This window comes from Terrapene carolina, unplaced genomic scaffold (assembly GCF_002925995.2).
Source record: "Terrapene carolina triunguis isolate 2854851 unplaced genomic scaffold, T_m_triunguis-2.0 Scaffold85, whole genome shotgun sequence".
NCBI classification, from domain to species: Eukaryota; Metazoa; Chordata; order Testudines; family Emydidae; genus Terrapene; species Terrapene triunguis.
Window position 1 is genome coordinate 3,355,454 of NW_020664436.1, and position 71,564 is coordinate 3,427,017.

The 71,564-nt window shown below is 45.7% G+C and overlaps 1 protein-coding gene across 4 annotated transcripts; it reads left to right on the forward strand.

Moving 5' to 3' along the window:
• The first annotated feature begins 3,092 nt into the window (after positions 1 to 3,092).
• Positions 3,093 to 49,773, forward strand: MOCS1 (molybdenum cofactor synthesis 1). 4 transcript variants are annotated; one of them, XM_026649590.2, is made up of 11 exons: positions 3,093 to 3,280; positions 15,557 to 15,689; positions 16,110 to 16,277; positions 29,176 to 29,340; positions 36,119 to 36,180; positions 36,474 to 36,585; positions 37,888 to 38,000; positions 38,724 to 38,834; positions 40,580 to 40,700; positions 43,340 to 43,387; positions 48,074 to 49,773. In XM_026649590.2, the coding sequence occupies exons 1-11, from the start codon at positions 3,146 to 3,148 to the stop codon at positions 48,979 to 48,981; spliced, it is 2,076 nt and encodes a 691-aa protein (XP_026505375.1). In that variant the 5' UTR covers positions 3,093 to 3,145; the 3' UTR covers positions 48,982 to 49,773. The 4 variants fall into 4 exon arrangements, with proteins under 4 accessions (XP_026505375.1, XP_026505378.1, XP_026505377.1 ...); XM_026649593.1 differs by having other exon boundaries at positions 43,340 to 43,402; positions 48,074 to 48,156; XM_026649591.2 differs by lacking the exon at positions 3,093 to 3,280 and adding an exon at positions 13,939 to 14,012.
• Positions 49,774 to 71,564: the final 21,791 nt, after the last annotated feature.

Genomic DNA, 71,564 nt, shown 5'->3' on the forward strand with positions numbered 1-71,564 from the left:
ATAGTTTATGCACCTCAAAAGTTGTTTCATGTTGTCATAGGTTTCCTTCATATGGACTGCATGACCAACTGGAATTGATGACAAAACATTGCCATTATGCAGTAAAATAGCTTTAAGACTCGTCTTCGATGAATCAATGAACAGTCTCCACTCATCTGGATCGTGAACGATGTTGAGGGCTGCCATCACACCATCGATGTTGTTGCAGGCTACAAGATCACCTTCCATGAAGAAGAATGGGACAAGATCCTTTTGACGGTCACGGAACATGGAAACCCTAACATCACCTGCCAGGAGATTCCACTGCTGTAGTCTGGAGCCCAACAGCTCTGCCTTACTCTTGAGTAGTTCCAAATCCCTGACAAGGTCATTCAGTTCACCTTGTGTTATGAGGTGTGGTTCAGAGGAGGAGGATGGGAGAAAATGTGGGTCCTGTCACATTGATGGTTCAGGACCAGAAGTTTCATCCTCTTCCTCGTCTGACTCAAGTGAGAATGATTCTGGTGCATCAGGAACCGGCAGTCCTTCTCCGTGGGGTACTGGGCGTATAGCTGATGGAATGTTTGGATAATGCACAGTCCATTTTTTCTTCTTTGACACACCTTTCCCAACTGGAGGCACCATGCAGAAGTAACAATTGCTGGTATGATCTGTTGGCTCTCTCCAAATCATTGGCACTGCAAAAGGCACAGATTTCCTTTTCCTGTTCAACCACTGGCGAAGATTTGTTGTACAAGTGTTGCAGCATATGTGTGGGGCCCACCTCTTATCCTGATCTTCAATTTTGCAGCCAAAATAAAGGTGATAGGCTTTCTTAACCATAGTGGTTATACTGCGCTTTTGTGATGCAAAAGTCACTTCACCACAAACATAGCAGAAGTTATCTGCACTGTTCACACAAGTATGAGGCATCTCTGCTCACTTTGGCTAAACAGAAATGTGTCCCTTTGCAAAATCAAACACTGACAAATAAGAGAGCACGACACTGTATGATTTCTAGAGCTGATATAGGGCAATTTGTTCAGCAGAGTGATGTACGCTTCGTTATGATTGCATCATCCATGACTTCTAGGAATAACATGATGCAATTCATATCATGTATGACGCAATACCAGCTTCAGATTGCATCATTCATTGTTTTGCCTAAAAAGCAAGTACTGTCCAAACCCAGTCATAGATTTATTCATAGATCCAGTCAAAGATGTATTTTAGTCATTTCTGGTTTAAATTGAGATCCCTTCCCTTTATAACTCACTTATCCTCCGCCATTCCCAAGTCAAGGGTCGTATATACTGACCCAATAGCATATCTTGAAAACTAGAGCCAATCAACAATTTTCAGCATCATTTTCGTTCTCAGTGACCCAGAATTAGTAAAGTTTGACTACATTTATTTCAGAAGCATTTTGGCTGTAGAGCAGTGTATATTTGTACTGGTATAACCCGCCTGTAATATATGGTATAACTCTTGTTCCAGTATAAGAAGGGCTTTTTTTCTTTTTGTTTGAATGTTGCTTGGGAAGGAGCTTAAGCTAGACTGAAAAAAGACACACATCTCAGAATAAGAACACCCATAGGGGGTTAGTAAGACTATACTTGTATAACAGGAAATACTTTCCCACGTAGACAGGGCCTAAAGCCTTAATCCTGCAAACATTAATACATATGCTTAACTTTTCTAACATGCACAGTTCCATCAAAATCAATGTAAGTATAGTTTAGCACCTGCGTGGGTGTTTGTAGTTAAGATAAAAATCAAACTGTTGACTGTAGGGGAAGAGCCACCATAAGGGAGAGGAAAATAGAGGCACCATGGAAAGAATTCACAAAACTGCTGGTGACTAGGCAAGCCATAACTTGCTCATTTACCTTTTTGCAGTTGCACACAACATCAAGCAGTTTATGTTTTAATTAAACATTATCTTTATTATTGAAAATATTTGTTTGCTTAATTGAACAATGACTATAACAGCTGGCTGCTTAATCATAACTAATCGTGTTGCCTTTTTAGCTCAAATGGTAGGGGTTTAGGCTTCTGATAACTGAAAACAGGATTTGGCCTACAGTCGGTAGAGACCTACTGTTCAATTTTTGCATATATACAAAATGTCCATGGTGCAACATTATATTAAAGAAAAACAAAAGTAGGAATGAAAGGTACCAGCATATTATCATCAATTGAACCAGCATACTGCCATCAATTGGATCAAACATGTGCTTTTGTGTGTTCTATAAAGTGAAATGGAAGTATAATTACCTGTCAGTCTCCAACATGAGAGGTTTTTTTTATTGTTTTTTTTTTAATTTAGAAGTACTGAGTATGTAAAATTTTGTCTTCCCTGTTTTTGCTAGAGGACCCAGAAAAATGGACTGGGAGATTTTTCAGTCCTTTTGAAGACTTTGAATCTTTAACAAAAATATCTTTTCTTGCAGCTGTTTCTCATACACTTGAGCTAACCAGGAATAGCAAAAACAAACTTTTAAACAGTCCGAATAAAAATCACGTTGTCCATTTTGCAATGGTATTTCTGACGTCAAAATCCCTGTCAGTTCTCTGTTTGTTCAGAGTCTTCCAGCAGGAAACACAAGGCAGACAAAACCTGAAAATCTACTTCTTTCGGGCATTCTCTTGACATCATGAAAAAGTAAATAAAGGCCTTGTTCCTGCCATTAGATCTGCGTTGGAGGATGTGATCGCATGAGCAGGACCAAATGTCCCAGCCCCAGTTCTCTTTTGCCTTTGCATGTCACTGTTTGTTTGTTTGTAATTTAATTAAAACACACACGAAAAGTGCCCCAAACCACTCCTCTGTTAACTGTAGCAGCAGGCGTCAGGGGGTCAAGGACCTGGTGAGCTGCCTGAGCGGGGCGTCTAGGATTAATCCTCGCCTGCCAGCTACACAGCGATCCTTCCCTATGGATTCAGCCTGGAACCACCTGCGTCCCCGAAGCAAGCGAGGAACTACAACTCCCAGCATGCGGCACGGCGTCCTCAGCCGTCCCCGCACTGCGATTGGCTGGTTGGGGGGGGGCACTTCCCCCCCACGTGACTCAGGCCAGCAGCATCTGCTATTGTCCCGGGCAGAAGCAGCCTGAGCTGCCCCCGCAGGCGCCGGCTCCGTGCGGGACGGGCTCAGCCAGGGCCTATGGCAGCGGCGCAGGGGGTTCGCGGGTGTCTCCTGCGGGGGCCCCTCCGTGCCCGGCTGGGCAGGGGCTGCAGCTCCGGGGCTCCTGTGCGGCAGCAGCAGCAAGCGCTGGTGGCTGCCCCCGCCCCGGCTCAGGTGAGTGGCGGGCAGCAGCCCGGCGGGTTAATGGGAGCCTCGGCGTGGGGAGAGGGGCGTCATGTAGGCGGGCAGGTGTCTGGCTCAGTAGGGAGGTTGTGGGGGGCAGCTGGGGAGGAGGGAGTTAAATGGGGGGACAGGGGAGAGGGGCTGGGGGGGTGGGAGTTAGCTAGGCAGAGGGGGCCAGAGTGTGACTGGATTTGAGGTTCAGATGAGTGCCAGCCACTGGGGATTATATGCATAGGGGATAATGGGGCAGTCGTTATTTAGGGGGAGGGTGCCAAGGAAGAGGGTGGTTTGGAGGCTATGGGTTGCCTAACTGGGGGTGGCTGAGGGGAGAAATGGGGGATCATACTTTATGGAGCAATTAACACTGACACAAGGCCACCTCTGGGGCGAATGCGTGGGAGGGGGGGTCAACAGCTGAGCAGCAGGGAGGTGAGGGCTTTTAAACAAGATGTTGGCACAACCACTTGCTCTTACCGAATGTGCCAGGAGACCTTGGACATCTATATAGAGGAGGTAGCCTTGTGAAAATGCCTATCACCGTGAGCTGCAGGGTGCTAAGTCTGTCTTTCTTGGAAAGCTGAGTCGCACAGTCAGCTACTTTGAGGGGGAAGTTATCTAGAAGAAAGAAAAAATTGGGTGGACTGTAGAAAAATTTTTATAAATCTGTTAAAGGTGCTCCTATTTTGCCTTTTCTGTCCCCTTAATACTGAGATGGGCAACTACTGTTTGAACACTGATGATCTTGGTTTTAGATAGCACTTTTTTTTCCCCCTTAAGAGATCCTAAAGTGCTTTACAGAAATATTGTGTACAGAAATCCTTGCTCTCACCAGTGAAAGGTAACCACATCTGGACTGGAATGTGGCAGCTGGATAATAGGGGACAACAGTGCCATATGACAGTTCACAGCTGGAAATGAAGGTGAAAACCGTATCCCTCTAATCTTATCTATTTTTTAAAAAAATGGGGAAATACCTAAGAATAATGTTCCCTATTATTGTAAGTGTGAGTTTATTCAAAGGGCAGGTCCTTGTGTAAAGGATGACTTTTTAAAACCGCTGTACAAGTAATATTTTATAATTGGAAGTAACATCACATAGTTTACGCTCCAGACTGAAGTGTTGGGTTTAGTAATGTACTACTACTTTCAATTTGGTTTCATTCAACATTTTCTGATTTCTGTTTAAATATTCCTCTGGAGTAATTGCAACTATAATATCCTAGCATTGGAACTGAAATTGACTGAAAACAATCATGAAACTGAATAGTTTTTCACTTGTCCAAGATGAGAAAAAAACAGTTAAATGGCATATGTGGTGAAAAGTAAATTAGATTTTTTTTTTAATTCTTTCAGTATTTATAATCTACCATGTTACTAGTAAGGAATTCTGTGCATTTTAAAATGTTCAACCTGTATGTGTTAACTTTAAGCAATAATACCTCCTCTCCCCCATTACAGGCTGTTTTTTGTCTCAAGTGTAATAATAATACTTATCTCTTAATTACAGTAATATTATTCTCTTGTTTAGTAATAGTGAAATTCCAGCTCCTTTATCCATTTTGTAGTGAACAGGTCATTCAGCAGAAATGTTTTTCCGTTATGGGTATACTGTACACTATTCAAAAGCACATTATCTGTAAATGCCAGAAGTGGCCATCTTTGTTGAAATTGGTCATCTGGTGATCAATTGGATGTAACCCAAGAGGTCATGTGGACTTCCTAGTAGGAAGGCTGTTTGTTTACTTTGCAAAGCTGTCTTGAAACTGAATTTCCTCAGCAAAAACATTGTCCTAACTAGGCTGCTCCCAATTTAACTGTTCAATGCCTCGAAAATTAATTCTACCTCCTTAGTGCCAAACTGGGGGTGGAAGGGCACAACCGAAACATGCAGAATGTAAGTGTCTGGCACACTTCTGCAAAAATAGGACTTGACATACAGAATAATCACAATTTTTACATGACTTATTGATTATTCTCTCACATGGCAGCCCCTTAACAAGCAAAAAATAGACTGGGACTAGGTTCTGGTGCTGGATTCTGGGTTACTGGAAGTCAGTAATATTTTTAAACTGACAGTGAATTTAATACTTTTTACAAGAAATCAAACTGACAGTAAACAACTTACATGTCAGTAAAATTGGCTCAATAATTTAGAAAAATGGTTGTTTGGTTTTTGATGGTTCACATAGTAGACTTTTTAAATTATGTGACCACAAGCAGAGCTTTAAGCCTAAAATTGCTGTCCTAGAGACTGCATTTTTTAAATTGCTCAATCAGGAGTACCTTGCTCTTTTAAATGCTACTTTGCAGGTTTTAAAGCAGAATATTGTCAATCACCTTTTTTTGCGAGAAGAGGAGAGCACTTGGGATATCTGGTGGATAGATCTATGACTTTTATGTGTATGGTGGTGGCAGTTGTATTGTGGTCTAAAATGTCATCTGAATCCCCCTGCGACTTAAGCAGCCAATCAATGTCAGTTATGCCATGTAAAATGGAGTTCTGTATCCCCCTTTCTTCTCTCTCCTTTCTGGGGGTCAAATGGCAGGAAGGATACTCTTTCCAAGTTCCTTCCACAAAATAAGCACTCAGATGGGTCACCAGAATCAGATGCTGCTTGCTGTAAATTATGCAGATATTCTAAATATGATAACGTTTGCCACTTGGCATGCCCCTCGGTAGGGTTTGAATATGGGGCTCCTTTCTGCCATCCACCTAAATGAGGAAGGAGGTGTTATCCCCTGAATACTACCCACTTGTGGCACCGAAATGAGATGTTACACACAATACATGTTGCAGATCTGGGTGTTGGGGAAAAGGCTGGAAGTGGAAGGGATGTGTTGGGTGAGGCTGTAGCATGCAGCAGTGTGGCCTTCTGTATCTTAGACAGGCCCACCATGGGGTTGCCTAAGTAGCTCAAATTACGTGATATTTGGGCTTATCTTTTAAAGACTTGGTGGCATTTTTTACTTACTTGCAGCCCGTGGGGTTTTACACTTAATTTGGGGGCCATTTTTCTCTGGGCTTTTTTTTTTTTTTTTTTTGGACCAAGCGCTGCCCCTGCATGCAGTATGATGGTGCAAGCCCTGCCCCTTTGTTTTTTTTTTTTTTTTTTTTTTTTGGTTTTGTTTTGTTTTTTTTTTTTTTTTTTTTTTAGACCAGTCGTGCTTGTTTCTTCAGCCCCAGCAAAATCCTCTACAAATGCATATTTAGTGATTTGTCAAGACAAACACTTGATAGTTTTTTGTTAGTGTCAAAGAAGTCTGTTAAATCTTTATAGTCTCTGGAAACTGAAGTGAAGAATGTCCCAGGGCTGCCTGGGGCTGAACCTCTTGAGCTTTGGCTTTGCCCCCCTTCCACCCAGGGGCGTGGGGCTCGGGCTTTGGCCCCCCCCCACGCAGGATGGCGGGGCTCAGGCTTCAGTCCCTGCTCCTGGGGTCATGTAGTAATTTTTGTTGTCAGATGGAGGTCGTGGTGCAATGAAGTTTGAGAACCCTGCGCTAGGCCATTTTGTGATATTCTTAATGGGTGTTAATATTTCTGGTGATAACTTTTTAAATTTTTTTATATTTGTGGAAAAATTACTCTAGAAAGCACAATCTGACTGACACATCCGGAGGCTTGACGCTCTGTCACAGAGAGTTACAGGAATAGTTGTTTAATATATATATTTTTAAATATTCAGTGTGATCTTCTAACTCAGGGGTCGGCAACCTTTCCGAAGTGGTGTGCCGAGGATTCATTTATTTACTCTAAGTTAAGCTTTCGCGTGCCAGTAATACATTTTAATGTTTTTAGAAGGTCTCTTTCTATAAGTCTCTAATATATAACTAAACTATTGTTGTATGGAAAGTAAATAAGGTTTTTAAAATGTTTAAGAAGCTTCATTTAAAATTAAATTAAAATGCAGAGCCCCCCGGACCGGTGGCCAGGACCCAGGCAGTGTGAGTGCCACTGAAAATCAGCTCGCGTGCCGCCTTCGGCACGCATGCCATAGGTTGCCTACCCCTGTTCTAACTTCTAAACATCTAATATAAAGTGTCAGATTGACAGCCCAGGAGTCTGAAGTCCTTTGTTCACAGATCAGGTAGCAGTACAGTCAGTAGCAGAGCAGGCTTCCCCAGCTCCTCTCTATCAGTGTGCCTCAACTGACCTTTCAGGGTGGGATGAAAATAGTTCAGAGTCCATAACCATTTAATCCTTGGCCTTTCTACTGAGGCTATTGATCATGCCAGTGAGTGCTAACTGAAGAGGTGTGTTTTTTGGTAATGTAGACAACAGTCCCACTAGAAATTGGAAAGAGAACTACCAAGCTCATCTCGCGTGTCTGTGAACAACCATTAGTTAATGGGAACTTGCTGTCAGCACCAACCTAGGCTCAATTTGAGCTAGAAACCTAAGTAGTTAAGGATGGATCACTTGATGATTACCCGTTCTGTTTATTCCCTCTGAGGCACCTGGCATTAGCCACTGTCAGAGGACAGGATACTGGCCTAGATGGACATTTGGGTCTGACCCAGTATGGCCATTCTTATGACTCTTCCCATTATCAGTCCCCTAAACTGTATCCGGGTATAAGGATATGACAACAAGCTAATGAATAGGAACTTCTAGCAGTCAGGATGAAAACATGATCTCGGTTATTTTACACAAGCCTGTCTGCTACACACCAAGCAAAGATTGTTAGTTATTTACAAGAATACTTTTAAAGGGACCATATCAACATGAGTCTGCCGATCCATATGACATGAGTTAGTGGTGAATCTCTCAGTTTGCATCACTTGGGCAGAGGGAGAGGGACAGTTGGAGTCATGCTTTCACTGGGGAAAGCCCTCGGTAGTAAGCTTTCCTCTCTTCATTCACTTTAAAGTTGTCAATCTTTTATAACCTTGTGTAACACCAGCTTTTGCATGCTTGTGGTGGAGATTTTGTACGGATTCTAAGGTTATAATGAGAGATTGTCATGACTGATAACTAGGTCACGCTTTGAACTTCTGTTTTATTTTTATTTTTTTTAGAAAAAGCAAAAACATCAATGCATTTTCTTTTTAATTACAAGCAGCTTCTAGCACTCAAGCAACATTACAATAACAAACCATTTTATGCAGCTGAAGAAAAGTCCAATTAAGGAAGCAGATCTTGATTTCAGAAAGTATGTTTAAATAGCTAAAAGATTTATAAAACTACAGTAAAACCTGCTTTAGCGACCACCTCTGAAGAGAGACCACCAGTCACAAGTGAGTACTTTCAGAGGCCATGGAACTTGCCCCCCTATAATTTAAATGTGAAGAAACTGAAGAGCAACCACCTGTCATCTGCAACCAGCCACATTTTCTTACTCCCTTCAGTGCTGGGTGCCCAGCCAGCAGCCACTGCTCTCCACGCTGCCTTCAGAACTGGGCGGCCAGAGAACAGCAGCTGCTGGCAAGGCACCCAGCTTGGAAGGCAGTGCTGCCGTCAGCAGCAGAGAAGTAAGGGTGGCAATACCATACGTTTGAAGAGAGACCACCTCTTACAAGCATCCACTTCTGTGAACTCCCATGAGTGGTTGCTCTTGGCAGGTTTTGCTGTACATTGGGACTGTGTCCTTGAAGAGAGAGTCACTTTCACATTTATAATAGGCAAAGGTTGTTGGTTATCTGCTAATATGTGAAACAACTAAAGGATGTGAAACAACCACAAAGTTAGCTGAGGGATGAGCAAAGGTTAAAAGTCTATAAACTTGGCTGTGTGCTCTTTCTTATACTTTGTCTACATTAGGGAATTTTTTTACCAGAAATTACCACCAGAGCTAATGGTGGTTCATCTCTCTCTGCTAGCTGGAGGCCTGGTGTAGCACTCCCTAATGTCAACAAGGCTACACAGAACTGGCAGACACACCATGTGGTCTGTCTGCACTACCCCCTGGGAGTTAAAGGTAGATTTCCTCCACTGCCTGCTCAACTGGAAGCCTTCTTAGTAGTTACCATGGATGAATCATGTATAGGGTCTGAGCTGAGAGCTTGTTTGTGTGTTGATGAGTGTCTGTAGTTATCAGTTTTACCTACTGGTAAATGCAAACAGAGAGGGCCAGGGTCCTGTATTGGTACCCGATACTGTTCTGTTGTTCAAACTGAATCTGGTATCCCTTTTAGTGTAGTAAGCAAACTTCAGACAGAAGCAGGCCTAGATTTCCTTCTGCCTGCTGAAAATGGACGATCGAAAGCAGAAGTACTGGTAACTCAAGGTATGACCACACTGCAATAAAAGACCTATGACACAGTTGCAGCTGGCCTAGGTCAGCTAATTTGGGCACAGGTTGCGAGACTAAAAATTGCTGAGTAGACGCTTGGGTTGGAGTCCAGGCTCGGAAACCCGCACCCCTCGCCAAGTTTCCGAGCCTGGGCTCCAGCCTAAGCCCTGAAACCCGGAGAGTGGGGTGAGTCTACAAGCCTGGGCTCCAGCCCAAGCCCAGATGTCAACACTGCAAATTTTAGCCCTGGGAGCCTGACTCAACTGACCCGGGATCTGAGGCTCAGTGTGGTGGGTTGGTTTGTTTTTTAATTGCACTGTAGATGTACCCAAACAGGGCTAATGCGCCACTTCATGTAAGCAGACACTTGTGCTTCGTGCCTCTTTTCAGACCTTACCAGTCCACTGGCCAAGCCGTATCGAAAGTCCTCTGGACTCTTGCCATTTAATTACAAGATCTTTGCAGGTGGAGAACTGAAGTAAATTGAACAATGGTCTCTGGGAAGATTATGCTCCTACAAAAGGATTATCTTTCTGCTTTTTTAAAAAGGGTTGCATTGTTAGAACAGCTGCGAATGAGTCAAAATTACTTAGACTATTAGATGTCACCTCTGCACCTCCCACTGTTCTGCTCTCTGTCTGGCTGCACCCAGTTCCACCCCACATGCCCTACGCTGCCGGGCTGATCTGTTCAGGGAGTGCATCTCCTACCTGTCTTCCACCCCCGGGAGTAGCACACAGAAAATCTTCTCCAAAAAACTTCTGAGGGGGACTAGACAGCTGTATCTAGAGTATGGAAGATATTGTAAATATCTCTAAACATAGTGCTAGGGCTCCCTTGTTTAAACTACGGAGTGACTAACGCTGCTGGCTAGAGCCAGGCACAAGGTGGATTTGATTTAAATCACTAGCCAGGAAGACTCGATTTAATCATGGTTTTCTACATAAAAATGCATTCTTGTTGATTGTTATAACCTTAATACATATTCTTCACAACTCAGAGATAGATGTAGGTTTCATTTTTAGAAGGTAGACACTATACATTTTTAAACAGTGATTTATTTTGAAAACTTTTCCGTTTAGTTTTACACCTATATCAGAAAATTAATGATTGTTTGGTTATTTCATTTACCAAAGGTAATTGAAGCAGATATTTATGAAGTCATTGGGAGATGAACTATCTCCAATTCAACAGGTTAATCATTAATATTTGGAGGATTTTCTTGCCATGCTGTATTAGGAGGAGAACATCACCAGACAGACATTTAAATTGTTTTATTTAAATCAACAATGTTAAGTATTCTGGATTTTTTTCTTCAACAGCAAACATAATATTTTAACAAAACAAGCATATGTCCCTCACTTCTCACATTTATCTCCAGACTTCCTCTCCCGAAAATCTTCTATTCATTGAACTTTTTGAAACTTTCACTTTTAGAGAGAGGTAAGGGATTGACTCTGTGTACACAAATTTCCAGAGGGACAATAGAGTTGAGGTCTGTTATTTCTCACCTCTATATATTTATTTATTTAGTTATTTATTTAAAACATTTTTGCTGTTAACAAGCATGTTACCTCTGGAGACACAAATCCACAGTTGAGAACTGCAAAACTAAATATTTCTGAGTCCCATTGGGTAGATAACCTATACAGAAGCCTGTGGAACCCCATAAGATTGGGTCCCTAATCCATGAACTATTGGAACTCATTTACAAAACTTTTCTTAAACATTTACATGAATATATTGTCTCATACTATAGAATTAGAATTTATAATCCCTATTCCATGATGAGATATCTTTGAGCTATAATGTATCTTAATTAAAACTATCTTTAGATAGGTTTTTTCCTCAAAAAGCATTTTATCAAAAAAATCTGATTTAAATTTTTTTTTTTTTTTAAATCATTGATTTTTTTTGTTTGTTTTTTTAATCCACCTTGGCCAGGCATAATGTGGGCAGGGCCGTGCATCCTTGCTTCACAAGTACACCTCTACACTTTACCCCCTGGCATCCGACCTGTGCGGGCAGAGCAGTTCTGGAGCTCTTTCAGGAGCAACTTTGGATAGCTCCTCTGTATAGGTTCTTATACCATGCTCATCAACCCAGTATCTGGGCTCCTTCCAGTAACGCACTGAGTGATGTGACTAACATCTGTCACGTGGCTTGTTCTCTCATCCTCTCCATATCATCCACATAATGCAGCCCTAGAGTCCAGTCACTCATTTAACGTCTGAGGTTATCTTATCATTTAACCTTTAACCCCTTGCCCATTATAACCTAACAAGGACAGCTAGAATGACTGGAACTGGCCACTGTAGTCACAGGACTTAAAATATTCCCTTTTTCTTTAACTTGCTAACACAAAATCTGTCTCCTTAAATGATTTTGTGATGTTGTGTCTGAAGAGCATTAATGGAAACAAAATGCATTGCATTTCTAAGAATCATTTCCACTGCATCTCACACACCTCATCCCATTATTGTAACCTTATTTCGTTCCATTTAGAATCCTAGAATATCAGGGTTGGAAGGGACCTCAGGAGGTCATCTAGTCCAACCCCCTGCTCAAAGCAGGACCAATCCCCAACTAAATCATCCCAGCCAGGGCTTTGTCAAGCTAGGCCTTAAAAACCTTTAAGGATGGAAATTCCACCACCTCCCTAGGTAACCCATTCCAGTGCTTTACCACCCTCCTAGTGAAAACGTTTTTCCTAATATCCAACCTAAACCTCCCCCACTGCAGTGACTGCTCAGTGTCAATCATAATTATTCAATTGGTCTCCATAAAATCTTAATATAATTCCATTAATATAAATGGAGAAATGTGAGCATCCACCACCAGATAAAAGCATGTAGGTATTTTTAAAAAAACCCAAACACTTGGTAATTCTATAGCTCCTCTCATTTGAGCCTCTGAAAACCCTTATAAAAATGGTTCTAGTATTATCCCTGTCTTACAAGTGGGGAAGTGGAAGTACAGTGGGGTTAAATAACCCTACAGGTTAGTGGCAGAGCTGGGAGTAGAGATCAGAAGCCCTGGCTCCTAGTTCTCTGATATAACTAGTAGGCAAAGCTTGGTAGCTTTCAGTAGAGTGAGATGAAAGAACTACTTGAAAAGGTACATCTTGTGGTCTCAGTGCATCCAAGACTTCAGCTTTGGGGTTCATCTGAGTGTGCTTGTTCAAACCTTAACAGTGTAAAAAGCTTTTTGAGGCAGTTGTATATCCAGACTTGCTAATATACTGCAGCATGCTGCTTAGGAGTAATCTCACATGGGAAGTGGTTGGGGATTAGCCCAAAGGCAGGGAGCAAACTGGCTGCAGTCACCCTGTCTGTCTTCAGGGTCTCAAACCTTAGGCTCAGCTCTCCATGTTAATAGCAGACCATGGATCTCAGTTCCTTTGTGTCAAATTGTGGTTTTGTTTTCAAATTTTTTCACAGTAGCTATTTCTTTAGCCAGAGGCTTCAATGATATGATAGACCATGGGATAGGAGGTGGAGGAGGGAGAGTGGCCACAGGGAATATGGGTGGGAAGCTCATTTATATAGTTTTACTCCAACTCCAAGGTGCGTTTAAACTTGGCAGAGTTGAGATATGGGGTGGGGAGAGAACCAGGTACAAGCTTGATAGGCGCCATTCATAGGTTTATTCAAAAATCGAGAGATTTAGAAATAAAATTAATGAGGATATTGCGTTATTGTGAAGTGGAGAGAGAATCCCAAAGACTTCTGAAGCCTGTACAACAATACAACCTACTCTCATTTACACTGGTGCATATCTGGAGTAGCTCCATTGATTTCAGCGGTGTCCAGATTTATGCTGGTATAATATTTTAGAATCCAGCCATATAATCTAGATGACGGAAAGCATACCTGCATTTCTGAGGCATACAGGTGCAGTTTGAGCCTCTTAGAGAAAGCATTCTAGTCTTCCACACAACATATGTTGAACCTGCAGGCATCAGCAGAAGCAAAGTTTGGCAAATAGCTCTTTCTGAATTAGTTTGCTCTGGGAACAATCTGTTCTATCACTTTAATGTGTTAATTTAGATGCTGGCACTCTCTCTGCTTTTAAAATAAATATTTCTGGAGGGGTTTTCTAAAGTCTTAATCCCCATCCACAAACAAGTCTGGGTTTGTTCCCCAAGTAGCTAAGAGATAGAGGTAACTCCCTCGGCGGATCAGTGGTTGCAATTTCCTTACTTGGAAATAGGTAAAAGACAAACTTTCCTTTAACTCTCTAATACTCCCATTCTTTATTCTTAGGGACATTTTGCTGGACCACTGGTCTGTAGTTGATCTCCAGAGCAGAGTCCTTGCCACTTGCTGTGAAGATGGTCAGGTTATAAGCAGGGGGTTATGACACTGAGTAAGAAGCCAGCAGCTGCTGACACCATGATTTCCTACCAGCACCCCTCTGTGAAAGGGATGAGATGCAGAATTATTTATAACGAAGATGTTTATAATCAAGCATCAGCTTCTCTTAATGGCCCAGTAAGCAAAACGGTGGCCCTGGGGCTGCTGCTCAACTTTAACCCTAGTGCACTAAACATTGCGTAGGGTTGCTAGTTTTGGTTGGACGTATTCCTGGCGTTTTCATCACATGATATAATCTTTAATTAAAGATTAATCTTTAATTCCTGAAGGCTCCAGGCAATCCTAGAGGGTTGGCACCCTATTTGGGTGTTCTTTCTTTCTTCTTTTTTTCCCCTTTCCACCTTTTGTTAGCTGCTGTTTGATACGGTCTGTGTCTTGAGCAGCACTTGTTTGAAACTTAGATTTGCCTATCCCACCCAGGCCTGGGAGTCTCTTCTTAGCTCTGCCCACATTCGATCCCTATTGTACAGTTCTCTGACCCCCTGCCCTTGCTGGTGTTTTACTTCCTTTAATTACACATGCATAGAGCCCTGCAAATCTGCAGATATCCGCAGACCATTTTTACAGCTCACAGATAGGATGCAGATACAAATTTTGTATCCGTGCAGGGCTCTACACATGCAGGAAGATGAAGCAGGGGTTTCAGATAGTGTTACAACCTGGAGTAACTACACCTCTACCCCGATATAACGCGACCCGATATAACACGAATTCGGATATAACGCGGTAAAGCAGTGCTCCAGCGGTGCGGGGCTGCGCACTCCAGTGGATCAAAGCAAGTTCAATATAACGCGGTTTCACCTATAACGCGGTAAGATTTTTTTTGGCTCCCAAGGACAGCATTATATCGAGGTAGAGGGGTAGTCCCAAATGTGTTATGCTTCTAGCACTTTTAGGCACACACAAGGAGAAGAGACCAGCATTGTGTTAGTTACAGCCTTGTTTAAAACACTGTCATATTACTATTAGGGGTTTTAGCACTGCCTCCCTGACTAGTTACACAGGGCCTTTCAGCTGGGAATCATGTTAGCCAAGCCATGTCCACAGCACAAGGCTTCTAACACAATTCAAGCCGGAAAACCATACTAAATATGGCTGTTGCCAACAGATTTAAAAGACCGTTCAAAGTGGCCCAATTTGTTCTTACGTTGGACAGGGCCTTTTGCCTCATACTTGAACTTTCACAGGCAGAAGGCTAGCGATGTACTGTCAGTTCTAACTTTTAGTTCTTCTGCTAGGCAAGGATCATGCCCAGGTTGATCAATTTGTGGACCACGAGGGCCTCTGGATGACTATTTTGGGTGTATATCTTTCCCTCTGCCTTTACATATTTAAAGAATCAAACTGTCCATGCAAAATACTTTGCAGAGAAGGCCTACAGCAACTGCTACACAAAATGGCTAACTTTAATATGGTTCCTCCCCCTTTATCTTAAATATGCAGCAGGAGATGAGAATTGGGAAACCCCTGGAACTCCTTAGCTGTTCCACTGAGACTCACTTTGGTCTTGGTCAAAATCACTTGGCTTCTGTGTGCCTCTGTTTTTCCCTTCCGTACAATGTGGATGATAATTTCCCTGTGAAGTTTAGACTCAGTTAACATTTGTACGTGTGTTGAAGACGAAAACAGCTATCATTTGTTTTATTGCTTTTTCTCCTCAGGAATTGCCAAGCACAAGAAGAAAAGGTTTCCTAACTGAACATGCTGCCCCTTTCTCTGCTTTCCTGACTGACAGCTTTGGCCGTCAGCACAACTACCTGCGGATCTCCCTGACTGAGAAATGTAACCTCAGATGTAAGTCTGTCTGTTTCTTCCCCCTCCATGTCCCAGTGAGGTTCATGTACTCCATGGGATATGGAGGTCCACCTGTAGGAACTAGAGCTGGGCAAAAAATTTCAACCAAAACTCTTTTTGGGTGAAAAAATACAGATTTGGTGACACCAATACTTTTGCCTCCCTCCAGACTTAAGTGGCAAATTTGATTTACAGACCTGTCAAGTAGGTGTAAAGTTGTTTTGGAGATTAAGCCAGCAGCCGTGTCTGTGGGCTTGTCTGTTCATGCTACCTGTATTTCTGCAAGACAGAACAATTGGCAATTATAGGCAATTGCTATGCAAAGTGCAGCTAAGTGCAGTGTTGATTCCTTGCCAGCGGCTGATCCGACTCTTTGCTAATCCTTCCTTTTGCCCATGTATTTCTTGATTGCTCATTCAGGTCAGTACTGTATGCCAGAGGAGGGAGTTCAACTGACCCCTAAATCAGAGCTGCTCACTACCCAGGAGATAATCACCCTCGCCAGGCTCTTTGTGAAGGAAGGTGTGGACAAGATCCGATTGACTGGTGGAGAACCACTCATCCGGCCTGACGTGGTTGATATTGTGGGTAAGTTTCCGGTCTGGTTTTATCCTCCTTTAGCAGTGCCACAAATCATGCAGCACAAAGATGTCTCGGCCTAATCAAATTGAGCAGCATGGCATGCTGGCTATGTTCTGAGGGAATGTTCCCTACCATGATATGAGAACCCTATTTGTGCCTGTCTGACAAATGGGAGCTGTATACCTTCAGTGGCAGGTTGAGACACTGTCTCTGCTAGTTCTTCAGTGCATTTTCTCTTTCTGACCAGTGTTGTATCCGTCTTGCCTTGATTCAGCTAGAGCCAGCTGCACTTCATCCAGGCGCTGATTTTTTTTTTTCTTTTTCTTTTTCCCCAAAGACATTCTGACATCTTGTTAGTGACAGTGGTTGCATCACTTGAGAATGAAATATGTAGTTGAGTGCAATGGGCACACCATTGTCAGACCCCCTGGGCTCAGCAAACTAAATCCCAGTGGGCTTTTGTAGATTCATAGATTCTATGACTGGAAGGGACCTCCAGAGGTCATTGAGTCCAGTCCCCTGCCCTCATGGCAGGACCAAATACTGTCTAGACCATCCCTGATAGACATTTATCTAACCTACTCTTAAATATCTCCAGAGATGGAGATTCCACAACCTCCCTAGGCAATTTATTCCAGTGTTTAACCACCCTGACAGTTAGGAACTTTTTCCTAATGTCCAACCTAAACCTCCCTTGCTGCAGTTTAAGCCCATTGCTTCTTGTTCTATCCTTAGAGGCTAAGGTGAACAAGTTTTCTCCCTCCTCCTTATGACACCCTTTTAGATACCTGAAAACTGCTATCATGTCCCCTCTCAGTCTTCTTTTCCAAACTAAACAAACCCAGTTCTTTCAGCCTTCCTTCATAGGTCATGTTCTCAAGACCTTTAATCATTCTTGTTGCTCTTCTCTGTACCCTCTCCAATTTCTCCACATCTTTCTTGAAATGCGGTGCCCAGAACTGGACACAATACTCCAGTTGAGGCCTAACCAGCACAGAGTAGAGTGGAAGAATGACTTCTCGTGTCTTGCTCACAACACACCTGTTAATACATCCCAGAATCATGTTTGCTTTTTTTTGCAACAACATCACACTGTTGACTCATATTTCACTTGTGGTCAACTATAACCCCTAGATCCCTTTCTGCCGTACTCTTTCCTAGACAATCTCTTCCTATTCTGTATGTGTGAAATTGATTGTTCCTTCCTAAGTGGAGCACTTTGCATTTGTCTTAGTAAAACTTCATCCTGTTTACCTCAGACCATTTCTCCAATTTGTCCAGATCATTTTGAATTATGACCCTATCCTCCAAAGCAGTTGCAATCCCTCCCAGTTTGGTATCATCTGCAAACTTAATAAGCGTACTTTCTATGCCAATATCAAGTCGTTAATGAAGATATTGAACAGAGCCGGTCCCAAAACAGACCCCTGCGGAACCCCACTTGTTATACCTTTCCAGCAGGATTGGGAACCATTAATAACAGCTCTCTGAGTATGGTTATCCAGCCAGTTATGCACCCACCTTATAGTAGCCCCATCTAAATTGTATTTGCCTAGTTTATCGATAAGAATATCATGCGAGACCATATCAAATGCCTTACTAAAGTCTAGGTATACCACATCCACAGCTTCTCCCTTATCCAGGGATATTGACAATAACAGAGGGAATAGTATGGATCCCCGTGGGACTCTGCAGATGAGTGGCTTTGGAGGCGGGTGGGAGCAGTTACCTATTGCCACTCAGTCTGCTGGAGAGGAATGAATGGAATCACTGTAGGCTTGGGCCACCTACTCCTGCTACATCATGTAACTGGGTTAGTAAGTGGTCCTCTGTGTCAAAGGCAGCCAAAAGGTCAAGCAGTGTGAACATGGAAGTCTTGTGTCCATGGCCATAATGTCATTTAGTGCCAATGGAACTGTCTCTGTGCTGAGCCCTGATTGTGAGGCATCCAGGATGTTGGCCGATGTCATGTGTGGTTGTTTGAGCTTGGTGGTTATTGCTGCTTCAGTTATTTTGTCTAGGAAGGGGAGGCTCTAGACTGGATGGTTGTAGGGGAGATCTTCAGGGTCCAGTGATGGCTTCTTGAGGATTGGGCAAACTATTGCATTTTTCAAAGAGTTTTGTAGGTGTGCTTGTCTGAAGGAGACATTGATTATTTCCATTGAGTGGGCATAGTAGTTCTTCACTGGCTTTTATCAGCCAGGCAGGGCATGGATCTATTTCACGGGTTGTGGCTCTAACATTTTGTGGGGCTTCTTAAGTTTGTTCTGTGTGATGGGGCCAAACTGTGTCAGGGTGGGTAATAGAGTCTAGTTTGAGTGGAGTTTCATTTGTCCCAGTGTGTTCCATACATTTTCAATTTATCTTATCCACAAAATATGCTGGCTACTCTTCCCCGTGGTTGATGCTTGTGTCAGATATTTGGGCTATGCAGTCTGGATTGATTAGCCAGTTTACTATGCAAAATAGCTGTGCTGGCCTTGGGAGTGGAGGGGTAGAAGGCTCATTTTGCATCCATTACTGCCGTGGCGTAATCCTGTAAGAGTTGTCTGTGCTGCTGGAGGATGGATGCAGAATGTGGTTTGCACTCAAGCTTTCTGTCTGTGCACTTCGCCTGCTGTAGTTGATCTGTGAACCCGAATGATCATTTTGGTTCATGTCAGGGGCAGGTTGTGGCCATTGTGTTAATGATACTGGATGTTCGGTGATTGTACTATTGGACTAACTCATTGGTGCCTTGGGCATTGTATTTGTGTGGCTTGTTCTCCTAGGGTGAATTGAAAACCTAGAGAATTCAGGGGTCTACACACATGCATTATTTTTCTTCTTATAGGTTGTCCTGTAACTTACAGTGCATGTGTCTGGCACCTAAAGACACGGTCCCCAAAATAAAGGGCTTGTAATTGACAATGGAGGAAGCTTTCACTGAGGCAAGACAGGTCCACTGCTGTGTTTTTTCCAGACTTCCAAGGGACGTGCCAGAGGCACCATTACTGCAGCAGCTTGAGAACAGAGTTGTGGATGGGGAAGTGACTTGTCCTACAGATGAAGGCAAACAGATTTTTCAGGTCTCCATTGTTCACAACTTGGATATACTCAGTTTTGTGACTTAGCACTTCTGGGCAGAGGCTGCTCAAGACAATCTGCCGCCCAAGGCAAAACTTCAGTATGTTGCCCCTGGTCCAGAGAGCCTGTACTGCGGGGCTGAGGAGGTGGCAGCTGGGGCACTTTCCATCAGAGCTGGAGGATCCTTTTTCTCCTGGGAATTGCAGTGGGGGGAGGCAGCAAGGGGTTGGGAGACTCTGGTTTGGGAGCTGGGGACTGGGTGATGGGTTAGGTGTATGGGAAGAGGCTTGGGGGTAATGGGTGTCTGGGAAAGGCAGGGGGATTGTGTGGGGGGTAGGAGCTGAGTGCCTGCAGGAGGCAGGAGTGCCCCCAGTTCACTCTCACCACCTCCACTGTGCACCCCCTTGCTAGGAGCAGGTACCAGCTGCCCACCCACCCCCAACATTTACCTGCCTAGTCCAGTGAGATGGGAGGCTCCTCCCTGCCGCTGCTTCCCACCATCAGATTTGGCACTCCTGTAGTGCACATGCGAACGGGCCTCTCCAAGCAGGGCCCAGCAGCTTGCCTGACCAAATAGACTACATCAATGTAGTTTGCACCAGCAGGGTCTCCTCAGGGCAGTTAGAGCGCTCCGCAATTCACACTAGTTCTCCCAGAAATCTGCCACTGATTGACCTATAACTAGAGCAGCCTCTGCTTCTGGGGTGGATTCTCTTTTCTAGTAAAATGAGAGTGCTGATTGTGTGGGGAGTAAAAAAACAACCAAGAAGTCTGGTTTTGTTTCCGGTAGCTTAACCTGTCTGGCTAGGATGTTCTTTCTTGGCAATGCATCACTTATCGGAGTTTCAGTTTTCAGCTGAGTCTTGTTTGCATTCCCTAACCTTTGAGTGGAAGGCAGGGTTTAGTGAAGGAAACATTTTGTTGAAGGTGAGAGGGGGAGTGTTTGTGATCAATTGGCACAAAAATATGGCTGAAGTCAAGAAGAAGTTGTCCATGTTCAATAGTTCTGCTTTGATGTAACTCTTAATAAAATTCTCTGAGTACTAGAGAATTCCTATATTCAGTATTTTGCTGATTTTGAAGTGGGAGCTGCAGGTACTTTGCTAAATGGATTGAGCAATTGGCTAGCTTTACTGTAGCTTAACGAGCCAAATAAATGTGTGTGATAGAGGAAAAAATATGTATTTGGGCTATAAAATCTTTATTGCCAGGAATCTGAGATGGCTGCGTTTAACTCACAAGTGAGTTCTGCACGTTTTCTGAAACAAGTGGAAATAAAAATTTAATAGCAACCCTGGCATTATCACATATTTTGTTAATGCCTCATGTTTAGTCTACCTACTTCTTATTTTGCTTATTTGTCTTTGGCTTTTTTAATAGCCTTTTCCTCTTTGATATTTATAGAAATAATGCAACTAATCTGGGCAGGTCTTAGTGACAATCACAAGGATGTTTATATTAATAGTTTGAAATGTATTAGTACATCATAGTTTGGCAAGTATATATGTTTGGCTGTTTTCATGACCACACGTGATATAAACTTTATCACTACAGCCATCTCTGGGATGCAAATACTGCAGGCGTTCTACCTCAGCAATACTAAATTATGGGTACATAAACTTTCCCCACTGTACATTTATTTGGAAATGTTACCGTTTGCTGCTGCTTCTAAATGGTATGCACCTTAGTACCAGTCTGCATTTTCCTGTATGGAGCATTGTGTGCTGTGACACTGTTTGAAAACAGTTTAACTGTCCAGTGGTGCTGGAAAATAACTCATCTTTTTGAAGTCGTTAGACACATAACGTGGGAAAGCCTTGCATTCAGTTAATCAATAAACTCCTAATCTGTAGTCTTGTTGTTAATTGCATTAAATAAGTAAATGTTTCACAAATTACTGGAGCACTATTCACTTAACTCCAGTATGATTAGAAATCGAAACCCAGTAATAATCTGAATGTAATAGAACACAACTGTGTAAAACCACCAGTGACCAGTGTTAGATAAATGTTTGTCTTTAAGGGAGTTTAAATTCCAATTATTGCCCTTTTAACTGAAGCATAAATCATGTCCTGCAGATTTAGATTTGGAATTAGTATCTTAAAGTGGTCTTTGCAAGATGGTCATTTATAATATACCCTTACCTGTTAGACATGGTTCACATTTCTGAATTTTACTGAGTTTAATCATTGATGGTGTTCTTCGTTCAAACTGGACAATGAAACCCGTTTGGTCCATTTCACTTCCTCTCGTTAGTTAATTCACTTTTTGGGTTTCATGTGTTAGTGCAATGCTGTTTTGTTTCCATCATTGCGGGGAAATATTTACACATATTATTTCTTAACTGAACTTATGAAAACACTCCTAATTATTTTGCATTTTTAAACCCTTTTTGTGTCTCACTCTACTTTAAGGCACCTTGCAAGTCCTAAACATGACTCACCTCCCTGAGACGCTTTCCTGAAGCAGCATGCAGTGCTTAGGGTGTTTTGGCAATATTGGTACTCTGTATTTAGCTTAGTTTTCACTGAATAAATGTTCTCTCTATATAAAGTATAATATATCTGCTAATAGTAAAACTCCTGAAGTCTGTAAGGGATAGAGGAATAATCAGTACCACGTTCTGCTAAGACCAGGGCCGGCTCCAGGCACCAGCTTGGCAAGCTGGTGCTTGGGGCGGCCACTCCGGAGAGGGGCGGCAGGTCCAGCTATTTGGTGGCAATTCGGCGGACGGTCCCTCACTCCCGCTCGGAGCGAAGGACCTTCCGCCGAATTGCCGCTGCAGATCGCGATCGCGGCTTTTTTTTTTTTTTTTGGGCTGATTGGGGCGGCCAAAACCCTGGAGCTGGCCCTGGCTAAGACGCTGGGTCTGCACTTTTTTTGTTTTTGTTTTTTCCCCCACTGCAATAATGTGGCTTGAAGCTAGTGTGGGAAATTAGGTTCTTTAATTTCTTATTTATCTACAGGCCTGCTGCAACTCCTCAGATTATTTAGAAACTCACATACACCATGAGTCAGCAACTACAACTTACTGCAGGTTTGTCAGGTCCTTTTGCCTGCTCTGAGTGCAAGTTCCTGAGGTGACTAGTAAATGGGGTATAGATAAGGCCCTACCAATTTCACAGCTGTGAAAGTGTCATGGTCTGTGAAATAAGCCCTTCCCCGTGAAATCTGATTTTTTCCCTTGCTGCTAGGAGTGCCCCAGTTGGGGGAGGGAGGGAGGCTCCTAGCTGCAAGTCCCAGCCAGGCTGGGGAGGGACAGTGGTCTTTGTAAGGCTTGTCCTTCCCCTGCATGGCTTCTCTCGGGAGAGTGGGGGAAGCTCAGACCCACCTCCGGATACCTGTTGGGTTGGGACCCCTACGGTTACAACACTGAAATTTCAGATGTAAACATCTGACAGTGTGAAAGTGACCAATTTAAAAAACCCCAGGCCATGAAATTGATCAAAATGGATCCTGAATTTGGTAGGGCCCTAGGTATAGAGTCCGTCTTCTCTAGGTCAGCCAAGACTCCCTAGATTTGTATCATATACAGTTTTTTACTGTCTGGCTGTTGAGTGGTCTCTGGCCTGGTCTACATTGTGGGTGGGGGATCGATCTAAGTTACGTAACTTCAGCTACGTAAATAACGTAGCTGAAGTCGATGTACTTAGATCTACTCACCGCGGTGTCTTCACTGCAGTGAGTCGACCGCTGATGCTCTCCCGTCGACTCCGCCCGCACCTCTCGCTCTGGTGGAGTACTGGAGTCGACGGGAGAGTGCTTGGCGGTTGATTTATTACATCTAGACTAGACGCGATAAACCGACCCCCACTGGATCTATCGCTGCCCGTCAATCCTGCAGGTAATGTAGACAAGCCCTCTGTCAGTATGTCTACACTTAAAATGCTGTAGCACTTCAGTGTAGACCCTACCTATGCCAACGGGAGGGATTCTTCCACCAGTGTAGGTAGATAGGTAATCAGCGTAGGTAATCCCCTCCCCAAGAGGCAGTAGCTCTCTTCCTAGCTCTGTCTACACCGGGGGGGTAGGATGGTATAATTGCGTCTCTCCAGGGTGTGGATTTTTCACACCACTGAGAGATGTAATATCCTAGTGTAGACCAGACCTGCGAAATTAGCTTGTGGGAGAAGGGAGTAGTGTCTCAACTCTGTTCCTAGTGGACAGACATCCATAACACTAAAACTTTCTTTAGTCAGTGTGACATGCCAGGGTCCCCTAGAGCAGGAGTTGGTGCAGTGTGGAGTATTGGGTGTTTGTTATCAAAACCCAGAGCAGGAGGGGACTTGCCTAAGATGGACTGTGCTTGTAGCTCTGCTGGCTAATAGCAGGATCCCTGCAATAAGACTTGTCCAAAAAACAAACAAATTTTGAGTCATCAAACAATTATACTTCTCTTAAGCAATCATTTTTATGGGTCTCATTGAAAACAGAACCTTTGTTTCTTCTTGCCTTTATTTATATATAAAAAAAAATTTAATAGCAACCCTGGCATTATCACATTTTGTTAATGCCTCATGTTTAGTCTGCTCCTTATTTTGCTTGTTTGTCTTTGGCTTTTTTAATAGCCTTTTCCTCTTTGAAATACCTTGATATTTATAGAAATAATGCAATTAGTCTGGGCAGGTCTCAATGACATTTACACGGCTGTTTATATTAATAGTTTGAACTGTATTAGTACATTTATATATATGCTTGTGTACAACCTCTCCTCTTCCCACCCCCCTTTGCTGACTGCAGCAGCAATTACATTTAGCAGGCATGCACTTTGGTCTGGTTGTTGCTGTCCTGGAGCGTGCTGGTATACAAACATGCAAGGTACTCCAAAGGACTGTTCTGGATTCCGATTTGTTAGAAACACCTTTTAAAATACTGTTGAGGGGCAAGAAGGGAGGGATTTTTCTTTAAGCTGCTAAGAGGTTTGTGCAGCTTTTTTACTATTATTTCCCCCTGAGGATCTCCAAGCTGTATGGGGTTACGGTCAGAGTATTTGCAAAATAAAGAATTGCCTAATTTACACAGCCCCATAAGAGTGCCTGGCACTTTACAGACAAATAAATGTATTATTCAATGCATCTGAATGTTTTCCATACAATTTAGTCCTGCAAAGTCAAATCAACTGTGTCTCCGTTGCATTATCATTAATACTGGTGATCTTCCCATCTAGTGGCTGAAAACCAACTATGACCTTTGTTTTGAGGTAGAAAGAACTTTGAGTGGTTCTTTGTTTTGTTTTGTTATTAGATATTAGATGAGTTTTGCTAGGAAATAGCACCTTTTGACTTATCAGTAGGAGGGTAGGGAGCCATTGAAAGAGAATATGCCATTTTCACAGAGAATATTCTGACCATGAAGGGGCGACGAATGTAAAAGTGGTTGTCTTTTTTTATTTAATGCTAAATGCTGCACTCCCATCTCAGACTACTGAGTTAGGTAGTCTGATCTTCTTTCCCATCCCATTTGGCTTTATTTGTATGTATTTAGCTGCTGATTATTTTTTTGGCTGAAGTGATTACGGCAGGCATAAAAGCAGCCTTAATCTCTCTCTAATCGCTACTGAGTTTACTAGTCAAACAGTGCAGCATGACACAAGATAGCTGCAAATGTTTCACTACTTAGCCTGCACAAATAAACCAGCAGGCAAGGATAGTGGCTGGTCGTGGTGAATAACTACAGACACTAAAGATTAGTTCTCCCATCTCTAATTTCTGATCTCTGGATTCTGTCCAGTCTGTTTACTACTCTCTGCAATATCGTGCCCTCCATTAGAATCTCCAGTGAATTGTCTAGCTGTGTATTCATTACACAAAGAAAGAGGCACTGATAAGAACCACATTCTGCCCTAATTGGCTAAACTCAGCTGGTGCCATAATAGTTTAGTGCTGGAATCCGTCCGGTTCAGGCTGCAGCATGAAAGTCTGATTGGACTCTGCTTAAACCTGTACTTACTAATCTTTCCAGCAGTGACATCTGTAGTGGCTCCTGTTGTTTCTCTGTTGCTGGAAGCTTGCTGGTTGATCAATGCCTCCATGTCTAGTTGGCAGCCGGTATCAAGCGGTGTGCCCCAAGGGTCGGTCCTGGAGCCGGTTTTGTTCAGTATCTTCATTAATGATCTGGAGGATGGCGTGGACTGCACTCTCAGCAAGTTTGCAGATGACACTAAACTGGGAGGAGTGGTAGATATGCTGGAGGGTAGGGATCAGATACAGAGGGACCTAGACAAATTAAAGGATTGGGCCAAAAGAAACCTGATGTGGTTCAACAAGGACAAGTGCAGAGTCCTGCACTTAGGACGGAAGAATCCCATGCACTGTTACAGACTAGGGACCGAATGGCTAGGCAGCAGTTCTGCAGAAAAGGACCTAGGGGTTACAGTGGACAAGAAGCTGGATATGAGTTGACAGTGTGCCCTTGTTGCCAAGAAGACTAACGACATTTTGGGCTGTATAAGTAGGGGCATTGCCATCAGATCGAGGGACGTGATCATTCCCCTCTATTCAACATTGGTGAGGCCTCATCAGGAGTACTATGTCCCGTTTTGGGCCCCGCACTACAAGAAGGATGTGGAAAAATTGGAAAGAGTCCAGTGGAGGGCAACAAAAATGATTAGGGGGCTGGAGCACATGACTTATGAGGAGAGGCTGAGGGAACTGGGATTGTTTAATCTGCAGAAGAGAAGAATGAGGGGGGATTTGATAGCTGCTTTCAACTACCTGAAAGGGGGTTCCAAAGAGGATGGATCTAGACTGTTCTCAGTGGTACCAGATGATAGAACAAGGAGTAATGGTCTCAAGTTGCAGTGGGGGAGGTTTAGGTTGGATATTAGAAAAAACTTTTTCACTAGGAGGATGGTGAAGCACTGTGGAATGGGTTACCTAGGGAGGTGGTGGAATCTCCTTCCTTAGAGGTTTTTAAGGTCAGGTTTGACAAAGCCCTGGCTGGGATGATTTAGTTGGGAATTGGTCGTGATTTGAGCAGAGGATGGGACTAGATGACCTCCTGAAGTCTCTTCCAACCCTGATATTCTATGATTCTATGATGTGTGTTCTGAGGACAGCTAATGGGCAAGAAAAGCAGTTACATTGATGTACCTTCTTCTCCCAGGCTGGAAACACAGCACGTTCCCCTACTGGCAAACGGATTGTGGTGCTAGCTAGTGCTTCTCCCACAACTGCTGGCAACCGTGGCCTGGGCCAGCGGTGGCCACCCCTTCTCTAGTAGCTCACTCCTGGTGTATGGGGAAGGTTTGAGACATCCAGAAAGGCAAGTGAAGAGAAAGTTGATTCTTAAAGAACATCGCTGTTGTCCCTCTGCTTCCAACACTCACAGTACTGGGTGTACGTCTTCTAAACCGCAACCCCAGCCCCAAATACCTTCACGCGCCTCCCTTAGGGTATGTCTACAGCTCAAGCTGGAGATATTTATTATTCCCAACTCAATGAGACATATTCATACTAGGTCTCATCGAGCTAACACGCTCAAAATAGAACGTGGCCGCAGCCTCGCAAGGGGCAGGAGCAGCTAGAGGCTCCGAGTGATGCCCGTCAGAGACGCTAGGTACATACGCAGGCCAGATAACCCCTCCCTCCACTTGCATTGCCACAGCTACGTTCCATTGTTAGCACGCTAGCTCTATGAGGAACCAAAATAGAATCTAGTGCTCACTCCTGGAGCTAACAAACATATAAGGCAGGTAACATTTCATTTTTGCACCTTAAATAGACAGATGTGTATCCGAATACAGACAGGGCTTGTCGACAGTAAACAATCTGAGGAACACTAAAGGTGTAGATCCATTGGAGGTAGTAGTGGTGGGAGTGCTTGAGTACCTGGGGACCAGGTGGCCACCTGCTCTTTTACCACTGTGTTTTTTAGTAGAACTGCTCCAAGCAGGGTTAGATGCCATGGTGATAAAAATGCCCGTACCCTATCCACACTAACGCTCCCTCTATTGATAACGCAATGGGTGGGAGACTTCCAGAAAGAATCTAAGATAGACACAGCCAGAGGGAGTAAACCTACTGAATAAGATGCCGCTTTTACACAATCACTTCTTATAGCAGACCTGTACTTTAAGGAGACGAGAAAAGGATGGTTTTTTTTTTTTGGAGAAGTATAAGCTGAACACTTTTACTAATCAAAACGACATAACTTAAATATAGTGGAAACCACACACGGTGAATTGGGTTGTAGTGAAACAGAATGGCAATCCCAAGTGATTCCAGTGCATCACCATTTTCAGGTTGCAATCCCAGTTAGGTAAATCCTCTGCTTAGCAAGGCTTTCTCTGTGCAGGGTAAGCAGATGACTTCGCTATACAATGGTTCTAGTGTTTCAAACAAACTCTAAACACACTATAAGGCTTAACAAACCCACCATAAAGAGAGGGCGTGAAAGGAAGTGTCAGGAAAGAAAAAGAAGAAGAAACTAGAGAACTACAGGGAATTCAATTTTTAATTTCATAGTAAGTTTGCTGCCAAATTGCCAGTAACAACCTTCTGCATTTCACTCAGCTGTGCAGATGTTTCAGGCTGGTTTCGGTGTCATGTGAGCCCCATTGGTGGGACAGCATTGCCAAGTTTGGGAAAAGCCTCATAACATTCAGGTTGAGGGGCAGATTGGATACTAAACCTCATCAAGTGAGGCAATGGGTAGTGTTCTGTTCCTTCCTGGCTAGGGGCAGTTGGAATTAGCCACTTCCGTTTTCTCACCCATGTGGCAGCCTTTTTACAGTAGACACTTGGAGTTACCCAGTGGTCACCGTGAAGCTCCTAGGACTGGTGGTAACGTTGGAACTGTGTAGCTCTAAATTGGGGATTAGCCATGTCTCAGGACCCTGCAAGTATTGCTACACATGCATTTTGTGGGAATGTTGCTGTTTCTGAGACTTGAACTTGGGATGTTAATCTAATCTTTCCTCTTGTGTTTTTTAATAGCTTTCCCCTTGTGGGTCTTGCATTAGCACTGTTTGATCACTCAGACTAGTAATGCTTGTATTAATAGTAAGGACGAACTTTGAAGATTTCAGCCTTTAAGCTGTACCGCCTGAGTGTCTCTTAGCCTCCTTAAATTCCCTGTACAGTTTTTGGTGACTACAGCATGCTTTGCGAGCTATCTTAAGTTGCTTGTATAATGTTGCTTTGAGCTGTTAAAGTAGCTGCCACTTTCTCCCCCGAAATGTGGTTGTGTTTCAGGGGTGGGTGAAGTAATTTTCAGCGAATGATATGCTATGGTGTGTAAAGCCTTTAGGACAAAATAAGTGCAAGTAGTTCAGTATCTGGATCCAGTCAGGGCCCCAAGAAAGCCGTGGTTAGCGACTGACCCATTAGCGTTGGAATTCAGCTTTCGGAACTGGACAGCTGGGAGACAGGCCAGGCTAAATGAGTCCATGGGGCTTCCTTCAACATTAAAGCATTCATTTGTAGTAATAAATATAGAGCGCAGTTAATCTATGTCCAGAGCGTTTTGAAGAAGTTCTTGGAATCGCTGTTGCTTGCCACATTTTAGCTCCTTTAATACCATTTGCGGCTGGCTTGTGCTGTACTCTATTAATCTAGTAAGTGCAGCTCCAAAGACAATGAGGTACAGAAACATGTGCTGGTTGTCAACAGAGCCCACTTGGTAAGGGGTGAGCTCCCCTCTCTGACTATCTTCTCTAGTGAATTGGTAAGTGGGTGAAAGGACTTGGTGGATGGAGGGATTTGGGCTCTTGACTGCATTCATGTGAAAATAACTTTCTCCTTTCCCTAGTGATCTAGAATGTTCTCTAGAGGTTCCCGTGCATCTTGTGGTTGAACTCTGGCCATTAAACGCTCTCCTTTTCCCTGCTTTTTCCTAGCTCAGCTATACAAGCTAGAAGGGCTACAAACCATTGCTGTCACAACCAATGGGATCAACTTAGCTAGGCTGCTGCCACGGCTGAAGGAGGCGGGGCTGGATGCCATTAACATCAGCTTGGATACTCTGGTTCCGGCCAAATTTGAGTTCATCGTCCGGAGGAAAGGTACAGAAATTCAAATAACATGTCGCTGGTTATAGGGTGACATTGCCTATCTTTTTATATCCCTGTTGGTTCAGCCAGTCTCTTTCAAACTTCTGTTGGGAGAGAAGTGAAATTCCCTTCCTTAAGACCAGCCTAAAATATCTGCACTTGGCTTGAGCTTGATAGCTGGCCCTCTTCCCTTCTACTCAGCCTTCTTTCACAGGCAAAACCCCTTTTCATGAGAACGGGTGATAACAGCTTGAGGTAGGAGGTCTCATAACTACATTTGTCAATTCTCAGCTCTACACTGTTCTCCTGTTCAACATTTTCAGCCAGGAACAGAAACAATGCCCTGAAACCAATTGTCCACCATTAATAATCAAATGAAGGCATGAATGGCTGCCAGATTGTTCCCCTGCCACCCACAAAAACTGAAAATAATTCATTCAGATCAGAGGTGGTCAACCTACTCCTTGCCATAACCACATGTGACAGCCCCTGCTCCTCGCCTGTCTAACCATAAAGAAAAAGAAGATGGTCATGAGTCACTGAAACCCATTTGTGACTCCCAGCTTCAGAACCTATTATTCCCAAATACTGGATGATGATGAATACAGAATACATTCACTGTATGCCAGGTTGGTTCATGATTTGCCTGCGATTCACCAGCTCTGCTTCTCATGCTGACATTTGTTCTTCAACTCTATAAACATTTGTTTTCCTTGGGGTACAAGCCCTTCCACACACTTCCTACAGTGAATCCTGCTTAAGGACCCATCAGATGGGCAATCTTGTGTCTTCAGCAACCAATTTAAAATGTCCCCATATGGTTTACTATACTGCTTCTATTGACTCCTTAAGATAAGTCCTGGTGGCCTGTGAAATGAGTTAATTGTTCAGTCCAGTTCCTAGTGGACAAATACCCTGCATTGAAATTAGCTTCAGAACTGGCACTATTTGGAACCTTGGCATTTCCAGCAAAGAAGTCAAGGACTAAATAGACCACGATGCCTGAAACTTGCTGTCAGCAGTAGAAGTGGTCTCCCCTGGTCATGCTTGAGGCATGCTTAAATGTGTAGTGAGACATTATTATGGGCACAAGAGAAAACTATCCCATTGTGGAGGAAAGATAGGCAGTAGGGTAAGAGACCACCCTGACTTAACCAGGAGATCTTCAATGACCTGAAACTAAAAAAAAAAAAGTCATACAAAAGTGGAAACTTGGTCAAATTACAAAGGATAAATATTTTTAAACAAAACAAAAAACACAAGCATGTAGGGACACAAATAGAAAGGCCCAGCCACAAGATGAGATTAAACTAGCTAGGGACATAGAAAACATTTTCCAAAAACATAAGAAGCAAGAGGAAGACCAAGAACAGAGTTAGGCCCATTACCCAACGAGGAGGGAAAGGCAACAGAAAATGTAGCAATGGCTGAAGTGTTAAACGCCTTTTTTGTTTTCACCAAAAATATTAGCAAAGTGAACATCAATGTGAATGAGGTAGGATCTGAGGCTAAAATAGGGAAATAATTTAAGAATTTCTTAGACAAATTAGATGTCTTCAAGTCAGCAGGGTCTGATGAAATACATCCTAAAATACTTAGGGAACTGGCTGAAGAGATCTCTGAGCCATTATTAGCTGCTATCTTTGAGAACTTGTGGAGGATGGGAGTGATCCCAGAGGGACTGGAAAAGGGCAAATAGAGTACCTATCTGTAAAAAGGGGAATAAGGACAACCCAGGGAATTGTAGACCAGTCAGCTTAACTTCCGTACCTGGAAAGATAATGGAGCAAATAAACAATCAATTTGTAAGCACCTAGAAGATAATAAGGTGATAAGTAACCATCAACATGGATTTGTCAAGAACAAATCATGTCAAACCAACCTAATATTCTTCTTTGACAGTTTGACAAGCCTTGTGGATGTGGGGGGCAGGAGTAAATGTGATATATCTCACTTTAGTACACTTGAAATCCTATAGGCACAGCAGAAAAGGTTCTGGAAGTTATAATGGATCACAAACTAAATATAAGTCGCAAACGTAACTCTGTTGCAAAAAAAAATGCAAAACTTATTCTGGTATGTATTAGCAGAGGAGTGTTGTAAGCAAGCCATGAGAAATAATTCTTCCACTCAGCACTGATAAGGCCTCAGCTGGAGTATTGTGTCCAGTTCTGGGCACCACACTTCAGGAAAGATGTGGACAAATTGGAGAAAGTCAGAGGAGAGCAACAAAAATGATTAAAGGTCTAGAAAACCTGATCCATGAGGAAAGATTGAAAAAACTGGGTTTTAGTCTGCAGAAGAGAAGACTGAGAAGGACCTTGATAAGTTTTCAAGTACATAAAAGATTGTAAAGAGGAAGGTGATAAATTGTTCTCTTTATCTACTGAGGACAGGAGAAGAAGCAATGGGCTTAAATTGCAGCAAGGAAGATTTAGGTTAGACATTGGGAAAAACTTCCTAACTATAATGGTTATAGTAAGCACTGGGACAAATTACATAAGGAGGTTGTGGAATCTCCATCATTGGCAGTTTTTAAAAACAGGTTAGACTTACACCTGTCAGGGATGGTCTAGAAACTCTAGATCATACTTAGTCTTGCCTCAGCATAGGGGACTGCACTTGATGACCTATTGAGGTCCCTTCCAATCCTACATTTCTATCATTCTATGTTGGTTTTATATGTGTGTAGTTAGTTCTGCTGTCCATCCTGTACTCTTTAATGTGGATAAACAGAGCCTGAGGTCACTGATGAGGGGGTATGAGTCCTATCACTTTTTTCTAGCTAGTGAATTCAAATGTAAATTTCAGAGACCTAGGACAACAACAAATACAAAATGTGATGGTGGGGATATGTTAAAAGTTCCTTTTTAAATGAACCTTAATGCTCAACATGAAGTTCAACCCAAATGTTCAGGTTTGGTAGATTTCCCCCCCCCCCCCCCCCCAACATGAAATTCATCATCACACCCTTATATTTTTGAATGCAAACCCTCTCCCCCCCGCCCCCTCTGTGAACCTATGTGGACTGCTAGCTTAGAGACAATGTCTCCCCTTAGGCACTAGATGGTGCTGCAGTACCAGTAAAGTCAAGAACAAGCTATTTAAAACTCTGCAGGGCTACAGAAAGTAACTGTAACCTATTGAGCACTCGGTCATGGAGCCGAGGTTTCACTGTGCTCCCCAACCAGAATAAACCTAGAGCGTGGCATGATCCGTGTCTGACAGGTGAGGAAAGGTGGTCGCTCTCTTTCTCTGGGTACTTGTTTGGTTAATCTGGCTCATGATGAGGAAATTCACTGTGTTTGGATACAGATCTCACACAAATGAACATTCCCTAGATGAGAAAGTTAGAGAGGCAATGTCATTGGTGTGGTGGCCTCATGTACAGGAAATATACCTGGCTGTACCAGGGCACAGTGGGGAGTCCTGTCCACTCTTTGCTTTTCACTGCCTGCACTTAAAGACTAGCCAGTTTCAGGCACTTGTGGGAAATGTGTTCCTTCTCTGCTATTGAAGGGACACACCTGATCCTGCAGCTTCCTGAATTACATGGCAGCAGCTCTGGATATCTGATTGGGAGTCATTAGCAATGTGCTGCTTATAAACTACATCTCACTAAAACTTGTTGAGGGAAAGGCGTAATTACCGGTATATATCTTCTGGAAAAAAAAGTCTTTTAACCACAGAAAGGGGAGAGTGCTGCTGAGCCCAAAGGTACAGGGGAGAGATGGGGAAATTCCCAGGGTTTTTAATAAACTGTATAAAAAGGAAGGTAAGAGTAAAGTTACTAGTTTTCTAAGACTTTGGGTGAAGGAGAAATAGGGTGAAACCAATAACTCCAAAAGTGGGTGACTTTTTTAGTTTCATCCATTTAATTAAAAAAAAAAAAAGCACTTTTGCATGACTTTAGACCAAGTTTTATAGTGAATGGAAGAGTTCACCATAGGGATGAGTCAAGTTATAATGTGAAAGCACAGTGAGGCAGACACTTTAGGGCTTATTTGGGGGGAGGTATCCAGAGAAAGGGTTCTGGTTCTATAGGTTCAGGGTTTTTTCCCAAGGCTTAGTAATCCTATTGCCTGGGAACTTTTACAGTGGTTATGCTGGAGTCTGAGGAATAAACAGTACATGAGGGAGAGAGGATGGTGCAGTGGTTGGGATGTTGACCTGTGACTCAGGAGACCTGGTCTGCCTTAGATTTCCTGTGTGATCTTGGGAAATTCACTTAGGCCCAGATCCTCAAAGGTATTTAGACACCAAACTCCCATTTCTTTTAATAAGAATTAGGCACCTAAATATTTCTTGAGGATCTGGGCCTTAGTCTGTCTGGGCCTTCAGTTCCCTTTCGGGAACATGGAGATAATAGTACAGTCTTACCTCACAGATATGGAGGATAAATGCACTGAAGATTGTGAGATGCTCTGCTACTTGAGTAACAGGAGCCACATAAGTAACTCAGATGCATGAAAATGAGGAACATGGTGTCTCAGCTCCTTCTTGCCCTTCACGCCCTATGGAATGAGCCAGTGGAGAATACCTGCACTTCGATGCTGATGGTCGAAATGAGTTGACCACCTACCTCGCTTTTTCAGATCGCCCCTGGAGGCGATGCAATGACAGCCTCCCACAATCACACCCTTGAACTTGTGCCTTCAAACTACTTCTCCTGCAGGGATGAAATCTGGGAGATGGAATCCCAGCTGAGACCAATCCAAAGGGGTTGTGAGCATACGCATTTGCCTGGATAGGACCCTGCCTCGGAGAGTCTGAGGGACTGAGTGAGTGTGGCTGGGAATGAGAGGAAGAATTGAGAAGGACAGTTGTTTATACATCACAAGCTGTAACCCTCCTCAGATCACCCCTACCCGGCTGAGCCCAAGCGTGCATGGACTTGGGCGTGCCTGGTGTCTTTGATCTGCTGCTTGGGGCTGTGTTTTGATGACTGGCCTCTGGGGGTTCAGTTAAGGATCTGCTTTTGGCATTGCCAAAGTCACACTATCCCCTCTCCGTTCAGTCCTTCCGAGAGGTTGCTGGGCTTCCCAGTCCCTGTTCGTGACTCTGGGACATGTTTATAGCAGTGCGTTATGATCTCCCCTGCCATGTTTAGTCTGCAGCTCGCTTAATGAGAATAAAACCCACCGTTGATGTCATGGGCTTCCTAGGTGCCAGCAAAGCAAACACTCTTGTGAGGAGGAGAAAGCAAACGGGTTCTGAATTCAAGCAGCTGATGTTTGCTTCAGTTCTTTAGTTTATTAGCCCTGTGCTCTTCACCCCTGCACCCCACTTTCATCCTTCTGCTTTGCAGGGCTGGCATTAAAGGAGGTGCAGTTGTGGGTCAGAAAAGATCAGTGGGACTGGCATCCTCTGCTTCCCTCCTGTGCCCCCGTTTGGTGTGCCCACTCTGAACTAGCCAGGGAGCAGATGAGTTAAAGCTCCCTGATCTTGTTCGTGGCATTCTTTGTGTATTGAGTACTGGAGAAAGGGACTGGATGGGCAGCCCTGGAAACACAAAGGCACTTGCTTATTTCCAGTAGCATCCACAGGGTGCTGGGCTCCATTGTGCTGGACATTGTACAAACCCAGAACAAAAATAATGCCCAAAATGCCCCAAAGAGCTTACAATACTTAATGTGTATGAACCCCTCTTTTGTGGGACCACTGCCTGGACTGCCAATGAGCACGTGGAGGGACATTTGGTGCTTATTCTGATGATGGTTTTTGATGTCAACACGTGTCCCCTAGGAACTAGGCATTGTGGCCACCTGTTCACAGCAGGGAACAACTTTTTGCTGCTAGTTCTCTTCCTAACTTTAACAAAGAAACTGGATTATCACTTGGGGTGGGGTTATAGGGAGCATGGGAAGGGAGTTCAGATTTTTCCAAGGCCCTTGGACTCATGAATTGTCTAGCTTCTTGGCAGTTAGGAAGAATAAGTATTGAGTGGACTCACTGTCTGGAGGTGGGAGATGGGGTGGAGATGCAATATGAGAGGATGAGGCTAAGCACTTCTATTGCTGAGGTCACTGCAGTTTCTGATTCTTGTCTCATCCTTTCCGGAAGGTCAAAGGCCAAGCTGAACTGGTTTTGTAAAAGCTCTCTTTCAATGTGCCCATCAAAGTGACGGGTCAAATGATTCATAAAATGAGGATGCCATGAAAAGTCACCTGTCACCTTAAAACCAAAGTCAAAGCCATTAGCTTTTCCAGGAACCAATAAAAATCTGTGGTCAGGGGCAAGTTGGGAATTCTGGCATTTTTTGTCCATTTCTTGATTCATTTAGCAGCTCGTTGCAGAGTGGTCAACTTACAGAAAGTGACGTGCTGCAGTCTTAGCAGAGGCAAAAATGCAACAGACACCTCTCCTGATGGCCTCTTTTAGCAATTGTTTAGTGGGGTTTTTTCCCCCCTAAATCCGGGAGCACTTTTTATAGATGCTCTCCCACGTTGGTAGAACTGGGGGTAGTGATGGTCAAAGCTGAAGCACAGAGAAGTTCAGGGCCAGATTTTTGAAGGTATTGGGTGCCAAAAAAAAGCAAAGGTGCCACAAGCCATTAAGCAACTCTGCATTTTTTGGGCCCCCAAATATCTTCAAAAATCTGGCCTCAAGTGACTTGCCCAAGGTCACACTAAGTTGATGACAGCAGCAGAGTTGAAGACAGAACAAAAGTCTCTTGACTTCAGTACCATCTACTGGGCCAAGCTGTTTTGTCTCTGCCATCTTTTTGTCTGATACTTACTGACTTGCTCATCTACATTTTTGTTAAGACTTAATTCTTGTTCCATTTTAGGCTTTCATAAGGTAATGGAAGGAATCAACAAAGCCGTTGAACTGGGGTACAATCCTGTTAAGGTAAGATCATTTGTTGTGTAGTGCTCTTGAACCCTGTGTTTTACTCTGACTTGATACTTTGCCTTTTTGGGGTGTTGTTTTTTTTTCCCTTCAGAGGTTGGCAATTTTTGTAAATATTAAAGACATTTTCCAGTAGCATTGCAGGGCCTTCCCAGGACATACGGGTGATCCCACCTCTTCACCTTGTGTAGCTGACTCAGACGTTTTTCATTCAGAGCCTCAGGGTATTGAGATCTTGCATGGGAACACCAGGCTCTCTGCACAATGGGTTCAGGCTCCTTCTCTCCCTCCAGGTGAACTGTGTAGTGATGAGAGGCCTCAATGAGGATGAGCTGTTGGACTTTGTGGCGCTCACCAAGAACCAGCCGCTCGACGTGCGGTTCATCGAATACATGCCCTTCGACGGTGAGTACTCTTGGTCTGTAACTGCCTGTGCAGTTTTGCCTTCTCTCGGGGGGAGTGAATCTGGCTGACAAGTCTTCGCTACTTGGGCTTCTTTTCTGAAACCTGATTGCGTTGACTGTCTCCTGCGGGGTGCCTGAACCCCTATTTTAAACCTAAGAGAAGCTTTGTGTAAAGTAGCCACTGTAGTTTTCACTGCTGTGTCCAAGGACGCAGGGCAGGTCAGCGTGTAGTGGGTGGGAGGTTGGGTGTCCTGCAATGGCCAGGGGCTGGAGGAGGGGCTGGCTTGTTGTATATTGGAGATGCCTTTCCTGCGAGGGAAATCTCATGGAAACGGAATGGTGTCACCATTATAAGCTATGCTCCACCTGTGAAACTTCCTTAGCTCCCTCCTCATATCTGTTTTCTATTACGGTACCTGTCCATGGAGTGGGCTGTTCTGCTTATGGTGACTTTGGACATGGGGTACGTCTACACCACAAAGAAAAACCTGTGGCTGGCCAGTGTCAGCCAATTCGGGCTGCAGGGCTGTTTAGCTGCTGTGTAGACTTCTGGGCTCGGGCTGGAGCCCAGGCTCTAGGACGCTACGGGGTGGGAGGGTTCCAGAGCTCAGATTCCAGCCCAAGCCCAGAAGTCTACACAGCAATGAAACAGACCTGCAGCCCGAACCCCATGAACCCAAATTGGCTGGCATGGGCCAGCACGGGTTTTTGTTTGCTGTGTAGACATACCCATGGTGCCCTTCAAGAACCCAGGATTCTAGCTTCTTTGCTTCCCATGCTCCAGAATGAAAGTGTCCTCCGTGCTCACGGTATCAATATTGCTCTTTGTTGGGGTGCACTTTTCCTGCTAACTCTTTCCAGAAAGGCCCTCCATCTCCCCCTTCCATTCCCATTTTAGGAAAACTGGGGCCATCTCCCCCAAGCTATTCCATGTTGGAATAATTTATCTTCAGCTTCTGCATTAAACTGTGCCAGCACAAGGGTAGAAGCCACAAATCTGCACCAGAGCTAGCGGATGCAGAGCCCCCAGCTAGGACCCTGTTGCCACTTCGACACAGACAGTTGTTCTGATTGTGTCTCTACAGACCCTTGCCCTTCCTGACCAGTCCAGGTTGGTTCACCGTTCATTGCATCCTCTTACTCAAGAAGACAAGGATTGCTAGAACAATCAATTGTAAGGGTCAATACAGGTCCTCACAGTTTGAGTGTTGATAGGGGTGATTGAAAGCCAGGTAAAAGGACTTTCTGTTCTTTCCTATTTAAAAACTCCTGGTGGCTAAATTTGTGCTGATTTAAAACCTAGGAAACAAGTGGAACTTCAAGAAGATGGTGAGCTATAAGGAGATGCTGGATACAGTCAGGCAGAGATGGCCTGACCTGGAGAAGCTGCCCTGTGAGGCCTCCAGCACAGCCAAGGTGGGTGCAGGCTAAGAACACTATGAAGGGAGACCCAAGGCTTCAGCAAAGTGCACAACAACTTGTATTTGGAATGGCTGGAGCAAAGAGGATTAGCATGTGGCATAATGCTCCATAGCCACCTATGTAATGATCCCAAGGACATTGATCAAACTGCATGCACACAGCCTCAGTGAGCAACTATCATTAACTTTTCCCATGGAAATACCAGGCACCTACCAATTACTTGTCTGTCAGGTGTGAGTGTCAGGGGGGTAGACATGTTGGGGCTTATTTTGGGGAGTATCCAGAGAGAGGGTTCTGGTTGTGTCGCTCATAGGAGTTTCCAAGGTATGAGGAATACTAAACATGTATTCTCTAGCCATATCTTTATTCCTATTTTAGTCTTGATTTAAACATGGGATCCAGAGGTGACAGGTCTTAATCTCCCCTGGTTCGGTATATAATTAAAAAAGAAAAGAAAACCAAAACAGGCACCCCTTAGACTCATTAAAAGTTGAGGAGCAGTCATTGATGCAATGTTTTTGTTTGCTTAAATAATTTTAATATAAAATAAGTTTAGGCCTTAACACAGGTTGTTGTCCCTTCAAATTTAATTTTAACCAGGTTTATTTTTTCAAAAGAAAAATGTACCTAATTTAAATTACAAATCCATTTAAAACATGTAAATATCATTGACTTGTATCCACCCTGATCTATTCTTCTGTCCCGGGGCTGCTTCAGGCTTACAAGGTACCAGATTTCCAGGGGCAGATCAGCTTTATTACCTCCATGTCAGAGCACTTCTGTGGATCCTGCAATCGGCTGAGGATAACCGCAGATGGGAACCTGAAGGTAGGCAATGAAACAAGACATCCTTCACCGACTTAGAGCTGAAATAGGGGGTTGAATTACTTCTCTTAAATGGAACGGTGTTGGAGATGGAAGAGGCAGTAGTGGAGAGGGGAAGGAAAGTGAGGGTGAGATTTAGAGAGGGATAGAATGGAAGGGGGTGGTCAGGGGGACAGGAGAAGGAGCGTTCAGATGCTGACTGTACTCTGTAAACTGCAATGGAAGGAGAGGAATTGATGGCCCAAGAATTGCTCCATTGTGTAGCACTCAGATTTAAAAGAATGTCAGTGTGAAATCTTGTCAGTTTAAAAAAAAAATATATAGTTTCAGGTCAGCCTGCCTGAGTCCCCCTGCTAACTTCTGTGGTTATATATGTGCAGATTTTCCTTTCTCTTTTTTTTAAAAAGTGTGTTCTATGTTGACACACCAGTGACCGTGACTGTACAGAGGTCACAGCGAGACTGACTGTATGCCAATTGATTTCAAATGCAGAAAGTGAACAGGGGGAATAAAATTCCTTATTTTTACTTTCAAACAATCTTGTGTTGTGGGACAATAGCAAATTAAAAAAAAAAAAAAACTTGGACAGAAATAATGTGTAAGTGACCATAACAGGGTCAAAACCACTCATTTTCCATGTTTTTCCATATACCTTTAATACTCGTATGTTGAGATCCATTTGTCAATGTTCAGGACCCTTTGCTGACAAAAGAGTAGGTGTCCTCTAAGTTAGCTGAAGGTGGCACAATTGTACTAAAGCAACTTGCCCAGGAACAAAGTAATCCCATGACAGGGATGGCAACTTTGTATTGGCATCAACAAAGTTTGTGTGCATTCTCAGCAATTGCAATACACTTTAAAATATAGAAGCAGTAGCTGTGGAACTTTTAAAAAGCCTCCTGCTTGAATACTTCCTTCCTGGATTACCCCTGGGAACCAGCTGGGGCATCTCTCAGCCCAGCCATGGTGCAAGAAGACCTACAACAGCAGGAGAGATGAAGGAAGGAAACAAATCTCATGACATCTCTGCCTGCCTGCTGTGTTTCCAGATGGTCCAGTTCTATATACTCCTAAAGTAAATGGCTAGCTGGTGGCTTTAGGAGTACTAGAATTAGGAGAACTGTAGCCATTGTTCTCCCATAGACCAGGTTGGTTTTTTGCTGCCTGATGTTCAGGTAAACTGCTGTAGTAGTGGATCCTATTGGGTTCACAGCAAAACATCGTTTGGCTCCCAGACATTGGACCTGTTCTGAGTTGAATTTTGTGCATTGCAGCCCAGCAGGCCACTGAATTGTGTTATCCAGTGGTCAGTCGTCCAGACCCAGTACTGCAGTGAGTTTCTAGTTTTATAGCCCATCCCATGAAACGCTAGAAATTAACATTAGAAATGTTCATCCTTGACAATGAGCTTGGAGATCTGGGTACTGTAGGGTTTGTCTCTTACATGTTCATTCAAAGGCCTGTGCTTCCCCCCCTTCCCCCATTTAGGTTTTGTAAGGGTATGGATTTGCACAGCTTCCCTCCTCTGCTGACTCAGAGACCCTCAAGGCTGCAAGGAGCTATGCAGAGACAAGACAGCTGTGTCATACCCTACAGAGACCCAGATGCATGGCTGGGAAGTGACTGTGCCTTTTTATTATTTGAATGCTTTGCTCATTTTTACCCAGGATGCTGATGTTGGTTGTAATAGGAATAGTGTTTCCCGGCTAGCTTTATTCACTGTGTCTCCTCCCCTTGGTTTATTGCAGGTGTGCCTTTTTGGGAACTCAGAAGTGTCCTTGAGGGATCACCTACGGTCCGGTGCTTCGGAGGACGAATTGGTTCAAATTATAGGAGAAGCAGTGGGCAGAAAAAAGAAACAGCATGCAGGTATGTTTACTGTGTACAAGTAATAATGAGGGGTTAGGACAAACTGCCCTTTTCTACAATAGAATGGATGATTCGCAAGACCTGGTAGCAGGGAGGGAAAAGCTATTTTGTGGAATTACAGTGACTCAGGAGAGGAAACTCTGAGGTTCCCACTTGATTAGGAGCATTATCTGCCACTGGTCTTAATGAGGCAACTGGTGACAGGCCAACCTCAATGTTCCAATGTTACTCTGAAATTTGGGTACTTTTCTGAAGCTTTCTTACCCACTTCCTGAGCTGGAACCCAGGCTGTCTAGCCACCGTGTGGATTTCTGGGGTTGTAAATAGAACTCTGAGTGTGGCTGTAAATGAGTGCCCTCCTCCTGGGTGCCCCCTTGTGGCCTTGAGACAGTCCTGCAAGTGGCCCCTCACCTCCGTTTCCCTCTTGAGTAACCCAAACGCCTCCACTTCAGGCTCTACTTAAACAACACCTCTGCTTGGGCCCAGTAGATTACAACACAGTCCATATCACCCCAGTGCACACAGTCCTTGTTCGCACTATACCTCACTGTCTTCTGTCACAACTAGGCTCCTTATCAGTCCTTGTCAGTCCCCCTGCTAGGACAGCCACCCCAACGCTTCCTTCTGGGGTGCACCACCGCTCTTCCCAGCAGATAGTCCCATGGCCTCTCCATGCAGCCTTGCCAGGGGAGCATCCCTCACTCCCTTGGGGTCCAACGACTAAAGCCATCTGCTGCTCTCCTTTCCTTTGGTCCTCTCTGGCCCTTGGCTCTGGCTCAGAGCCAGCAGGCAACTGCCTCTGCTGCTCCTCCTGCCTTCAGCCCTCTGGGTTGGGGAGGTCAGCCAGCAACCCCCTCTTGCTGTTCTCCTGCCTTCAGCCTTATTTCAGGAGAACCACTTTCTGTCTCTGGCAGCTTTATCTCCGGCCCTTCTCCTGTCTGGTTATTACCATACCTAGTGGCAACCCTGTAATTTTCAGTCAACCTACCTTCTTGTAGTTATGAATGCAGACCTTTTCCCTTGCCTGCCTTTCCACTTTGCAGCATTCTGAGAGAGCCACGTTTTCTTATTAGAATTAAATGAAGACCACAAGTACCGGAGCTAGGCTGCTGATCCATCTAGTCCAATCTCTTGTTTCTGACTGTGACCAGTACTGATTCTTCAGAGCAAGCTGAGAGAAACTGCTAAGACACAGCTGGTTCTGCAGCACTGCTCTGGGGATGGGGAATGGTTTCATAACCCCTGTGGTGATGCATTTACACCCTGATGCTGGAGACCGGATTCTTCTTCTCTCAGCTGGCATACTTGCAAATGATTTTATTCACAAATCTTTTCAAGCTGTCTTTAAAAATTCAGCTGCCAAATGGAACTCTGACAGCCTGCGCAGTGAATCCTAGACACTGACGCCATGCTGCGAGGAAGTATTTCCTTTTTTGTTCTAAATACACTTGCCATTAATTTTATTGAGTGGCTCTTTAGTTCTCTTATAAATCCCTAACCGTTGTCATTATCCTTCTCTGGACCTAGTAAATCTATCTGCAGGTGAGGTGACCAAAGCTGAGTGCGTGATCTCAAACAAGGGGGTAAATCCAGGTTTTTTCATCTTCTGTCATTCCAATCCCCAAACAGTCTGATGCTTTTCTTACCCTGCTGCCTCTGTACACTGAGCAGACATCTTCATGTCCTGGGAGGAATCTGACACATTCAGCACTCCTCAGTATATGAGCATAGACTAATTTTCACTGTGCACAACTCTTACCCAAACACAATTGGGTCTGCCACCATGTTGTCCAGTAAATCTAAATCCATCTGGAGTCTTTCACTAATATTTATTTATTTATTTTTATTTTTTTACTACTCGGAACAATTTGAAGTCATCAGCATATGCCAACTCAGTGTTCCCTGCTGCCTCCAGATCATTAGTCCCCGTACCACCAATCCTGGGGTCTCTCGGTATTAGCCTGCCTTGTAGTGGAAGGTATACAGGTGTATTGTACACAGTTATATGTGTAACTTATTTACCTATACAGTGAAATACCATTGCTGCTGCTGAAATATGACAGTATGTCTAAGGTACTTAAATGGCCCCCATCGCCATAGTAACTGAGTATCTCACAATCTTTTAATGTAGTTATTGTTGCAAACCTTCGGAGACCATATAAATGCTATTATCCCTATGTTTATAGATGGGGAATTGAGGCACTGAGAGCCTACATGACTTGCTCACATAACACAGAAAGTGGCAGAGCAGGGAATCGAACCTTGGTATCCCAAGTCCTAGGCTAGTGCTCTAACCACTGGACCATCCTTCTCCAGTCAGTCTGAATTATTTGACTGCTGTAACATGCAGAGAGTAAGTCTGGTTATAGGAGACTTTCTGGGAAAAGGCTCCACTGTATGATGGCAGCTCTGTACTTGGGCACTTGCATATTGTCCTCAGACCATGTTTTATGTTTTAATGAGTTAATTGGTATTTTCTTGTTAGTTTTTTGGGCTCTCCTTCTCCTAGTGTGTGGGTTAGGAATGATGGGTGGGGGACAGCAGAAGAAAATAAATAGAAGAAGAAAACAAATGACTTAAAATGTGTTTTTAAAAAAAAAAAACTAGTAATTTTTACATGTACATTATTTTATTTCTAGGCATGTTTAACATTTCCCAGATGAAGAACCGGCCAATGATCCTGATCGGTGGGTGACACATCAGTACGTAATACACACACCATGGTTTTATTAGGGTTACATCTCTGGGGAGTGGAAAGGGTTGGGTTTTTTGTTTTTCCTAAGCTGCGTATATTTCTATTTCACTTTGGGCAGAGATGAACTGATTTTAAGAAATGTGGTCATTTTTAAGTCGATCAACGAAAAAAGGGGTGTGGGGGGAGAGAATTGGTGACTCATCCATCAACTTCAGCCTGTCATCCTGCCATAGATCATTTATATGGCTGTCAACAATGTCCATTTTGAGCTTTTAAAAAAAAAAAAAAAAAAGTGTTAGGCTTTCAAAGTTGCATGTTAAGGCCTTTGCCACTATGTCTCCTGTTTGCTTCCTTTGCATTAAGCAAGACCAGGACAATGATACTACAGCACTTCTGGGTGTTTCTTATAAAGCAGGATCTGGCTGAGATTTTGGCACCTTGAACAAATTGCAGCATAAACATTAAACTTAAAGGACGCAGGTTTCACTTTATTGCTGGGGTAGAATTCCTTGATGGTGACACACTACTGGGGTCCCTGCGCTCAGGTATTGTGGCATAGCTACCAAAGGAAAATCTTGCTCCTTCACCTCACCGCCCATATCCCCTGAATCTGGACAAATGGGTTTCAAACTCTGGCATTTAATTTAATGAACAGTGTGAGGACTCACTTGCATAAACCATGGGGTGAGAATACCACTTACTAATTGCAGCCTAGTGGCTGTCGGGTACTTATATAGCACCCCTATCCATAGTGTCTGAATCCCTAATGCCTTGGACTAAAGCCTGGGGGGGGGGGGAGCAATGAGTGTGCATTATTCTTCTTTTTCCCTTGTCTGCCCAGGGGCATCATTTTTGAACCCACCCTTGGCTAGAATGCTTGCCCGAGAGTTCTCTGGCATTCACAAGCACAAATCAGCTCTAATTCAGAGGGGGTGGGGGAGAACAGATTTCAAACCATTTACTCCTCTAATCCAATAGGCTAGTGGTCAGAATAAAGAATTGTGTCTCCTGGGTTTTATTCATTGCTGTGTTACTGATTTTTATGTGACACTGGCCCAGTAGGTTTGCCTTTTCTGTGCCTGTATCTCCCTCCATTTATAAGGAAGGGGCAGAAAAATGTTGGGTGGATTGCTTAGTGAATATTTTTGTAAAAGCATTTTGAGATCCTTGGATGGAAGGTGCTTTAAGTATCATTATTCCTTGCTAAGAAGCTCTGATACATCAAGGGGGAAAACATTTTATTTCAAGCCCACTTCTTCTCTTCCAAGCAAAGCAGTAAATCAGCTATTATGTATATTGTGATTATAACTTGGTAACTCAAAGCTGGCAAGAATTGGCAACTGCAAGTACCTAGACCGGGAACAAACAATTGTATTGTTGGGAAGGTAACATTCCTTAGATTTACAAAACCCGTTCCTTTAATCAGTACTCTAGTAAACTCCACTCAGTCTCTCTGCAACTGGATTCTGCAGCGTGTCGTATTAATATGGGCTTTTGCCTTTTTTTTTTCCGCGCCCTTCTCTCAGAAGAAAGGTTTCACTCAAGATTCTTCCAATTCTCATTTCTTTGATACCGTGCTGTCTTCTGCTATATTGAGTTTGTAGGTGAACAGCTTGAACTGTGCAGGCAATTCCTGGTTTGCTTGGTTCTTTGGCTGTGTTGCCAGAGTTGCTCTACTACGTTCCAGAAAAGGGGGAAACAGTACAATTAGAGCAGTCTCACAGGCTGCAAAATGAGGATGAGCTGGGTTTTTGAATGGGATGAAAAGTAAACTCTCTTACTTCCCAAACTAGACCACCATCCACTGTCATTTATTAAACTATCTGTGGGGCTTCTCTTTAATTTTTAAAATAGCATTTGGAGGAGGAAGGGTGGGAGGTCTGGATGCAGAGATGGGATCTATCCAGCTTCTTTTGGAATAGCAGTCTGATTACATGCAATGATAGCAGAAGTCTGTCCTGTTCTTCCCTTTCTTGAGAAGTAACCGCTGGCATTCTCTGCATAAACAGTACAGTCTCTAGGACCGGAGCTGAGTCAAGGATGACACAATGTGATGTGCAGACCATGGCTACATATGGAAAGCAGATTGGGGGATTTCCTAATCTGTGTGTTTAATTGCAGGGTTCAATTAAAGCTAGTGGGTGAACAGACAGGAGGTAGAGAGAACATGGAATTCATTTAACCAGATCTAATGCAATGGAAATGATTAATCTCTCTTTCTGTCCTAGCAAGCTAAACCCATCTTCTTTACTTAATTTGTCTGTCCTGTAACTGTTTTCCTTAATAGAAATATTAAGAATAGGCTGTTCTCCTCCCAGCTTCACCTTTGTGATGAGTCCTTCTGCCTTCTTTTATGTCAGTTGGAAATTTTTCAGTGGTGAAACCAATTTTAGCTTTGCAGATTTACTAATAAGGTACAAGCAAAACACTGTTGAGTTACAGCAGTAGAAAGTTACTCATGCATTGTATCCAGCACAGGCATGGAAGTTCATGGTTTCGCTCTTTGCCTTTTTGAGTTACGTGAACAATGTGGGTGAGGACAGAGGTACCATTGTGTGGGATTTAAAGGAAACTTGTATAAAAGAGGCAGCTTGTGCTGCACCCCTAAAGTGCATGACTGCAGGGTGCCTCATTGCACTTACCCCCGTCTTCTGAACTCGTCTACTCAACCAGTGTCACTTAAACAGAAGTTTTATGTGCCTCCCAAATGTACTGACTGATGCTCCACTCCTGAGCAGCTGCAGTCCTGGGGTATTGAGCTCTTAATTCCTCTTACAGCCCAGCCCTCCCTCCCCCCCCAGTTCAGGCACTCTGCATGAGTTTACCTTCAGTCCTGCAGAGCTTAGACTACTGAAGGTACAGGGGACTGAAGGTCTCACTTACCTTAAATGCTTGATTTTTCTTAAATGAAGGTTCAAGGTGTCCCAAGACCTGTATGAAAAAAAAAAAAATCAAGCTTCTTCTCTATGCTGTTGCACCATTAGTATAGTGTCCATTACAAGATGGGCTGCAGCCAGTAGGCCCCATTTCATGAGGTTTCCCTCTTAAATCGGATTAGTGCTAGTGAATGAGTTCTTGGTGACCCCCGCCACTCCTAGTTAATTACCTGTTAGAATCTTTCTTTTAGCCCCTCCATCACTCGGTGACACCACAGATGTACAGACACATTCAGCCCTAGTGTGAGAGGGCACAACTCCAGGGGAGCTGCCTCTGCTTTCTCCATAGCTGAAGTTAGCCCGTTGTCTTGATTAAAAGCTAAAGACAGTTAAATTCTAGCTCTGAACCAAGATGCTCAGAGAATCCCCCCCCCCAGAGCTAGCTGAATGGCACGGCTGTTGAGCCTAGCAGGGAAGAGGTTAAATAAACACTAATCTTCCGTTTGAAGGTTTTGCTAATCCAAGGCAATAGACCCAGTACAGTGTGGTGAGGGGCTGTTTGCAATGTGGGCTGTCCTTCGGACTCTACCAGAAAGTAGCAAAGCAGGTAGGGACCTTGCCTTTCCCTTGGGGAAAAATAAAGCACAGTGTGTGTCACTCCTGAGAGCTGCTCTGACTCCTCTGTGAACAGCTCTTGAACTTGCTGTTTCCCAAAGGAGTCCCGCTTCAAGGGGCTACAGCAGGGGCTTGCTGATCTGTGATCCACTAAACCTCTCCTGAGCCTCTGTATCGCTTAAAGGAATAGTGAAGAGCATAGGGGAGATCTCCTTTTAAAAAAGCAGGTTAAGACGTGGCCATTACTTGCCTCTTTGCCCCTTCTTCCTTTGGATTATAAATTGAATCGCTTCCATTGTGCATGTAACAGGCTCCTTCTGTCGTGGGGCTTGGCAGTGGGCGCTGTGGAAATGCCAAAGTTGGGGGATTAGTGTGAGGGGCAAGGAGGGCTACATCCCAGTGGATTTAAATAAAGATCCAAACTCAGCTGGCAGAGCTCCTGGCCAGGGCAGAGGAAACGGGTGTCAATGAGGGAGTCTGAGCTCCCAGTGACTAAGCCTCAACCGCTGTGCACATCATTAACTCAGTAAGAACTGGCAGCGATGAGGGAGGTTCCCAGCATGGAGCCCGTCTAGGAACTTGCAGGCAATGCAGCTGGTGCTTGTCGGCCCAGCTGACCTCTAAGGGCTGCCGCTAGGAGCAGAAACCAGGAAAGTGAAATGATCCTACTTTAAATAGCGCGCTGGAAAAGGTGAGAGCGGCAGCCAGAGCTGGAGGGCAGGAGAGAGCAAAGTAGGGAGTGAAAAAGTTTGTTTAAAAATGAGCCTGGCATGCTTATTTGTTGAGGAAGACATTTTTAATCACACTGTCACAGAAGAAGGCAGTAGACCCTGCCCCACCTTGTTTTTTCCCCAAAGATGAAGTCCAGGTAATTCTTTGGCTTCTTATTCTCAAATGTTGATGTTTTTTAAAACTGAAAACAAATGACTCTTGTGAGTGACCCTACAATAACCGTGCACCCAGCCGCAGTATTGGTAAGCAAGTCAATATAACAACAAGCCTATGAGCATGGGGAGGTCTGAACTTTAGTAAGGAAATGGAGTTCAATTCCCAGCTTCCTAGGCCTTTTGGTAACGTATAAAAGTGGGAGCAGTGTTCTGACTGCATCCTAGTTCAGATATATTTAGCTTATCCTTCCAATTAGTAGCAATAGCTTGTGTCTCATTTCTATTTATCCTCCTCTTCAGAGGCAGCATTGAAGTCGACCCCACTACTGCAAGATGCTGTGCAGAATTCTCCAAGTTCAAAGCAATGGGGCCACAGACCTGGCCACTGGCTAACGCCAAGAGCAAGTTTATCCAAGCAGATGGGAAAAGCATTTAAGAAAAATGTGTTTACAGGACCGCATGCCTTGCCAGGATCTCACTCAGAGCAACAGCAGCTTGCAGCAGAAATTCTGCAAGCTCAGGCGCACAGCATTTGCATCTTCCAAAAGAATTTGAGCTCTAGCTCGGACACAAAGTGCCTTAGGACAGGAAGTCCTTCCATTCAGCACACCAGCCACACTGCTGTGGACAGTCACTCGGGGGCTGCGGCTGGAAACCAGTCAGAAGAAAAGGGCCCAGGATCTTACTCCAAAGCCATAGGTTCTGGCTTGTGCACCAGTGAACGGGGTCCCTCCAGCAGCCTGACTCACATTGACCAAGAGGGGCGGGCGGCCATGGTAGATGTTGGAAAGAAGCCCGATTCTGAAAGGACCGCTGTTGCCAGTGCTCTGGTTCGCCTGGGTGAGAAGGCATTTGGGATGGTGCGGCAGAACCAGCTGAAGAAAGGGGATGTGCTGGCAGTAGCCCAGATCGCAGGGATTCAGGGAGCCAAACTGACCAGCCAGCTGATCCCCCTGTGCCACAACATCCCTCTGAGCCATGTGGTTGTCTCTCTGAGCCTGGACGAGAGCAGATGGGCTGTGGTGATCCAGGCGCTGTGCCACAGCCAGGGTAAGACAGGCGTGGAGATGGAAGCGCTGACGGCCGCCAGCCTTGCTGCCCTGACTGTGTATGACATGTGCAAAGCAGTCACGCACGACATAGTCATCGAAGAGGTGAAGTTGGTGAGCAAGACGGGAGGGCAGAGGGGAGACTTCCAGCGTGGATAGCACTTCTCCTGGCACAGGAGCATCCCCACGCGGGCACTGAGGGTGTGGGCCACTTTGGTGCCATATCTGCAGTCAGGCTGGGGAAACAGCAGCAGCAGGTATCCTATAAAAGAATGTGACAGTCTCTGAACGGCCAGGCAATCCCACTGCTGGGTGCTCCTCAGTTCAACTACTGGACAGGTCTCTGCAGGCGTCCACCACCATCCTTGCCAGTAACCTCAGCAGAGGGGCCAAGGGTTCTGTTAGGCCTTGGGTCAAAACTGAGGCCCTTCAGCCCGGTGGTGCCAGGGAAGCTGGCCTGGCTGCTGTAACCCATCCAGTGCTTAGACAGGTGCTCTTCATCAGTATTGAATTCACTTAGCAAATGAACACAACGAGGAGTAGTTTATTGTATCTTTGATCAATGACTGTGCCTTCAGAATTGCTCCTTTCTCCCCATCAAACTTGAAATAGGAAGAAACTTCAGAAGGAGACAACGGGGAGTCATTCTAGAGTCCTAGCCATTGAGCAAAGATTTTAATAATGGACAGAGGCCCATCAGCTGGAATTATTCAGCTCAAAGTCACATAGTCACACCCCTCACAGCTGCTTGGGTCCTAAATGGGTCTGATCAGTACCACAGCCAGGGGACGGGAGCTTGTGTACATGAATGGAAAATTAGATGTTGGTTGACTGATGCCAAATAGCCCATGCCTAGTTCTGATTTCACTGAGGGGCATGATGCTGAATACAGAGGGCTACTGCGGTAGGGGGAACTGTAATTTGCACACCCTGAACTGCATTGCTGTAGTTCACTTGTGCCTGCTGTCATAACCAACTCATTAGATGTTCCTGCATGCTCACAGGCCAGTTCTGAATCAATCTCAGTCCATCAAAGCCACTTCCCCCCCCCCCTCCTCCCTCCCTTCCTTGCAGGATCCTGAAGCGATGGCCTAGAGAGGAACATCAAAGCTTACGGTGTTACCCCACTGCAGAGCAACCAGCAGGAAGCATGACCAAAACTGGGTAGCCATGACAGGCTTCCCCAAAGAGCCAGTATGGGCTGTCAAATGATTGACTCAGTTTAAACTACTTCATACGTTTTTGTACTCTATGGGCTGTGTCTAAGGGCCTCATTCTGCTCCTTGGAGAAGTCAGGGCCAGAACTCCTCAAAACATGAGCAGAATCAGGCCCTTAATTTTTTATTTCTGGGACTTGAAATCCAGCCGAGCTCCAGCAGATTGATTTTTTTAATTCACCTGCCTGCTGCGACTGTTTGTAGCCCCAGCTAAGGGCATGTCATGGGATACCCTAGTCTGATGCTTGCTTCGTCTATAGACTTTGCATCCAGCCAGCAGAGGAAGCCCGAGCTAACTCTTCCATCAATAATGCTGCTGTTGCTGAACTCAGTGATTCTTTTGGCAAACAGGGTCATAAACATCCCTTTGCTGTGTTGACTCTGCTCCAGGGAAGGGGAGGAAATCCTTCAATATTTGTCAAAGGAACCCAGGAGAGGAGAAATTGGAATAGGCACTTAGAAGACTGAAAAAATCAGTCTTCTAAAAGTGAAGTCCTTGATGTTGCGGAGTCTTATGTGGCTAGACAAGAACCTCTCCTTTTTTTAAAAAAAGGAAAGTGCCACAAGGAGAACTAGGAAGAGAAAAACTGTGTTGTATGACCTTCATTCATCCTAAAAGCTCAAAGCCAGAAGGCAAACAAAGAGAACCCTGGGCAGGGGGTTGGCACATGTAATGATTTTTAAACATTTGGTGTTGGTAACTCTCAGGACTTGAAATGGTCCCCTTGCCAAGGATGATCTTCAAAAGCAGGAGTTTGTTTTGCATGTTTTTTGGAGTAGAGGGGAATAGACATAGCAAAATATACTGATTTGTCAGTCTAAATTGAAAAACAATTCTCCCTTAGAATCTTGAACTCAAGTTTTGAAAGTTTCTCCTGTTACAGTTGAGATCAAACACCTCCAGCAGAGCAGGGATTCCAGCTCTCTATGCCATCTTAGAGGCTAGTGCCACCCTGTGCTATGGTTGGAAAGATACAGAAATCCCTAATTCAGATCTTGGCAGACCAAAAGCCTTTCCGCTTCTAAACCTTGTTTAAAAATGAAGTCAGACAGTCCCCAGTGTTGAGGAATACTTCAGCAGTAACAGGTTGTTTAAAAAAAACAAATAATAAGTGGCTACCCCAAATACTCTTAACCCCTTTTTGTTTTAACTTGCTCACCACTGCTGTATTTTGGTTTTAAACAGTAACCTGAAAGCTTTACCTAAACGTCAAAGACCAGGAGCCCCCAACTTTAATTTATAGTGTGCTCCTGTGGCTTAAGTTTCCTGCCCTTTGGATACCAGTGCCGCCGCCCCCTTTGATACACACAACAGAGGAAGTTTTTAAAACAGCCTTATTAACCTTGCTTTCCTATTAAACTAGCGCTTTCAAGTAACTTGAAAGAATTCTTTCCTTTGCCTTATGATTGATTACGATTGTTGGTACAGCCTGCTCCCTAATGTTTCAAGAAACATTTTATCCAGTGGTGAGACTATACACAACAGCATCAAGCACATCCCAGTCACTTTGGAGGAGATTAGCTCAGGTTTAGTGCAGGAAACTGGGATGGCACGGTCAGATTTAAACCTTTAACCCCCACCCTCTTTCCTATACAGCTGATTGCCCAATCCCTTTTCTTACTAACTCAAGGAAGCATTGTAGAGTCACTGTGCGTTTTAAGCCATGCTACGTGTTCGAATATATATTTTTCTATGGCTGAGCCATTTCCACAACATCCCAGTAATAGTGTTGCCATGACCACTAAGTTCCATTATCAAAAAGCACTTCGGGTACTTAATCTGTTTGGTTTTCTTACAGTTACTATAAGATGTGACTAAGAGCTCGTCTATCTGCACTGAGGCAATGAAAGATACAAACACTCTGGGTGCTCAAATACCATAATTCTGCACACAAGGTCCTATTACTACATCAGACCATACTGATTCCTTGCCATCATGGCAGAGAATCTCTGCTAGTTTAAGAAGAATATTGGTTAATGCACAGAAGGTTCCTGCTACAATTCCTTATTGCAGAGCTGGGGGAGGAGGGGGGTCAGGCTTGGAAGCACAGTTACCACACTTAAGCCCTGATCCTCAAAAGAATTTAGGCACCTAACTCCCAGACATCAGTAGCAGTTGGGTGCTGAAATCCCAGGAGGATCTCGCCTTAGATACCATGGTGATAGGCAACCTTAAAACCAAATAGAGTGGTTTCTACATGTCAGGACTGAAGTGAATTGGCTGAGCTCAATAGGGAAAGGACACCTACCTGCTCTCTACCTTTGCCTAGCTTGCTGTAGCCAAGTTGACTCTTACTTTCATGAGCACTTTTTGTTCACCTACATTTACATCTTTAAAAAAAAAAAAAATTACAGCCTGTTGGGTATTTGTTTTTAAAACCTCAGACATCCTGATTCAAGGGGTTGAGGAACGAGGAGTTGTATTCAGCGAGAGAGAAGGTTTAAACCTGAGATGATGGTGCATTTGGATACGTGGCTCCTTGGCTTCTGAAAGTCTGCTATGGTGCAATAGTTGATTTAACAAGCCACAGACTTTGAATTTCACTATAATTCCTGCATCTGGGGTAGGGAGGAAGCGGGGATTGTAAGGTTGTCTCTTAATCTGAATAGTTGGGGCAAATTGACAGCTCTGTTGGTGCCATAACATTTTCTTGTTACATAACCAAGCCTTGGAACTATGCAGTTATTCTGATATAGATAAGATATTGAATTAAGCATGAGAGTCCATTTATTTTATGAGAATGTGTTGCCAAAGGGCACCGGGTAGAGAGAGAGAGTGTGTGTGTGTGTGTGATGTTTGTACCCCTTCTCCAACACACAAAGTGTGTTCTCAATTACGCACAAGTAAACTGGGTCGGTATTTTAGAGGCTTATTTTGCTCCAATACATTTTTAATAAAGACTAATTGTAATGGAAATGAACCTCTTTGTGTAGGTTTATGTTTGAACTAAGCTTAACCCTGACATAATGTTTAACTCCCTTTTAAAGTTTTCAGTTAGGGTCTCTTCTGAATTTTCTCTAGCTCAACAGGTTGAGTTTGCCCCTGTGCCATGTTACAAGTTACTACAATGGACTGACAGTGATTGCCAGTGATTCCTTCTACGGGGAGAGATGGATAATTTCTCCATATAACGTACTTGGGTGATGCTTATAAGAAATGTCAATTTACGAAAATCTTTAGAAGTGAGCCAGTCTAAGTGGATGTGCCAAAACTGAGCAATCACATAACCTCAGTCATTCATCATTTCACTTCTTCCACCCTTCCTTGCCCACGGTCGGTCTGTTATACTCACCCATTGAGTCTTGGCTAGTAGCTGGGGTTCTGCTGCATGGTTACCATTCCACAGTCTCACCCTGCTCTCATTACCTGTTCCTGCTCAGTAGCGTGGCACTCCTCTTACTCAGTTAAAGTGATTGTGTCAATAACTGGCTGTGTTAGCAGGTTTGGCACAGAGACCCCACTCAAACCTCCTAGTTGCTGTTTGAAGAGAGATTAATTTGCCTTCCACCTTGTTCACTTTTCCATCTACGCTGCCCCAGAAGCAGAGAAGAGATGTTCTCCTTGAAAACAAGGAGACACGTTAAGTGAGTAACTTACAGATTTTGGTGAGTTATATGTGCAAGTCCTGCACACCTGGGGAATAGAACCTCTACTCGGCTCATGTCAGAGAAAGTTACGGGAAAGAGATACAGAACCATTCACCTCCAGCTCACTGATAATGCACCCTAGATCCATAGTTTTAAAAATCACTGCTATGTCGTTTTGGTGGCCAATGTGAAGCAAGTTTGGCCTCAGTCCATTTCAACGTACACGGGTGCCTCATATCAGAGCAATTACCCTTACAAATGGCACTAAAAACATCCATCTCAGTCTCAAGGCCCAGGATCAAGTGGACCAAAGTAGTGGCTGATGCTTAGCAGAGTCCCATCCACGGCAGGGCAATGGGGATTTTGCACTACTGTGTTGTACAGAGGGGGGTAATACAGGACTTCAAGCTGCAGAGCTGGCCCTCTGTCACCTTTGTAGCTACACTAAATTCACTCACAACTGTAAACACCCGCTCTGTCTCCCTTCTCATCTGATCCTAGTGCAGTCTCCTTCCTCCTCTGCTGATTAATGACCTGCCGGCATACAATGAGGATGGGGTTGAAACAAAGGGCTGAGTGAAGTTCCTGTCCTTAAATGAAGCTAGTAAACCCCAAACTGCCTTGGTCTCAGCGTCCAACACAAAGTGATTGGAACTTGGCCTGAATAGAAATCAGGATGCCGAGTGTGTGAAGGGAAAAGCCAGTCAAAGCTTACTGCTAGAGATGCCCCTACCACTCCCCTAGGATAAACATGTAGACAGAAGAGTCCCATGAAAGGATCTTACCCACCACTGCCTCAGACCACAGAAAGCCCCCCCCCTCCTTTACCACCTCAGAATCTGCAGATAGGGCAGAAGAGGTGCACATTGTCATGTGAGCCACGAGCAACAAATCCACCCAAATGTTAAAACAGCCTCAGGATGTAGGAACTTCTGCACTGAACTCCTCTGCAGTTCTGGGATCATCTCCTGACAGCGGGAATCTCTGACTCCATCCAAGCCACGTTGCCTGAAGGCTGGGGCCCCAGCGCTGGTGCAGAGAGGCAAAGCCTCCACACAAATGGTCCAGTGCCACCAGCAGATGGTTGGTGATCTGTGGAGCATATCAGCGCTGTGCTCCTGCTTGTTTGGAGGGAGTGGGAGGGGACTCTTTGCCACCTCCCCCTCACAAGAATGGCTTGGGGAAAATGTAATGAGGGGACTTCCACAGTTTTACTCCTAAAGGCTCCTCCTGCAAAAGGTACCATGTGAAGTAGGCAATTCTCACACCCTTGAGCGAACCTGAGAATAAGGAGCAAAAAGAGGACTACAGAGTAAAATTCAGAAATGCAGGTATGGAGGGGTCGTGATTTTGGCTTCTCTTCCCCTCCGGTATCCACAATTCTCCCAGAATTCTGAGGCTCTTACAGTCAATCTGACACCTTCTCTGTTGGCCTGTTTGCCTTTTACGAATATTTCTGAAATCTTCATGAGCCAAGACCAGGTTTCTGAGAGGCTGACAGATTGACACAGCATCACCCCCCTAGCCCACCCCCAAAATGTGTGTTCCCATCCTGGGTAGGCCCCCCCCCCCCCAATACACCCTTGGGGGGTCTGCCCCCCCCCCCCCCCCCCCCCCAACACCTCAGCAACATTTAGCTTTTCATGCCACTTAAGTCTCATGAATTGGTGAATCGTGGCAGCCTTCGTAACCCACATTTCTGTGGACACAGGAAAATGGGGGAAAGTTTTGTGGCATTGTTTCCGGTGTCCACTGCGGCATGTTGCAGGAGCATACTTGCCCCTAGCTGGTCTTTGCTGTTCCACGTTGGGTGGTATTCTCTGTTCAGGACTCGTTTAGCCTTCGTCCTTTGTGGCAGGTAACCAGCTAGCCACCATTCCCTGCTGGACAGTGACATGGACATTTAGAGCTATAGATCACTGGCCAAGATTTTCACCAGTGGCTATAGTTTGTGGGTGCCTAACTTGAGACACCTTAAAGGGGCCTGACTTTCAGAGTGGGGATCCCCCCCTCTGCCCCTCCCCTGAAAATAAGGCCCCTTTTAGATAGCTCAAGCTGGGCACCCACAATCACTAGTAGCTTTTGAAAATCTTGTCTCTGGTAAGCCATTTAGGGCCAAATTCTGCTCTCAGTCACACCAGTATAAATCTGGGGTAACTCCACTTCAGACAATGGAAGTTTTACTCCAGATTTGGTTTTAAACTAAGAGCAGAATCTGGCTCTTCCTCTCCACCCCACCATTGGCCTTTAACTAGCTTGTGGCTCCCTTTGTCTGGCTCAGCGACGGTAATGCAGGCCTGTGACAGTTTTGAAACTGCTGCAGATGTGTGCGTTTTGGCTAAGAAATAGGCTTGCTAATTAGTTAAATGGAAACAGTTTTACTTCGCTCCACTTAACAGAACCTTGTTCCAAGAGAGGCTTAAGGTTTCAGTGAACATAAAAATAGCTGGAGGAATTACTGGTTGCAGTAGGCTACAGCACTAACCTTCCACTTCTGGAGATTCTAGTTCAAAGCCTGGACTTAGACACACCAAATCCACTTTCATTGGTGACCTATCATCGTCACATTGCAAACCCACGACATAGCTGGCAATCTCTGCCCTAGAGAGAGGCACAGGGCTGGGACAGGAAAGGGGTTTGGTTGAACTGGTGAGCTATGTATGCACCACACCTACCAAGGCAGACTTCTCATCTTACTGCCTGTGACTGAGATGAGCAGCTGGCCAACACTACCTCCATTTGTCCCTCACTGGTGGCAGCACCACATTTAAAAACATTTCAGTTCAGTGATGTGTGCACAAGCTACCCTGAGGACCTGGGCAGAAGGCAGATAATGATACAGGGCGCCTATAGTTGCATTAGCATGGTGTTTGGAGTAAGTGATAGACCACCACCTACTGGAGTTTTGAGGCATTGGTAGTTGTAGGATGCTCTTGTGTGATCTTAATAAAACCTTACACAAGCTAGAGCAGGAAGTTGATCAAACATATGACAGACTCAGGTCTGGATTCACATTCTGGCTCTATGTTGACACTGACATTCTGCGTGGCCCTAGGCAAATCACCTAATTTCACTGGGGCTGTGGGTATGTCCATACTGCACAATAAGCTTGGACTGACTCAGGTTTGAGCCGAAGCCCCCCTTCTGTCCACACACAAATCAGTCTGATTCAGGTCAGCAAACACTCAGGACTCAGGTCCTAGGACCCTGCTAAGGGAGTGGGTGACAGCCAGAGTCTCACTGTGACTCAGATCCAAGCCCTGTCATTTTGTTGTGCAGACACAGGTCAGGCAGGGTTGCCAACTTTCTATTCGCACAAAACCGAACTCTCTTGCCCCCCCGTCCCACCCCTCCCGAGGCCCTGCCCCTTCTCCAAGGCTCTGCCCCCACTCACTCCATCCCTCTGATGCTCGCTCGCTCTCCCCACCTTCACTCGCTCATTTTCATAGGCTGGCTCAGGGGGTTGGGGTGTGGGCAGAAATGAGGAGTTCAGGGTGAAGAAGGGGACTCCACGCTGAGGCAGTGGTTGGGGTGCGGGATCTGGGGTGGGGGGGTGCAGGAGGGGACTCTGGGCTGGGGGGTGGAGCCGAGGGGGTTCAGAGTATTGGAGGGGACTCTGGGCTGAGGCAGGGGGTTGGGGTATGGGCTCTGGGGTAGGGGTGGGGCTAGAAATGAGGGGTTCAGGGTGTGGGAGGGGACTCTGTGCTGGGGCAGGGGGTTGGGGTGCAGGGGGGCTCTGGTGTGGGACCAGGCATGAGGGATTTGGGGTGCGGACTCATCCTCAGAGCTGGGGGGCACAGGAGGGGGGGGGGTCAGGGTGCAGGCTCTGGGCAGCACTTATCTCAAGCAGCTCCCGGAAGCACGGCCTGTCCCTACTCTGTCTCCTACATGGAGGTGTGGCCAGGGGGCTCCGCATGCTGTTCCTGCCCCAAGGCCAGCTTCGCAGCTCCCTTTGGCCAGGAACCACAGCCCATAGGAGCTGCGGGGGCAGTGTGCAGAGCCACCTGGCCGCGTAGGAGCTGGAGAAGGGACGGGCTGCTGCTTCCGGGAGCCACGTGGAGCTACAGCAGGCAGGGAGGCTGCCTTAGCCCCGCTGTGCCACTGATCTGACTTCTAACGGCCCGGTCAGTGGTGCTGACCGGAGCCACCAGGGTCCCTTTTCAACTGGGCTTTCCGATCGAAAACCGGACACCTGGCAACCCTAAGGTCAACATAGTGCTGTATGGAAGTGTTACCAGGGCTAAGATAGTGGGGTTACAGTTGCTGGACCCAGGTTTTACAATGCAGTGGGGATGCTCAAGCACAGGTTTGGCAACACAGAGTCCACACACCTAGATCCCACAGACCCAGCCATAGTGTTCAGTGTAGACACAACCTCGGTTTCCCCATGAGTGACACGAGGACAATGCCCACTCCCTACAAGTTGTGAGGCTTCATTCACTACTGTTTAACAAGCAGTTTTTTCAGATCCCTTGAGGGAACTAGCCGTTAATGGCGTTAGCGATGCCACTCCTTCACGATACATGGTGCAAAAGTAAAACAGAAGAGGAAACAGAGATGATGTTTTACTGCACATACCCATTAGGGATTATCCTCGCATTTCCAGGTGCCCACTTAACCCCAGAGCCACGGTTAGTAAATAAGTACTTAATACCTTGGACAACCAGAAACATCTTTTTCTTTTCCTCTTCATATACAAACACTCCCTCCTGCACACGTTAATACAGCTTTCCGGCTGCACAACTGAAAGGACGCAAAGCCAGAAGAAGAAAAGGTTAAGGTTCCAACACCAGGAGGAGCTTGACTGCATGGCTTTTTGGGTGGAAGGGGGTAAGGGAGTTGGCTTAATTTAGGATTATGTTTGGAAAAGGATATGCCATCAAACATACAACACGTGCAATGCCGCAGCATTAATGCTATTGGTGGAGCCATAGGCCAGGTCCTCAGCCGGTGTAAACTGTAGCATAGCTCCATTGATGTCAATGTGCAGATTTATACCGGCTGAGGACCTGGCAGGCAACTTTTGCTTCAGTGTGATTTCAACTGTGCAGTTTTAACGTTTCAGTAATGCCACTTTCTTGTCCTGAACTCCAGAAAGCTATTTTTAATGCAAGCCACAGTTATTGTCTTCTAAAGAAAGCGCGCGCACACACACACACACACACACACAGTCTTGACCCTGCAATGAGCTGCCCTTTCCCTTCCTGCGTGTGATGCTGTATAGCAATGCTATAGCTCTGTGTGGCTCATTTGGCTTGTGCAGCTCAACTCCTGGGGCCATCCTCTGTGCCAAATCCAAGAAATAAGCAGAGCCGAGTGACGGGAATAATTTCTGCTGCCCTGGAAGCCTAGTTTCTCCTATTGCAGCTGGCAGTTGGAGAGGCTCCATTCTGCCAAAACTGAAACTTAATTGGGTTCAGTGGAAAAGACAAGCTGCGGCCAGGGCCTCCGCGATTCTGGGTTTACAGAGAACGTGGGCAACGCTGGCTTAGTCCCGCTGGGAAAAAGAAGAGAGGAGCCGGTGGAGATGTCACTCACGTTTGGAAAAAACGCCTCAGCCGGAGCCAAATGCTTTACACTGAGACGGAGCAGGCGGGGGCAGACTGGTTGCCTGGGAAGAAAAGGCGAGCCCGGGAAGCCAAGTGAAAGGCAGAATGAAGTCAGGTAGAAGGGCAAGAAACAGACAAGCCCGTCCCAGAGGCACAGAGCCAGGGCCACCAGGGAGAAGATGAGACCCCCAGCAAAGCCAAGGGGTGACTGGCACTGTTTTTCAGATTGGATGCTACAGCTAGGCCCTAAAAAACAGCTCAGTAATGGCCCCATAGCTTGCAGCAGTCCTGCGCTGGGCTATCAGAAAAGATACAACAGAAGAAACTTGTTTGCAATGGGAGCTCAGATACCAGTTTGAACTCTTCACACAAACAAAGGCGAGAAGAGCCCAGCTGCTTCATGAAGGGCAACTTATTGCATGACATTTGTCAAGACACAAACATTTGGACCCTGTTAGAGGTCCCTTGGGACTCTTTTCCCACAGCTTGATCATGCTGCCATGAGCAGAGATGGTCTAGCCACCTCTCTACGTGTCATGACGGCCCTGGGAGTTACCTGTCCCATGGCAAAGGACATATGTTGTTGTGAAGGACACTGTGGATGTAAAGATACATGCAAGATCTCAGCCATTGGTAGCATTTTCCAAGTGGCTGTAGTGCAGGGGATCACATATACAGTGCTACAGCAGGACCAAACTGAATAGCCAGCAATCTTGCCCAACTGGTTATTTCTGCGTGGCTTTTTCTATCCTGCAGACTTTAGGAGTCTCTCTAAGGACGCTGCACGTCAAGATGAAGCCAGCAGGGCCGGGCCACATCCTGGGAAAGCATCTGGTCATGACGCAGTTGCTGTCCTTTGTCCTGAATCATCTAGAGTTGTGGCCCCAAAGCCTAGGTGACAGATGATCATCTCCCATATCCCCACACCGGGGAAAAGAGGGATGGAAGAGATCTGCAGTTCATCTTTGGCTTCAGGTTGGACCAGGACGTGTGGCTATGACTGATTGTAAGGAATAGCACATGGGGAGGTCTAACCGTGGCTGTCCAAGTCCTGGAAGCCATTAAGTTCTCTTACTCTAAGCACGCAGCCTGCAGTGTGTTATTCCACATAAAGAAATAGAGATTTGGGGCCAAATTCAGCCCTGATCTAGCTCCACCAAGAGTCGATAGGAGTTTTACCAGCTTACTCCAGGGCTGAATTGGCCCATTGGTTATTTATCTACATAAGATCAGATGAGAACATAAGAACGGCCATACTGGATCAGACCAATGGTCCATCTAGCCCAGTATCCTGTCTTCCGACAGTGGCCAATCTCAGATGCTTGAGAGGGAATGAACAGAACAGGGCAATTATCATGTGATCCATCCCCTCTCATCTAGTCCCAACATCTGGCACGAGGCACTCAAACTAACAGGACCCAGATTTGAAAGTAGGAGGCCTGGTTGCAGTGTTCTTGGCAGAGGGTCCACCTCTAGATCTCACTCTGATTCAGCGCTTTAAAAGTATCCACATGCTCTGCAATTCACTTGACCTGCTGATCTGATGAAGCCAGAGTTGCAAAGCTCCTCTATTTGCTCCATGTTGGGTGAAGGGGGCTCCCATTCCTCAGATAGAGGATTGCATTGTGATTTGTCAACACACACACACACACACACTTGGTACCTTGAAACACAGACAGAACCGAGCACAGAAATATGTGCTGAAAGCCCTCACCCACCCGGCTAGCGGGGACATTCCACAGAAACTACCTGGGGTAATCTTGATAATCCACCAGAGATGCCCCAGAATGCATCATTCTGGGATATGACAGACACAGCAAAAGCATCAGCAGTAACAGTGAACCAACCCATGGGGTCTCAGGTGAATCAAGGATTTTCATATCTGCCCCCAGAGAGCTCTATCTGGAGGGCCTAATTTTCACTTCTCTCCCTCTAGGGTGTTATTCATGGATTTAATGAATGAACACTTGGGAGCATGTGTGGACAAGGGCAGGCAGGGGTCGTGAAAGGAGAGGGAGAGAAAGGCCTTCCAGCCACTGTATCTGTATAAAGTAGTTCCACATGCAAGCGAACCAGGGCTTGCCTCACTGCTGAGTGTTATGCAGTGTGGTTTCGGCAGCCATTCCACCTCGACAAAGCTGTTATTTATTTACTTAAAGACTTGCATTCCATGGAAAAAGATGCCCCAAGATAGCTCTGTGTTTCTAAAATTAAACCCAGCTGGCTGGAATGGGGAGGGAGCAAGTCAGAGTGCCCCATTCAGCGAGCAGGGAAGCAGGCTCACAGTATTGTTGCTGCCGCCACCTCCTCTGAAATATTTTTCCTCCTCAGAAATTCGTTTGCGAGCCCAAATGAAAAGCCCTCTGTGCCCTCTAATGCTGAGACATATTAGAAAGACAGCTCTTTTGAAAGCTGGGCTTTGGTTAGTAGCATCCTCAAAAACAGAAACATCCCAACTTGCTGTAACGAAACCAACACAGGAGGAGCATATAAAGCAATTGCTTCTTTCTCAGTTGAGGGCTTTGTCCCCCGTGGATCTGTTACTTATGAATCACTGGATGACCCAGAGTTTTAGTGCAATCAGGAAAAATTGTATGTGCAATTCACCAGGACATGCCACATTTCTGACGTTGGTTTCCTAGCTAATCTAGCCAAAGCTTCTCTGTAGTTCCTATGTCCATAGTACAGGTTTCCTTAAAGCAGACTCCATCTAACTCTTGTTAGTTGCAAAATTTAATCTGCTAATCTACGTTACAAAGAGACTTTCAGGTTAATGGTTAAAAAAAAAAAAAAGAAACTAAATGTCCCTCCACTGTTACTAACACCACCTCAGATGAGTATTAGCAAAATAATTAGAAAATCTTTATTTACATTTAATCATTTATGCCATCTGTTTACTTTTGGCATTTTTCTGTTTAGCCAATGAGAATGAGCCAGTCTATTTTTCTCTTTTGTTTATCCTCAATTTCATTGTCTGGCATCATGCCCTCCCCCACTGCTGCAGTGTTTGGCTCAAGAACTTCATGGCCAACTGCAGACGAGGGGATTTCAAGTTTTAGACCAGGAACTGACCTGTGCAGGGATGAGGAAGGAATTTGATCGCCACTCCCCACACGCCCACGTCCTAGCACTGGACAATTGGGACCGTGCTGTATTTCCTCTGCCAAACACGAATACACAGAAGGGGGAAAACTTACTGCTAAAACTCCACAGCTTCTGTCATGAGTCTCCAGTGGCACTTACACAAGCCCTGGCACACTTCTGCATGACCTAGTGGGATCCTTACACTTCCAACTGTGTGTGCGCACGCTTGGGGTAGGGGGAACTGTACTTCCCACTACCGGTCACTAGAGGCTGCTGTAGTGCCTGTTCTCAATCCAGCGGCAAGGAGACCATGACAAGTAGGCCAGAGATAGTGAGTGGTTGGGAGGGCCGGGGAGAAGGCGAGGTGAGCTGAGAGATTGAGAAGTGGGGAGCAGAGAACAGCGGGAAGAGAATAAGGCAGAGTCTAAAAAGGAACCAACTGGCCGGGGGCAGAGGAAGTACTCAAAAGATAGGACATACCACCAGGCAACGCTTGCTGTGCAACCTTCATTTGGTCCCTTTGTGCATACGCGTTATGAGGCGCCATTAACTATTTGAGCACATGCTATTTTTGCCTGTCAGCCTCATTAAGTGCACAGGCTGGACTTGCTCGGGGAGTGAATCGGGGCTGTGGAGTAGAGGGGACGTGCGGGTATCCCCAGCCTCATTGGTTGTAGATGCTGCAAGATGTGTATTGACTGAGCCGGGAAGAGGCAGGAGAGCCTCGTGGTTCAGACACTGGCCTGAGACCCAGCAGTTCTGCCCTGCCACAGAGTTCCTTACACGTCACTTAAATCTGCATTTTCGAAGGCGGCTACTCACTGAGTGTTCCTCATTCTCCTGGGTGCTCGGCCTTCGACAGCCAGGGTGTGATTTCCAGAAGTTCGGAGTGCTCCCAATGGCCACGAAAGGGGCTCAACACCTTGGACAAATCAAGCCCTGAGCAGGGTATATCGGGCACCCAAATACTGAGGACAAATGATTGCAAATTTGAGTCTACGTTTCTGTGCCTCGATTCCCCATCTGTTCAATGGGGATAATACCTCGGGGCATTGTGAAGATTAGTCCATTATTGTGTGTGAGGTACATAGATACTATGGCCATGTGTGCCCTACAGAGCTTAAATAACGTTTGTGAAGCACTTTGAAAGGCTGATGGGAGATGCTATAGAAAGGCAGAGGATGGTACTAAGGGAATCCCTGCGTTCCATTCCCCATATGGACATCTCAGAAAGGGCTCTGCCCTTTGTATGGACCTGAGATGCTTGTTCATTGGTCCATTCAGCCATAATTATAGTGATTTCTGTCCGAAAGAGAGCTGGGTCTGAGCTACACAGGATTGAGCTGGGTCAAATCTCCTGCTGCTTAAGATTGTTTGGACCTAGGGCTTTGGGGGTGGGTTAAAAAGTAAAGGGTAAAGCTGCTTTAATGTCAGACCCAATCCCTGTCCTTCTCCCCACCCCCACCCCACGGCAAGCTTGGGCTGTGCTGGGCAGGCACCCCTGACCTTGGCTGGGAGGGGATTAATGGGGAGCTGGCAATTGCTTCACAAAGAAGGAATCTTGTTTAGGAGAGAGGCTAAGATTGCAGGTTTGGAGTTTCTCTTTTTGACCCCACTGCAAGGTTGGGACATGCCTACTGGTGCCTCCCAGTGCTGAGACTCAGATGCTGGAACGGAGCAAGCGCCCCAGGACCACGGCCGCAATCAGCTGTGGTTGTAACTTCGTATCAGCACAGTTGGAGAGTGGCTTTTGTGATGAAACGCTACATAGTCCCTTTGGTTCCAGAGGCAGCTTTGACTCTCCAAGCTGGGGGGTAGGGAGGGGGTGCAGGCAGGAATCACAAGGGCCCAGGAGATCTTCATCGATTCGAAAGGAACTGGGGAGCTAAGAAGGGAGGCGATCACCATTCCAAGAGGATGGGAGTGTTCCTTGTGTGCACTGCCAGAATTCTACCACGACGTGACACCCACTGAGCTGGGAGGCAGATTGGGCCACACTCCAAGTGCAGTTACAGCAGAGTAATGGAAACATAAGACTTGCCAAACCCCAACAGACAAGTGGTCATCTAGTCCAGTAGCCTGTCTTTAGCAGTGGCTAGTACTGGAGGCTTGAGAGGAATGAACCGAATAACCTGCCCTTGGGGACAGTGTGTGCCTAACTCCCATAGTCACGACAGAGTCACTCTATTGATGTACACAAGAGTAACTGACATCACTGAATGCGCACTATTTTCCCAGGAAAGTTTAGCTCATGTATGGCACTGGGGTTTCAGTAGGGTCCCATTTTCATCCCTCACAATGAGAACATGACTGGTCCCAGGCTAGGGCTGCTCCTCGGGTCTGTTTGAAGCTGACGTGACCTATCACTACGTGGGTGTTGCTTTTACAGCCTGTGTCACAGCCAGAGGTCATCCCCCATCCTCTGGCTGATCATGCTGCTAGGCAAGCTGCCAAGAGGTGGATCAGGACTGCTGAGAGATGCCAGGTGGATGTTGACCCCTTGTCCCAAGGCTACATAATGACAAAGAAGTGCCCAAAAGTATGAGCACGGCTGTGGGAATGAGATGGGAACAGTAGTACCCCAGGAAACAGCTGGAGTGCCAGATGACACCCTTATCCCTATGACATCATTTCAAGGATTGGTGGGGAGCAGTAACTTTGCTATTCATAAGGAAAGTAAAATATGGGGCCTGTCCCTAGAAACCCAACATCTGCTGACTAGCCAGAGTTTGTGTCTAACAGATTGACAGCGGGTCACCCCTATCTAATGAAATCCCTGCTACCCAGACAAATCTGGTGTTGCCAAAGCTATTTGGACCACCTGAAACCCATTGTAAACCACACGCTTGTGTCTTTCTCAGCTTTATAGGGACACGGATCAGGATTGTGGACAGAGCACAACCCTCTTCTATGCACATCCACAGAGTTATGGGCTTTAGCGTAGTGTAAGTAATTCACTGCCTGTATCCATATATATGCCGGTGATCCCCAAGACAACTCTATGTGCACCTTCCCAGGCTGATGCTTTCACTGACATAATCCCTGAAAACCTGGCAGGGATAAGACAATGCATAGGATTTGCCTATTAAGACAGATCAATGCACCACCTACTCCTGTGTGACCCCTGCTCAATGCCACACAGGAAAGCATAAGTCCTTCATATATCATGCACCTGGATGATAATATGCTGTGAAGTAGATTTCTTCCTGGCCCTAGCTTGTTTATCTGATTTTTCCCCCTAGCTAGTATACTTAGAGATGCTATTTTATTCATATGAATAGCAAATCCTTTATGGCAATTGCTTATTATTTGCCTCAGTAATATCCTGCAGCAGTGAGTCGCACAGCTGAAAACCATGGCATTTCCTTGTATTCATTTTAAAATTAGTCACTATTTATTTTTAGTTTCAGCACAAGGGTCCAATTCTCCATGTCTCTGTAGGCCCATGCAGGCTCAGGGCCTTCACAGACACTCAAGGAAAGGGATCCATCAGCATTCCATGGATCAGACTCCAGTTCTCCCAAGAAAGCCTGTGCATTGTTAATTTCGCCTTCAGGGGGCATAGCTAGATGTCACAGCTATTAGAAAAAATCAGAACCAGCTTTGATCCCACCCTCCCTCACTAGGATTCTTCCATCAGTAATACCTGAAAAAGTAACAGCTGCTTCACACTTGGAGACACTGACTTCTGCTAAATGCATTTGATGCTGCAGCGTTACTCAGGCTGCAGTTTTCACCCAGTGTCCTCAAGGTACTACTTGTTTCACATTGAATTTGCTGCAGCAGCGCTAAAGGAGATAGCAACAGCCCCTTGGGAGCTACCCCTCTTTCTGGTTAGTATGAAGATTAGCCACACACAAAGGAGAAGAGGAGAGGAGAAATTGCTTGATAGGGGGCTTTAGGCACTAACACAACACAGCTGTTCAATAATAGCAGCAATCCATAGATTGAATTGTAATTAACAGGCTAGTATGGTGAGGCATGTGAACAAGAGTGCCCTCTGCTGGATGAAATTGGACCAGCTCAAGCATTGCTGAGTATCTCACCTTATTCTAGCTACAGGTCTACAGAGAGCATGGAAATTGTAATGCTACAAATGACTGTGGTAGCGGAGGCCTGTAGGGCAGGAGTGAAAGGGGAGCGACTGTGCTCCCTTGGATACACCGGGAGGACAGTGTCAGCAGCTGGTTTGCAGCCCCACTTCCTTACCCCACAAGGTGAGATGTGGTTGGAAAACCCAGACGACTCACATCTTTGCTGTCACCTGCAGCCTTTTCATGCTCTCCTCTTTCTGCAGCTGCGGCTGTAAGTGATCCCAGTAGCATGGGAACCTCAGTGCACAAGTCAAGCCCCCATTGGCCCCCTACCAGTGTCATCTCCCAGCAAGGGGTCCTCCAGTCCCTCAGCTCCGGGCAGGAGATGCAGTAAGTGAGCTGGAACTCATTGTCTTCATGTTATGTTGCACCCTTTGATCGTGGCTGGAAAGGGCTTTTGGAGCTGGTCTTTTGGAGCTAAGCTTTCCCCTCATTAATTAAACACATGGGGAAAATCGGCCCTGGGAGAGAAGCACAAATATTTATCCTTACCACAGCAAGACTAGCCCTTTTGGAGGGCCCTGCTTGATGTTTCCTTTCAAAGAGGCTTAGGAATGGGGCTGAGCCAGTGTCGACAAAGCTGGCGGTGTCATGGCTGGATTATTTATGATGCTTGAATTTCAATTCCACACAACACCCAGAACACACGACCCCCTGGGCAGAAACCTGGCCTGAAATGGGCAGGAAGGGGGGGGGAGAAAAAGAGAGCTGGGGGTTAAGCCCAGATCTTGCTATTACATGGGAGGTCTCCTAAGGCAAACACTAGGAGACAGTGACTTCAGTAATGCTGGCTCTCAAACAGGGGCATGGCCTGTCTCCTTCCTGTATCCATGTCCAGCCACGGGCCCTGAACACAGGGGCAGCAGGAGATGGGATCCTCCCCCATCCCCACCCAAGAGTTGTATAATCAAGCCCAAAGGCTGACTAGTGGCCTTATTCAAGGCATGTGGGCCAGTGAGACAGTGCTTAAATTCTTCCCTGTTAAAAGGCCGAGCTCCCCTCACAGGCCACATTCCAGGGCAGCAGTATGAAGGGTTGCTGCCTGTTCTGTGCATATAGGGACATGGCGGATTAAACGCTTAAACCAGAGAGGGCTTCAGCCTGTAGGGGAGGGGTTCTCAACCTTTTCCTTTCTGAGCTCCCCCACAACCTACTACAAACACTCCAGGGCCCGGCAAGGGGAATGATCAGGGCTCCGGACCAGGGGAAGGGGGCCCCCACAGGCATAGCTGTTGTGGGACAAGGAGGGGCTAGCTCAGGGCTTTGTGCTGGTGGGAGAGGTAGCTCCGAGTGCAGGGAGGGGGGTAGTTAGGGGCTGTGTGCAGGCGGGGGGGGGGTAAACTTAGGGGGCAGGTAGAGGGTCAGTAGGGGCTGTGTGTGGGCTGGGGGTAGCTCAGGATGCAGGGAGGGGGGTAGCTAGGGTCTGTGTGCTGGGAGCCCCCCCCGCAGTCACTGTTCCCCAAAGGCTCTGATGGCCCCCAAGCCAGGTCCCCCCACCCCAGCAGCTCTTACTGGCTGCATGAGCTGTTAAAGAGGGCTGGGAACTGAGGAGAAACTGCAACCCCGGGCACCAGCAGGAGATGGGGTCCGGGGAACGCTGCAGCTGCCCGCTCCATGGCACCAACCAGAGCAGCAGCTGCCTCACACTGCAGTGTCTTACCCAGAGCCAGGCAGTTTGAGGGGGCAATACCCCCTGTGCCCTGCAATTCTGCCCATGGGCTCCCGGCTTGAGGCCAGCAGGAGATGCCGGGGCTCCATGGCCCTGCTTAAAAGGGCTCGTGGCCCCAGACCTCCAGTTGAGAACCGCTGCTCTAGGGCTTCCCATCTCCCTAAGGCAGCAGTTCTCAAACTTTTGTATGAGTGACCCCTTTCACACAGCAAGCCTCTGAGTGCGACCCCCCTTATAAATTAAAAACATTTTTAAAATATTTAACACTATTATAAATGCTGAAGGTGAAGCAGGGTTTGGGGGTGGAGGCTGAGAACCTACACCCCCCCCCCCCCCCCCCGCATGTAATAACCTCACACCCCCTGAGGGGTCACAACCCCCAGTTTGAGAACCCCTGCTCTAAGGTACCTATATGGCCCCCATGACAGTAGTATGAGTACCTCACATCTTTATACATTTATCCTCACAACACCCTCTGAGGCAGGGCTGTTATCCCCAATTTACAGACAGGTAACGGAGGCACAGAGATATTAGATGACTTTCCCAAGGTCTCACAGGCAGTCTGTGACAGAGTGGAAAAGAACCCAAGTTCCCCAAATTGGCACCTTAAGTAGTGAGCCATCCTTCCCCCCCCCCCCCCCCCCCCCAACATCCACCAGAGAAACGTTCTGCTCTTCTCTTGTAATGTTTAAGTTTTCAATGCCTGTGTCCTTTGTTGTGCTAGACAGACCTCTCCCAGCCAAGCTCCAGCCCAGATAGAACCCGTTTGGGATCCCCTGCACAGACCCAGTTAGTCAGTCTCCAACTCTGAGGCATCAGCTGTGATACTGAGTGACAAGTAGGCCTTTTCTAGAGCTGCCTGGTGGAAACTGTTAGCTCCTGATTGCTCCTGGCCTGGAGCCCTGGGTCATTATCCTAACTGCTTCCACCAGTGTGGGTGCAGAGCTGCAGGAGACAATAGCAGGGAGTTAACGCTGGGCCTACCAGATCCAACAGTCCATGTGTTGCTTGACATGCCCTGGGACCTCACCTGAAGTTTCCTGTTGGAACGTATTGTGTTATGATGTTATGGAACCGGAGCCAAACACAAGCAGCTAGGGGGCCTACCATGTAGTCCAGAGCAGTTTAAAGATGAGCTTAGCCAACAAGCCGTTCCTCCTCCCAGAGCAAGGGAGGTTTATGTGCAGACAAATGACAGCTGTGTGCATTTCATTGGGAGAAATCATTTAATGCAATTTTTGATGCAAATTAGATGCCCCCCTCAAGCTCCAGAGAGGCTCTGTGTTGCAGGGTGAGAGAACCCTAGCCTCTGGCTATAAGCAACAGCCTCATAATTTTCCATTTCTGCATCTTCCAACCTATTCCCCCTTTCACTCCCTTTCCTCCTTGAAGTGCGGACCATTCAGCTTGTCTCTATCTCTGCCCTCCTGCTGCTGCGCCACTCTCCCTCCTCCCCCTCCTCTGTGCCTCTTGCCCTCACAGTCTTCCCCACCCCCATCCTGAAAAGCTTCCTCCCCCTTGGTGAGGACCCTTTCCTTTCAGCTGGGGTCACTCCCTTGCCCTTGTCATCACCATCAAGATGATGCTTAGCTAAGCAAGCGATCCTGTGACCTGGATCATAAGGCTTGTACTCCCTTCCCCTTCCTCTGACTGTTGCCCTGACTGTGACCTCACAGCTTGGGAGCTCTCTGAGGCAGGATTAGCTTTGGGCATGGGGATTAGAGGGAAGAGCACTCTTTAGGGACTCTGCCCATAATCTCTTTGGCCCAGCCCCACAAAGGGATTTAGGCACCTAATGCCAGTTTTTAAGCTCTACTGTGATCCACCAAACTCCCTCTAGGCACCTAAACTCACCTGCCACCTACATTTTCAGGGTAAAAGTTCTCAGTGCACCGAGGGGCTGCCTGGGCGCATGTGCCCTGGTGCCTTTCTTTAGGTGCCCAGCCACCTAGCTGCAGCCTAAGCCCCGAGGCAGTACCCAAAGGGGGGCAGGGGGAAGAGAAAAAGGAGAAGCGCCTGTCTCACATGTGGGGCCCAATCCAGGGGGGATGCTCATACCACGTCCAACAGATCAGACCCCATTCAAAATCTAGCAGCAGCACCGCCGCTCACCTCATAACTTTGAGCCCTGTGGTTAGGCTATTTGCATTGGAGCCCCCCGTCCAATTCCCCCTCTCTAGGCCACAGGGAGGGAAAGGGTTTGAACAGTGGTCCCCCACCTCTCAGGCAAGTGTTTGAACCACTGAGCTATGGGATATTCTGAAGGGGGGGGGTGTCTCCCTCAGTCTCTCCTGTTGAAGCTGTTCCCCTGCGGATAACTAATGAAGAGGCCTTGGGCAAGAGAGAGAATAGCTCTGTAGTCCTGTGGAGGAGGGAGATCCCGGGTCTGGTTCTCCTGCTCCAATTATTAGTTAGCCAAAGTGGAACAGCTTAAACCGGATAGACTGAGGGAGCCTCACATCAGAGTATCCCATAGTTCAGGGGTTCGAGCACTCTCCTGAGAGGTGGGAAACTCCTGTTCAAATCCTTTCTCCCTGTGAGAAGAGAAGGGAATGGAAACTGGGTCTCTCCCATCCCAGGAACAAGCTCTAAGCACTGGCCAATAATTATAAGGTGGGCAGTGACACCACCTCTTCCTCCAGCTGTTTTGAGTGGAGGTAGGCAGAGGCCTAATTCACTCTTATAAGAAACAACTGAGGGGCGGGGCTTAGGATACACCCCTCTCATTGGCATCTCCCACTGGCTAGCTTAAGGCAGCTCCTTACCTTGTGTGCTGGCTTTTGGAGATATTAGTCTTAGGCCATGTCTACACTACAAAATGATATTGACTTAACTTATGTTGGCATACAGTCACTGCAGTTATTAAATTACTTGTGTGCGCGCACACTCGGCTCCTGGTGTTAGCGGTGTGCATCCTCGCCAGGAGCTCTTATATCGATTGTATTGTCAGGGTGGGGCATTGTGGGACGGCTCCTGGAGGCCAGTAACAGTCGACGTAAGCAACGCTGTCTACATTGACACGCGTCGACCTAACCACATCGACTATAACTCTACACCACTCGGGGAAGCGGTGTTACTAAATCGGTGTAGAGGGGCACTTACGTTGGTGGGAGCCAAATTGAAGTGAAGACACTTCCACACCTAGGTCAACACAAGGCAGCTTATGTTGTTCTAACCCTGTAGTGTAGGCCCGGACATCTATTTCTCTCTATTCATTGTAGAGGGTTGGTGCCTAACTCAGCTTTTGTGGCACCCAGTGTTGTTCCATTGATTTTCTAGGTGCTGCAAAGTGAAGTGTTGCAATATTCAGCCTTGCAACACCTTTGTGGATCTGGGCCTTTAACTCTCTGCCCTCTCATGTACAGAATGGAACATGATAGGTCTTTGAAAGGGCTACCAACAAAACAATCCTCCAAAGAGGAGACTGGATTGGGCTGGGCTGGTGGCTGGTACTCTGCAATGCTATGTGGGAAGCGTAAGTTCTAGTCCTGGTTTGTTGCTTGCTCCCAGCACTGAGATCCCTGCAGTGGAGGGTAACAGA

Excerpts from the sequence above, each read along its gene's own strand:
- MOCS1 (XM_026649590.2), top strand. The coding sequence starts at position 3,146 with ATGGCAGCGGCGCAGGGGGTTCGCGGGTGTCTCCTGCGGGGGCCCCTC. Across the intron at positions 3,281-15,556 it reads CTGCCCCCGCCCCGGCTCAG|GAATTGCCAAGCACAAGAAG; the intron begins GTGAGTGGCGGG and ends TTTTCTCCTCAG. Across the intron at positions 29,341-36,118 it reads GTTCATCGTCCGGAGGAAAG|GCTTTCATAAGGTAATGGAA; the intron begins GTACAGAAATTC and ends GTTCCATTTTAG.